The 72,089-nt window shown below is 41.6% G+C and overlaps 1 protein-coding gene across 2 annotated transcripts; it reads right to left on the bottom strand.

The window, feature by feature from the left end:
- Window positions 1-37,852: 37,852 nt before the first annotated feature.
- Window positions 37,853-47,716, bottom strand: LOC109909732 (LIM/homeobox protein Lhx1). 2 transcript variants are annotated; one of them, XM_020508746.2, is made up of 6 exons: window positions 47,113-47,716; window positions 46,723-46,972; window positions 44,662-44,885; window positions 43,577-43,854; window positions 41,565-41,730; window positions 37,853-39,757 (listed from the first exon to the last, which is right to left on the bottom strand). In XM_020508746.2, exons 2-6 carry the CDS (start codon window positions 46,890-46,892, stop codon window positions 39,378-39,380), a joined length of 1,218 nt encoding a protein of 405 aa, XP_020364335.1. In that variant the 5' UTR covers window positions 46,893-46,972; window positions 47,113-47,716; the 3' UTR covers window positions 37,853-39,377. The 2 variants fall into 2 exon arrangements, with proteins under 2 accessions (XP_020364335.1, XP_031651092.1); XM_031795232.1 differs by having other exon boundaries at window positions 46,723-47,716.
- Window positions 47,717-72,089: the final 24,373 nt, after the last annotated feature.

Raw genomic sequence — 72,089 nt, 5'->3', positions numbered from 1 at the left:
AGCATGAGGAGTGATGGGTTCTTTAGAACAACATAAGGAGTGATGGGTTCTTTAGAACAGCATAAGGTGGGTTCTTTAGATCAGCATAAGGAGTGATGGGTTCTTTAGAACAACATAAGTAGTGATGGGTTCTTTAGAACAGCACAAGGAGTGATGGGTTCTTTACAACAGCATAAGGAGTGATGGGTTCTTTAGAACTACATAATGAGTGATGGGTTCTTTAGAACAACATAAGGAGTGATGGGTTCTTTAGAACAAAATAAGGAGTGATGGATTCTTTAGAAACACATTGGGAGTGATGGGTTCTTTAGAACAGCATAAGGAGTGATGGGTTCTTTAGAACAGCTTAAGGAGTGATGGGTTCTTTAGAACAGCATATGGAGTGATGGGTTCTTTAGAACAACATAAGGAGTGATGGGTTCTTTAGAACAGCATAAGGAGTGCTGGGTTCTTTAGAACAGCATATGGTGGGTTCTTTAGAACAGCATAAGGAGTGATGGGTTCTTTAGAACAACATAAGGAGTGATGGGTTCTTTAGAACAACATAAGGAGTAATGGGTTCTTTAGAACAGCATAAGGAGTGATGTGTTCTTTAGAACAACATAAGTAGTGATGGGTTCTTTAGAACAGCATAAGGAGATGGGTTCTTTAGAACAGCATGAGGAGTGATGGGTTCTTTAGAACAACATAAGGAGTGATGGGTTCTTTAGAACAGCATAAGGTGGGTTCTTTAGATCAGCATAAGGAGTGATGGGTTCTTTAGAACAACATAAGTAGTGATGGGTTCTTTAGAACAGCATAAGGAGTGATGGGTTCTTTAGAACAGCATGAGGAGTGATGGGTTCTTTAGAACAACATAAGGAGTGATGGGTTCTTTAGAACAGCATAAGGAGTGCTGGGTTCTATAGAACAGCACAAGGAGTGCTGGGTTCTTTAGAACATCATAAGGTGGGTTCTTTAGAACAGCATAAGGAGTGCTGGGTTCTTTAGAACAGCATACGGAGTTATAGGTTCTTTAGAACAACATATGGAGTGATGGGTTGTTTAGAACAGCATACGGAGTGATATGTTCCTTTGAACAGCATAAGGAGTGATGGGTTCTTTAGAACAGCATAAGGAGTGATGGGTTCTTTAGAACAGCATAAGGACTGATGGGTTCTTTAGAACAGCATAAGGAGTGATGGGTTCTTTAGAACAGCATAAGGAGTGATGGGTTCTTTAGAACAGCATAAGGAGCGATGGGTTCTTTAGAACAGCATAAGGAGTGGTGGGTTCTGTAGAACAGCATAAGGAGTGATGGATTCGTTAGAACAGCATAAGGAGCAATGGGTTCTTTAGAACAGCATAAGGAGTGATGGATTCTTTAGAACAGCATAAGGAGTGATGGGTTCTTTAGAAAAGCATAAGGAGTGATGGGTTCTTTAGAACAGCATAACGTGGGTTCTTTAGACCAGCATAAGGAGTGCTGGGTTCTCTAGAACAGCATAAGGATTAATGAGTTCTTTAGAACAGCATAAGGAGTGATGGGTTCTTTAGAACAGCATAAGGAGTGATGGGTTCTTTTTAACAACATAAGGAGTGATGAGGTCTTTAGAACAGCACAAGGAGTGATGGGTTCTTTAGAACAACATAAGTAGTGATGGGTTCTTTAGAACAACATAAGGAGTGATGGGTTCTTTAGAACAGCATGAGTAGTGATGGGTTCTTTAGAACAACATAAGGAGTGATGGGTTCTTTAGAACAGCACAAGGAGTGATGGGTTCTTTCGAACAGCATAAGGAGTGATGGGTTCTTTAGAACAACATAATGAGTGATGGGTTCTTTAGAACAACATAAGGAGTGATGGGTTCTTTAGAACAGCATAAGGAGTGCTGGGATCTTTAGAACAGCATAAGTAGTGCTGGGTTCTTTAGAGCAACATAAGGAGTGATGGGTTCTTTAGAACAGCATACGGTGGGTTCTTTAGACCAGCATAAGGAGTGCTGGGTTCTCTAGAACAACATAAGGAGTAATGAGTTCTTTAGAACAGCATAAGGAGTGATGGGTTCTTTTTAACAACATAAGGAGTGATGGGTTCTTTAGAACAGCACAAGGAGTGATGGATTCTTTAGAACAACATAAGGAGTGATGGGTTCTTTAGAACAGCACAAGGAGTGATGGGTTCTTTACAACAGCATAAGGAGTGATGGGTTCTTTAGAACTACATAATGAGTGATGGGTTCTTTAGAACAACATAAGGAGTGATGGGTTCTTTAGAACAACATAAGGAGTGATGGGTTCTTTAGAACAACATAAGGAGTGATGGGTTCTTTAGAACAGCATAAGGAGTGATGGGTGATTTAGAACAGCATATGGAGTGCTGGGTTCTTTAGAACAACATAAGGAGTGATGGTTCTTTAGAACAGCATAATGAGTGCTGGGTTCTTTAGAACAGCATATGGTGGGTTCTTTAGAACAGCATAAGGAGTGATGGGTTCTTTAGAACAACATAAGGAGTGATGGGTTCTTTAGAACAACATAAGGAGTAATGGGTTCTTTAGAACAGCATAAGAAGTGATGTGTTCTTTAGAACAACATAAGTAGTGATGGGTTCTTTAGAACAGCATAAGGAGTGATGGGTTCTTTAGAACAGCATGAGGAGTGATGGGTTCTTTAGAACAACATAAGGAGTGATGGGTCCTTTAGAACAGCATAAGGTGGGTTCTTTAGATCAGCATAAGGAGTGATGGGTTCTTTAGAACAACATAAGTAGTGATGGGTTCTTTAGAACAGCACAAGGAGTGATGGGTTCTTTACAACAGCATAAGGAGTGATGGGTTCTTTAGAACTACATAATGAGTGATGGGTTCTTTAGAACAACTTAAGGAGTGATGGGTTCTTTAGAACAGCTTAAGGAGTGATGGGTTCTTTAGAACAGCATATGGAGTGATGGGTTCTTTAGAACAACATAAGGAGTGATGGGTTCTTTAGAACAGCATAAGGAGTGCTGGGTTCTTTAGAACAGCATATGGTGGGTTCTTTAGAACAGCATAAGGAGTGATGGGTTCTTTAGAACAACATAAGGAGTGATGGGTTCTTTAGAACAACATAAGGAGTAATGGGTTCTTTAGAACAGCATAAGGAGTGATGTGTTCTTTAGAACAACATAAGTAGTGATGGGTTCTTTAGAACAGCATAAGGAGTGATGGGTTCTTTAGAACAGCATGAGGAGTGATGGGTTCTTTAGAACAACATAAGGAGTGATGGGTTCTTTAGAACAGCATAAGGTGGGTTCTTTAGATCAGCATAAGGAGTGATGGGTTCTTTAGAACAACATAAGTAGTGATGGGTTCTTTAGAACAGCATAAGGAGTGATGGGTTCTTTAGAACAGCATGAGGAGTGATGGGTTCTTTAGAACAACATAAGGAGTGATGGGTTCTTTAGAACAGCATAAGGAGTGCTGGGTTCTATAGAACAGCACAAGGAGTGCTGGGTTCTTTAGAACATCATAAGGTGGGTTCTTTAGAACAGCATAAGGAGTGCTGGGTTCTTTAGAACAGCATACAGAGTTATAGGTTCTTTAGAACAACATATGGAGTGATGGGTTCTTTAGAACAGCATACGGAGTGATATGTTCCTTTGAACAGCATAAGGCGGGTTCTTTAGAACAACATAAGGAGTGATGGGTTCTTCAGAACAACATAAGGAGTGATGGGTTCTTTAGAACAGCATAAGGAGTGATGGGTTCTTTAGAACAGCATAAGGAGTGATGGGTTCTTTAGAACATCTTAAGGATTGATGGGTTCTTTAGAACAGCATACGGAGTGATGGGTTCTTTAGAACAGCATAAGGACTGATGGGTTCTTTAGAACAGCATAAGGACTGATGGGTTCTTTAGAACAGCATAAGGAGTGATGGGTTCTTTAGAACAGCATAAGGAGCGATGGGTTCTTTAGAACAGCATAAGGAGTGGTGGGTTCTGTAGAACAGCATAAGGAGTGATGGATTCGTTAGAACAGCATAAGGAGCAATGGGTTCTTTAGAACAGCATAAGGAGTGATGGGTTCTTTAGAACAGCATAAGGAGTGATGGGTTCTTTAGAAAAGCATAAGGAGTGATGGGTTCTTTAGAACAGCATAAGGAGTGATGGGTTCTTTAGATCAGCATAAGGAGTGATGGGTGATTTAGAACAGCATATGGAGTGATGGGTTCTTTAGAACAACATAAGGAGTGATGGGTTCTTTATAACAGCATAAGGAATGCTGGGTGCTATATAGCAGCATAAGGAGTGCTGGGTTCTTTACAACAGCATAAGGTGGGTTCTTTAGAACAGCATAAGGAGTGCTGGGTTCTTTCGAACAACATGAGGAGTGATGGGTTCTTTAGAACAGCATAAGGAGTGACGTGTTCTTTAGAACAGCATAAGGAGTGATGGTTTATTTAGAACAGCATAAGGAGTGATGGGTTCTTTAGAACAGCACAATGAGTGATGGGTTCTTTAGAACAGCATAAGGAGTGATGGGTTCTTTAGAACAACATAATGAGTGATGGGTTCTTTAGAAAAACATAAGGAGTGATGGGTTCTTTAGAACAACATAAGGAGTGCTGGGTTCTTTAGAACAGCATAAGGAGTGATGGGTTCTTTAGAACAACATAAGTAGTGATGGGTTCTTTAGAACAGCATAAGGAGTGATGGGTTCTTTAGAACAGCATGAGGAGTGATGGGTTCTTTAGAACAACATAAGGAGTGATGGGTTCTTTAGAACAGCTTAAGGTGGGTTCTTTAGATCAGCATAAGGAGTGATGGGTTCTTTAGAACAACATAAGTAGTGATGGGTTCTTTAGAACAGCACAAGGAGTGATGGGTTCTTTAGAACTACATAATGAGTGATGGGTTCTTTAGAACAACATAAGGAGTGATGGGTTCTTTAGAACAACATAAGGAGTGATGGGTTCTTTAGAACAGCATAAGGAGTGCTGGGTTCTTTAGAACAGCATAAGGAGTGATGGGTTCTTTAGAACAACATAAGGAGTGATGGGTTCTTTATAACAGCATAAGGAGTGCTGGGATCTTTCGAACAACATAAGGAGTGATGGGTTCTTTAGAACAGCATAAGGATTGAGGGGTTCTTTAGAACAGCATAAGGAGTGATGGTTTATTTAGAACAGCATAAGGAGTGATCGGTTCTTTAGAACAGCATAAGGAGTGATGGGTTCTTTAGAACAGCTTAAGAATTGATGGGTTCTTTAGAACAGCATACGGAGTGATGGGTTCTTTAGAACAACATAAGGAGTGATGGGTTCTTTAGAACAGCATAAGGAGTGCTGGGATCTTTAGAACAGCATAAGTAGTGCTGGGTTCTTTAGAGCAACATAAGGAGTGATGTGTTCTTTAGAACAGCATAACGTGGGTTCTTGAGACCAGCATAAGGAGTGCTGGGTTCTCTAGAACAGCATAAGGATTAATGAGTTCTTTAGAACAGCATAAGGAGTGATGGGTTCTTTAGAACAGCATAAGGAGTGATGGGTTCTTTTTAACAACATAAGGAGTGATGAGGTCTTTAGAACAGCACAAGGAGTGATGGGTTCTTTAGAACAACATAAGTAGTGATGGGTTCTTTAGAACAACATAAGGAGTGATGGGTTCTTTAGAACAGCATGAGTAGTGATGGGTTCTTTAGAACAACATAAGGAGTGATGGGTTCTTTAGAACAGCACAAGGAGTGATGGGTTCTTTCGAACAGCATAAGGAGTGATGGGTTCTTTAGAACAACATAATGAGTGATGGGTTCTTTAGAACAACATAAGGAGTGATGGGTTCTTTAGAACAGCATAAGGAGTGCTGGGATCTTTAGAACAGCATAAGTAGTGCTGGGTTCTTTAGAGCAACATAAGGAGTGATGGGTTCTTTAGAACAGCATACGGTGGGTTCTTTAGACCAGCATAAGGAGTGCTGGGTTCTCTAGAACAACATAAGGAGTAATGAGTTCTTTAGAACAGCATAAGGAGTGATGGGTTCTTTTTAACAACATAAGGAGTGATGGGTTCTTTAGAACAGCACAAGGAGTGATGGATTCTTTTGAACAACATAAGGAGTGATGGGTTCTTTAGAACAGCACAAGGAGTGATGGGTTCTTTACAACAGCATAAGGAGTGATGGGTTCTTTAGAACTACATAATGAGTGATGGGTTCTTTAGAACAACATAAGGAGTGATGGGTTCTTTAGAACAGCATAAGGTGGGTTCTTTAGATCAGCATAAGGAGTGATGGGTTCTTTAGAACAGCACAAGGAGTGATGGGTTCTTTCGAACAGCATAAGGAGTGATGGGTTCTTTAGAACAACATAATGAGTGATGGGTTCTTTAGAACAACATAATGAGTGATGGGTTCTTTAGAACAACATAAGGAGTGATGGGTTCTTTAGAACAGCATAAGGAGTGCTGGGATCTTTAGAACAGCATAAGTAGTGCTGGGTTCTTTAGAACAGCATACGGTGGGTTCTTTAGACCAGCATAAGGAGTGCTGGGTTCTCTAGAACAACATAAGGAGTAATGAGTTCTTTAGAACAGCATAAGGAGTGATGGGTTCTTTAGAACAGCACAAGGAGTGATGGATTCTTTTGAACAGCATAATGAGTGCTGGGTTCTTTAGAACAGCATATGGTGGGTTCTTTAGAACAGCATAAGGAGTGATGGTTCTTTAGAACAACATAAGGAGTGATGGGTTCTTTAGAACAACATAAGGAGTAATGGGTTCTTTAGAACAGCATAAGGAGTGATGTGTTCTTTAGAACAACATAAGTAGTGATGGGTTCTTTAGAACAGCATAAGGAGTGATGGGTTCTTTAGAACAGCATGAGGAGTGATGGGTTCTTTAGAACAACATAAGGAGTGATGGGTTCTTTAGAACAGCATAAGGTGGGGTTCTTTAGATCAGCATAAGGAGTGATGGGTTCTTTAGAACAACATAAGTAGTGATGGGTTCTTTAGAACAGCACAAGGAGTGATGGGTTCTTTACAACAGCATAAGGAGTGATGGGTTCTTTAGAACTACCATAATGAGTGATGGGTTCTTTAGAACAACATAAGGAGTGATGGGTTCTTTAGAACAAAATAAGGAGTGATGGATTCTTTAGAACACATTGGAGTGATGGGTTCTTTAGAACAGCATAAGGAGTGATGGGTTCTTTAGAACAGCTTAAGGAGTGATGGGTTCTTTAGAACAGCATATGGAGTGATGGGTTCTTTAGAACAACATAAGGAGTGATGGGTTCTTTAGAACAGCATAAGGAGTGCTGGTTCTTTAGAACAGCACTATGGTGGGTTCTTAGAACAGCATAAGGAGTGATGGGTTCTTTAGAACAGCATAGGAGTGATGGGTTCTTTAGAACAGCATAAGGAGTGCTGGGATCTTAGAACAGCATAAGTAGTGCTGGGTTCTTTAGAGCAACATAAGGAGTGATGGGTTCTTTAGAACAGCATACGGTGGGTTCTTTAGACCAGCATAAGGAGTGCTGGGTTCTCTAGAACAACATAAGGAGTAATGAGTTCTTTAGAAACAGCATAAGGAGTGATGGGTTCTTTTTAACAACATAAGGAGTGATGGGTTCTTTAGAACAGCACAAGGAGTGATGGATTCTTTAGAACAACATAAGGAGTGATGGGTTCTTTAGAACAGCACAAGGAGTGATGGGTTCTTTACAACAGCATAAGGAGTGATGGGTTCTTTAGAACTACATAATGAGTGATGGGTTCTTTAGAACAACATAAGGAGTGATGGGTTCTTTAGAACAACATAAGGAGTGATGGGTTCTTTAGAACAACATAAGGAGTGATGGGTTCTTTAGAACAGCATAAGGAGTGATGGGTGATTTAGAACAGCATATGGAGTGCTGGGTTCTTTAGAACAACATAAGGAGTGATGGTTCTTTAGAACAGCATAATGAGTGCTGGGTTCTTTAGAACAGCATATGGTGGGTTCTTTAGAACAGCATAAGGAGTGATGGGTTCTTTAGAACAACATAAGGAGTGATGGGTTCTTTAGAACAACATAAGGAGTAATGGGTTCTTTAGAACAGCATAAGGAGTGATGGGTTCTTTAGAACAGCATAAGGAGTGATGTGTTCTTTAGAACAACATAAGGAGTGATGGTTCTTTAGAACAGCATAAGGAGATGGGTTCTTTAGAACAGCATGAGGAGTGATGGGTTCTTTAGAACAACATAAGGAGTGATGGGTTCTTTAGAACAGCATAAGGTGGGTTCTTTAGAACAGCATAAGGAGTGATGGGTTCTTTAGAACAACATAAGGAGTGATGGGTTCTTTAGAACAGCATAAGGAGATGGGTTCTTTAGAACAGCATAAGGAGTGATGGGTTCTTTAGAACAACATAAGGAGTGATGGGTTCTTTAGAACAGCATAAGGTGGGTTCTTTAGATCAGCATAAGGAGTGATGGGTTCTTTAGAACAACATAAGGAGTGATGGGTTCTTTAGAACAGCATAAGGAGTGATGGGTTCTTTAGAACAGCATAAGGAGTGATGGGTTCTTTAGAACAGCATAAGGAGTGATGGGTTCTTTAGAACAGCATAAGGAGTGCTGGGTTCTTTAGAACAGCATAAGGAGTGATGGGTTCTTTAGAACAGCATAAGGTGGGTTCTTTAGAACAGCATAAGGAGTGATGGGTTCTTTAGAACAGCATAAGGAGTGATGGGTTCTTTAGAACAACATAAGGAGTGATGGGTTCTTTAGAACAGCATAAGGAGTGATGGTTCTTTAGAACAGCATAAGGAGTGATGGGTTCTTTAGAACAGCATAAGAGTGATGGGTTCTTTAGAACAGCATAAGGGTGATGGGTTCTTAGACAGCATAAGGAGTGATGGGTTCTTTAGAACAGCATAAGGAGTGATGGGTTCTTTAGAACAGCATAAGGAGTGATGGGTTCTTTAGAACAGCATAAGGAGTGATGGGTTCTTTAGAACAGCATAAGGAGTGATGGGTTCTTTAGAACAGCATAAGGAGTGATGGGTTCTTTAGAACAGCATAAGGAGTGATGGTTCTTTAGAACAGCATAAGGAGTGATGGGTTCTTTAGAACAGCATAAGGAGTGATGGGTTCTTTAGAACAACAGAATGAGTGGGTTCTTTAGAACAGCATAAGGAGTGATGGGTTCTTTAGAACAGCATAAGGAGTGATGGGTTCTTTAGAACAGCATAAGGAGTGATGGGTTCTTTAGAACAGCATAAGGAGTGATGGGTTCTTTAACAGCATAAGGAGTGATGGGTTCTTTAGAACAGCATAAGGAGTGATGGGTTCTTTAGAACAACATAAGGAGTGATGGGTCTTTAGAACAGCATAAGGAGTGATGGGTTCTTTAGAACAGCATAAGAGTGATGGGTCTTTAGAACAACATAAGGAGTGATGGGTTCTTTAGAACAGCATAAGGAGTGATGGGTTCTTTAGAACAGATAAGGAGTGATGGGTTCTTTAGAACAACATAAGGAGTGATGGGTTCTTAGAACAAATAAGGAGTGATGGGTTCTTTAGAACAGCATAGGAGTGATGGGTTCTTTAGAACAAGCATAAGGAGTGATGGGTTCTTTAGAACAGCATAAGGAGTGAGTGGGTTCTTTAGAACAGCATAAGGTGGGTTCTTTAGAACAGCATAAGGAGTGATGGGTTCTTAGAACAACATAAGGAGTGATGGGTCTTTAGAAACAGCATAGTGGTGGGTTCTTTAGAACAGCATAAGGAGTGATGGGTTCTTTAGAACAGCATAAGGAGTGAGGTTTCTTTAGAACAGCATAAGGAGTGATGGGTTCTTTAGAACAGCATAAGGAGTGATGGGTTCTTTAGAACAGCTAAGAGAGTGATGGGTCTTAGAACAGCATAAGGAGTGATGGGTTCTTTAGAACAACATAAGGAGTGATGGGTCTTTAGAACACATAAGGAGTGATGGTTCTTTAGAACAGCATAAGGAGTGATGGGTTCTTTAGAACAGCATAAGGAGTGATGGGTTCTTTAGAACAGCATAAGGAGTGATGGGTTCTTTAGAACAGCATAAGGAGTGATGGGTTCTTTAGAACACATAAGGAGTGATGGGTTCTTTAGAACAGCATAAGGAGTGATGGGTTCTTTAGAACAGCATAAGGAGTGATGGGTTCTTTAGAACAACATAAGGAGTGATGGGTTCTTTAGAACAGCATAAGGTGGGTTCTTTAGACAGATAAGGAGTGCTGGGTTCTTTAGACAACATAAGAAAGGAGTGATGGGTTCTTTAGAACAGCATAAGGAGTGATGGGTTCTTTAGAACACATAAGGAGTGATGGGTTCTTTAGAACAGCATAAGGAGTGATGGGTTCTTTAGAACAACATAAGGAGTGATGGGTTCTTTAGAACAGCATAAGGAGTGATGGGGTTCTTTAGAACAGCATAAGGAGTGATGGGTTCTTTAGAACAACATAAGGAGTGATGGGGTTCTTTAGAACAGCAAGGGTGGGTTCTTTAGAACAGCATAAGGAGTGATGGGTTCTTTAGAACAACATAAGGAGTGATGGGTTCTTTAGAACAGCATTTAGGGATGGGGTTTTTTTTAGACAGCATAAGGAGTGATGGGTTCTTTAGAACAACATAAGGAGTGATGGGTTTAGAACAACATAAGGAGTGATGGGTTCTTTAGAACAGCATACGGTGGGTTCTTTAGAACAGCATAAGGAGTGATGGGTTCTTTAGAACAACATAAGGAGTGATGGGTTCTTAGAACAGCATAAGGAGTGATGGGTTCTTTTAACAACATAAGGAGTGATGGGTTCTTTAGAACAGCATAAGGAGTGATGGGTTCTTTAGAACAGCATAAGGAGTGATGGGTTCTTTAGAACACATAAGGAGTGATGGGTTCTTTAGAACAACATAAGGAGTGATGGGTTCTTTAGAACAACATAAGGAGTGATGGGTTCTTTAGAACAGCATAAGGAGTGATGGGTTCTTTAGAACAGCATAAGGAGTGATGGGTTCTTTAGAACAGCATAAGGAGTGATGGGTTCTTTAGAACAGCATAAGGAGTGATGGGTTCTTTAGAACAACATAAGGAGTGATGGGTTCTTTAGAACAGCATAAGGAGTGATGGGTTCTTTAGAACAGCATATGGTGGGTTCTTTAGAACAGCATAAGGAGTGATGGGTTCTTTAGAACAGCATAAGGAGTGATGGGTTCTTTAGAACAGCATAAGAGTGATGGGTTCTTTAGAACAACATAAGGAGTGATGGGTTCTTTAGAACAGCATAAGGAGTGATGGGTTCTTTAGAACAGCATAAGGAGTGATGGGTTCTTTAGAACAGCATAAGGAGTGATGGGTTCTTTAGAACAGCATAAGTTGGGTTCTTTAGAACAGCATAAGGAGTGGGTGGGTCTTTAGAACACATAAGGAGTGATGGGTTCTTTAGAACAACATAAGGAGTGATGGGTTCTTTAGAACAGCATAAGGAGTGATGGGTTCTTTAGAACAGCATAAGGAGTGATGGGTTCTTTAGAACAGCATAAGGAGTGATGGGTTCTTTAGAACAGCATAAGTAGTGCTGGGTTCTTTAGAACACATAAGGAGTGATGGGTTCTTTAGAACAGCATAAGGGGGTTCTTTAGACCAGCATAAGGAGTGATGGGTTCTTAGAAAAACATAGGATAGGAGTATGGGTTCTTTAGAACAGCATAAGGAGTGATGGGTTCTTTAGAACCACATAAGGAGTGATGGGTTCTTTAGAACAACATAAGGAGTGATGGGTTCTTTAGAACAACATAAGGAGTGATGGTTTCTTTAGAACAGCATAAGAGAGTGATGGGTTCTTTAGAACAACATAAGGAGTGATGGGTTCTTTTAGAACAGCATAAGGAGTGATGGGTTCTTTAGAACAGCATAAGAGTGATGGGTTCTTAGAACAACATAAGGAGTGATGGGTTCTTTAGAACAGCATACGGTGGGTTCTTTAGAACAGCATAAGGAGTGATGGGTTCTTTAGAACAGCATAAGGAGTGATGGGTTCTTTAGAACAGCATAAGGAGTGATGGGTTCTTTAGAACAGCATAAGGAGTGATGGGTTCTTTAGAACAGCATAAGGAGTGTGGGTTCTTTAGAACAGCATAAGGAGTGATGGGTTCTTTAGAACAGCATAAGGAGTGATGGGTTCTTTAGAACAACATAAGGAGTGATGGTTCTTTAGAACAGCATAAGGAGTGATGGGTTCTTTAGAACAGCATAAGGAGTGATGGGTCTTTAGAACAGCATAAGGAGTGATGGGTTCTTTAGAACAACATAAGGAGTGATGGGTTCTTTAGAACAGCATAAGGAGTGATGGGTCTTTAGAACAACATAAGGAGTGATGGGTTCTTTAGAACAGCATACGGTGGGGTTAGACAGCATAAGGAGTGCTGGGTTCTTTAGAACAACATGAGGAGTGATGGGTTCTTTAGAACAGCATAAGGAGTGATGGGTTCTTTAGAACAGCATAAGGAGTGATGGTTTCTTTAGAACAGCATAAGGAGTGATGGGTTCTTTAGAACAGCATAATGAGTGATGGGTTCTTTAGAACAGCATATGGAGTGATGGGTTCTTTAGAACCACATAATGAGTGATGGGTTCTTTAGAACAACATAAGGAGTGATGGGTTCTTTAGAACAAATAAGGAGTGATGGTTTCTTTAGAACAGCATAAGGAGTGATGGGTTCTTTAGAACAGCATAAGGAGTGATGGGTTCTTTAGAACAGCATAAGGAGTGATGGGTTCTTTAGAACAGCATAAGGAGTGATGGGTTCTTTAGAACAACATAAGGAGTGATGGGTTCTTTAGAACAGCATAAGGAGTGCTGGGTTCTTTAGAACAGCATAAGTAGTGATGGGTTCTTTAGAACAACATAAGGAGTGATGGGTTCTTTAGAACAGCATACGGTGGGTTCTTTAGAACAGCATAAGGAGTGCTGGGTTCTTTAGAACAACATAAGGAGTGATGGGTTCTTTAGAACAGCATAAGGAGTGATGGGTTCTTTAGAACAGCATAAGGAGTGATGGGTTCTTTTAACAACATAAGGAGTGATGGGTTCTTTAGAACAGCATAAGGAGTGATGGGTTCTTTAGAACAACATAAGGAGTGATGGGTTCTTTAGAACAGCATAAGGAGTGATGGTTCTTTAGAACAGCATAAGGAGTGATGGGTTCTTTAGAACACATAATGAGTGTGATGGGTTCTTTAGAACAACATAAGGAGTGATGGGTTCTTTAGAACAACATAAGGAGTGATGGGTTCTTTAGAACAGCATAAGGAGTGATGGGTTCTTTAGAACAGCATAAGGAGTGATGGGTTCTTTAGAACAGCATAAGGAGTGATGGGTTCTTTAGAACAGCATATGGAGTGATGGGTTCTTTAGAACAACATAAGGAGTGATGGGTTCTTTAGAACAGCATAAGGAGTGCTGGGTTCTTTAGAACAGCATATGGTGGGTTCTTTAGAACAACATAAGGAGTGATGGGTTCTTTAGAACAACATAAGGAGTGATGGGTTCTTTAGAACAACATAAGGAGTGATGGGTTCTTTAGAACAGCATAAGGAGTGATGGGTTCTTTAGAACAGCATAAGGAGTGATGGGTTCTTTAGAACAGCATAAGGAGTGATGGTTTCTTTAGAACAGCATAAGGTGGGTTCTTTAGATCAGCATAAGGAGTGATGGGTTCTTTAGAACAACATAAGGAGTGATGGGTTCTTTAGAACAACATAAGGAGTGATGGGTTCTTTAGAACAGCATAAGGAGTGATGTGTTCTTTAGAACAACATAAGGAGTGATGGGTTCTTTAGAACAGCATAAGGAGTGATGGGTTCTTTAGAACAGCATAAGGAGTGATGGGTTCTTTAGAACAGCATAAGGAGTGATGGTTCTTTAGAACAGCATAAGGTGGTTCTTTAGAACAGCATAAGGAGTGATGGGTTCTTTAGAACAGCATAAGGAGTGCTGGGTTCTTTAGAACAGCATATGGTGGGTTCTTTAGAACAGCATAAGGAGTGATGGGTTCTTTAGAACAGCATAAGGAGTGATGGGTTTCTTTAGAACAACATAAGGAGTGATGGGTTCTTTAGAACAGCACAATGAGTGATGGGTTCTTTAGAACAGCATAAGGAGTGATGGGTTCTTTAGAACCACATAAGAGAGTGATGGGTTCTTTAGAACAACATAAGGAGTGATGGGTTCTTTAGAACACATAAGGAGTGATGGTTTCTTTAGAACAGCATAAGGAGTGATGGGTTCTTTAGAACAGCATAAGGAGTGATGGGTTCTTTAGAACAGCATAAGGAGTGATGGGTTCTTTAGAACAGCATAAGGAGTGATGGGTTCTTTAGAACAACATAAGGAGTGATGGGTTCTTTAGAACAGCATAAGGAGTGATGGGTTCTTTAGAACAGCATAAGGAGTGATGGGTTCTTTAGAACAACATAAGGAGTGATGGGTTCTTTAGAACAGCATAAGGGTGGGTTCTTTAGACAGCATAAGGAGTGCTGGGTTCTTTAGAACAACATAGGATAAGGAGTAGATGGGTTCTTTAGAACAGCATAAGGGTGGGGATTCTCTTAGAACACATAAGGAGTGATGGGTTCTTTAGAACAGCATAAGGAGTGATGGGTTCTTTAGAACACATAAGGAGTGATGGGTTCTTTAGAACAGCATAAGGAGTGATGGGTTCTTTAGAACAGCATAAGGAGTGATGGGTTCTTTAGAACAACATAAGGAGTGATGGGTTCTTTAGAACAGCATACGGTGGGTTCTTTAGAACAGCATAAGGAGTGATGGGTTCTTTAGAACACATAAGGAGTGATGGGTTCTTTAGAACAGCATAAGGAGTGATGGGTTCTTTTTAACAACATAAGGAGTGATGGGTTCTTTAGAACAACATAAGGAGTGATGGGTTCTTTAGAACAGCATACGGTGGGTTCTTTAGACAGCATAAGGAGTGATGGGTTCTTTAGAACAACATAAGGAGTGATGGGTTCTTTAGAACAGCATAAGGAGTGATGGGTTCTTTTTAACAACATAAGGAGTGATGGGTTCTTTAGAACAGCATAAGGAGTGATGGGTTCTTTAGAACAACATAAGGAGTGATGGGTTCTTTAGAACACATAAGGAGTGATGGGTTCTTTAGAACAACATAAGGAGTGATGGGTTCTTTAGAACAACATAAGGAGTGATGGGTTCTTTAGAACAGCATAAGGAGTGATGGGTTCTTTAGAACAGCATAAGGAGTGATGGGTTCTTTAGAACAGCATAAGGAGTGATGGGTTCTTTAGAACAGCATATGGAGTGGTGATGGTTCTTTAGAACAACATAAGGAGTGATGGGTTCTTTAGAACAGCATAAGGAGTGATGGGTTCTTTAGAACAGCATATGGTGGGTTCTTTAGAACAGCATAAAGGAGTGATGGGTTCTTTAGAACAACATAAGGAGTGATGGGTTCTTTAGAACAGCATAAGGAGTGATGGGTTCTTTAGAACAACATAAGGAGTGATGGGTTCTTTAGAACAGCATAAGGAGTGATGGGTTCTTTAGAACAGCATAAGGAGTGATGGGTTCTTTAGAACAGCATAAGGAGTGATGGTTTCTTTAGAACAGCATAAGTTGGGTTCTTTAGATCAGCATAAGGAGTGATGGGTTCTTTAGAACAACATAAGGAGTGATGGGTTCTTTAGAACAACATAAGGAGTGATGGGTTCTTTAGAACAGCATAAGGAGTGATGGTTCTTTAGAACAACATAAGGAGTGATGGGTTCTTTAGAACAGCATAAGGAGTGCTGGGTTCTTTAGAACAGCATAAGGAGTGATGGGTTCTTTAGAGCAATAAGGAGTGATGGGTTCTTTTAGAACAGCATACGTGGGTTCTTTAGACCAGCATAAGGAGTGATGGGTTCTTTAGAACAACATAAGGATAAGGAGGAGTAATGAGTTCTTTAGAACAGCATAAGGAGTGATGGGTTCTTTAGACCACATAAGGAGTGATGGGTTCTTTAGAACAACATAAGGAGTGATGGGTTCTTTAGAACAACATAAGGAGTGATGGTTTCTAGAACAGCATAAGGAGTGATGGGTTCTTTAGAACAACATAAGGAGTGATGGGTTCTTTAGAACAGCATAAGGAGTGCTGGGTTCTTTAGAACAGCATAAGTAGTGCTGGTTCTTTAGAACAACATAAGGAGTGATGGGTTCTTTAGAACAGCATACGGTGGGTTCTTTAGACAGCATAAGGAGTGCTGGGTTCTTTAGAACAGCATAAGGAGTGATGGGTTCTTTAGAAAAGCATAAGGAGTGATGGGTTCTTTAGAACAACATAAGGAGTGATGGGTTCTTTAGAACACACAGGATAATGGTCTTTAGACAGCATGGGTTCTTCTTTAGAACAGCATAAGGAGTGATGGGTTCTTTAGAACAGAACATGAGGAGTGATGGGTTCTTTAGAACAACATAAGGAGTGATGGTTCTTTAGAACAGCATAAGGAGTGATGGGTTCTTTAGAACAGCATAAGGAGTGATGGGTTCTTTAGAACAGCATAAGGAGTGATGGGTCTTTAGAACAACATAAGGAGTGATGGGTTCTTTAGAACAGCATAAGGAGTGATGGGTTCTTTAGAACAACATAAGGAGTGATGGGTTCTTTAGAACAGCATAGGTGGGTTGGTTTTAGAACAGCATAAGGAGTGCTGGGTTCTTTAGAACAACATGAGGAGTGATGGGTTCTTTAGAACAGCATAAGGAGTGATGGGTTCTTTAGAACAGCATAAGGAGTGATGGTTTTTAGAACAGCATAAGGAGTGATGGGTTCTTTAGAACAGCATAAGGAGTGATGGGTTCTTTAGAACAGCATAAGGAGTGATGGGTTCTTTAGAACCACATAAGGAGTGATGGGTTCTTTAGAAAACATAAGGAGTGATGGGTTCTTTAGAACAACATAAGGAGTGATGGGTTCTTTAGAACAGCATAAGGAGTGATGGGTTCTTTAGAACAGCATAAGGAGTGATGGGTTCTTTAGAACAGCATAAGGAGTGATGGGTTCTTTAGAACAGCATAGGAGTGGAGTGATGAGTGATGGGTCTTTAGAACAACATAAGGAGTGATGGGTTCTTTAGAACAGCATAAGGAGTGATGGGTTCTTTAGAACAGCATAAGGAGTGCTGGGTTCTTTAGAACAACATAAGGAGTGATGGGTTCTTTAGAACACAGCAGAGGGGGTTCTTTAGAACAGCATAAGGAGTGCTGGGTTCTCTAGAACAACATAAGGAGTGATGGTTCTTTAGAACAGCATAAGGAGTGATGGGTTCTTTAGAACAGCATAAGGAGTGATGGGTTCTTTAGAACAACATAAGGAGTGATGGGTTCTTTAGAACAGCATAAGGAGTGATGGGTTCTTTAGAACAACATAAGGAGTGATGGGTTCTTTAGAACAGCACATAAGGAGTGATGGGTTCTTTAGAACAGCATAAGGAGTGATGGGTCTTTAGAACACATAAGGAGTGATGGGTTCTTTAGAACAACATAAGGAGTGATGGGTTCTTTAGAACACATAAGGAGTGATGGGTTTAGAACAGCATAAGGAGTGATGGGTTCTTTAGAACAGCATAAGGAGTGATGGGTTCTTTAGAACAGCTAAGGAGTGATGGGTTCTTTAGAACAGCATAGGAGTGATGGGTTCTTTAGAACAACATAAGGAGTGATGGGTTCTTTAGAACAGCATAAGGAGTGCTGGGTTCTTTAGAACAGCGGATGGTGGTTCTTTAGAACAACATAAGGAGTGATGGGTTCTTTAGAACACATAAGGAGTGATGGGTTCTTTAGAACAGCATAAGGAGTGATGGGTTCTTTAGAACAGCATAAGGAGTGATGGGTTCTTTAGAACAGCATAAGGAGTGATGGGTTCTTTAGAACAGCATAAGGAGTGATGGGTTCTTTAGAACAGCATAAGAGTGATGGGTTCTTTAGAACAGCATAAGGTGGGTTCTTTAGAACAGCATAAGGAGTGATGGGTTCTTTAGAACAGCATAAGGTGGGTTCTTTAGAACAGCATAAGGAGTGATGGTTCTTTAGAACAACAACATGAGGAGTGATGGGTTCTTTAGAACAGCATAAGGAGTGATGGGTTCTTTAGAACAGCATAAGGAGTGATGGTTTCTTTAGAACAGCATAAGGAGTGATGGGTTCTTTAGAACAGCACAAGGAGTGATGGGTTCTTTAGAACAGCATATGGAGTGATGGGTTCTTTAGAACCACATAATGAGTGATGGGTTCTTTAGAACAACATAAGGAGTGATGGGTTCTTCAGAACAACATAAGGAGTGATGGTTTCTTTAGAACAGCATAAGGAGTGATGGGTTCTTTAGAACAGCATAAGGAGTGATGGAGTGGGTTCTTTAGAACAGCATAAGGAGTGATGGGTTCTTTAGAACAGCATAAGGAGTGATGGGTTCTTTAGAACAACATAAGGAGTGATGGGTTCTTTAGAACAGCATAAGGAGTGCTGGGTTCTTTAGAACAGCATAAGGAGTGATGGGTTCTTTAGAACAACATAAGGAGTGATGGGTTCTTTAGAACAGCATACGGTGGGTTCTTTAGAACAGCATAAGGAGTGATGGGTTCTTTAGAACAACATAAGGAGTGATGGGTTCTTTAGAACAGCATAAGGAGTGATGGGTTCTTTAGAACAGCATAAGGAGTGATGGGTTCTTTAGAACAACATAAGGAGTGATGGGTTCTTTAGAACAGCATAAGGAGTGATGGGTTCTTTAGAACAACATAAGGAGTGATGGGTTCTTTAGAACAGCATAAGGAGTGATGGGTTCTTTAGAACAGCATAAGGAGTGATGGGTTCTTTAGAACACATAAGGAGTGATGGGTTCTTTAGAACAAATAAGGAGTGATGGGTTCTTTAGAACAACATAAGGAGTGATGGGTTCTTTAGAACAGCATAAGGAGTGATGGGTTCTTTAGAACAGCATAAGGAGTGATGGGTTCTTTAGAACAGCATAAGGAGTGATGGGTTCTTTAGAACAGCATAAGGAGTGATGGGTTCTTTAGAACAACATAAGGAGTGATGGGTTCTTTAGAACAGCATAAGGAGTGATGGGTTCTTTAGAACAGCATGGTGGGTTCTTTAGAACAGCATAAGGAGTGATGGGTTCTTTAGAACAACATAAGGAGTGATGGGTTCTTTAGAACAGCATAAGGTGGGTTCTTTAGAACAGCATAAGGAGTGATGGGTTCTTTAGAACAACATAAGGAGTGATGGGTTCTTTAGAACAGCATAAGGAGTGATGGGTTCTTTAGAACAGCATAAGGAGTGATGGGTTCTTTAGAACAACATAAGGAGTGATGGGTTCTTTAGAACAGCATAAGGAGTGATGGGTATAAGAGACAGCATAAGGAGTGATGGGTTCTTTAGAACAGCATAAGGAGTGATGGGTTCTTTAGAACAGCATAAGGAGTGATGGGTTCTTTAGAACACATAAGGAGTGATGGGTTCTTTAGAACAACATAAGGAGTGATGGGTTCTTTAGAACAGCATAAGGAGTGATGGGTTCTTTAGAACAGCAAGGAGTGATGGGTTCTTTAGAACAGCATAAGGAGTGATGGTTCTTTAGAACAGCATAAGGGGGGTTCTTTAGAACAGCATAAGGAGTGATGGGTTCTTTAGAACAGCATAAGGAGTGATGGGTTCTTTAGAACAGCATAAGGAGTGATGGTTCTTTAGAACAGAACAGCATAAGGAGTGATGGGTTCTTTAGAACAGCATAAGGAGTGATGGGTTCTTTAGAACAACATAAGGAGTGATGGGTTCTTTAGAACAGCATAAGGAGTGATGGGTTCTTTAGAACAGCATAAGGGTGGGTTCTTTAGAACACATAAGGAGTGATGGGTTCTTTAGAACAACATAAGGAGTGATGGGTTCTTTAGAACAGCATAAGGAGTGATGGGTTCTTTAGAACAGCATAAGGAGTGATGGGTTCTTTAGAACAGCATAAGGAGTGATGGGTTCTTTAGAACAGCATAAGGAGTGATGGGTTCTTTAGAACAATAAGGAGTGATGGGTTCTTTAGAACAGCATAAGGAGTGATGGGTTCTTTAGAACAGCATAAGGAGTGATGGGTTCTTTAGAACAACATAAGGAGTGATGGGTTCTTTAGAACAGCATAGGTGGGTTCTTTAGAACAGCATAAGGAGTGATGGGTTCTTTAGAACAACATAAGGAGTGATGGGTTCTTTAGAACAGCATAAGGAGTGATGGGTTCTTTAGAACAGCATAAGGAGTGATGGGTTCTTTAGAACAACATAAGGAGTGATGGGTTCTTTAGAACAGCATAAGGAGTGATGGGTTCTTTAGAACAACATAAGGAGTGATGGGTTCTTTAGAACAGCATAAGGAGTGATGGGTTCTTTAGAACAGCATAAGGAGTGATGGGTTCTTTAGAACACATAAGGAGTGATGGGTTCTTTAGAACAACATAAGGAGTGATGGGTTCTTTAGAACAACATAAGGAGTGATGGGTTCTTTAGAACAGCATAAGGAGTGATGGGTTCTTTAGAACAGCATAAGGAGTGATGGGTTCTTTAGAACAGCATAAGGAGTGATGGGTTCTTTAGAACAGCATAAGGAGTGATGGGTTCTTTAGAACAACATAAGGAGTGATGGGGTTTCTTTTAAGAACAGCATAAGGAGTGCTGGGTTCTTTAGAACAGCATATGGTGGGTTCTTTGGAACAAGATAAGTAGTGCTGGGTTCTTTTAGAGCAACATAAGGGAGTGGATGGGTTCTTCTATAAAAGCATACGGGTGGGTTCTTTAGGACCAGCATAAGGAGTGCTGGGTTCTCTAGAACAACATAAGGGAGTAATGAGTTCTTTTAGAACAGCATAAGGAGTGATGGGTTCTTTAGAACAGCATAAGGAGTGATGGTTTCTTTTGTAACAACATAAGGAGTTGATGGGTTCTTTAGAACAGCACAAGGAGTGATGGATTCTTTAGAACAACATAAGGAGTGATGGGTTCTTTAGAACAGCAAAAGGAGTGATGGGTTCTTTAGAACAGCCATAAGAGTGATGGGTTCTTTAGAACTACATAATGAGTGATGGGTTCTTTAGAACAACATAAGGAGTGATGGGTTCTCTAGAACAACATAAGGAGTGCTGGGTTCTTTAGAACAGATAAGGAGTGATGGGTTCTTTAGAACAGCATACGGAGTGATGGTTTCTTTAGAACAGCATAAGGGGGGTTCTTTAGATCAGCATAAGGAGTGATGGGTTCTTTAGAACAGCATAAGGAGTGATGGGTTCTTTAGAAACAGCATAAGGAGTGATGGGTTCTTTAGAACAGCTTAAGGAGTGATGGGTTCTTTAGAACAGCATATGGAGTGATGGGTTCTTTAGAACAACATAAGGAGTGATGGGTTCTTTAGAACAGCATAAGGAGTGCTGGGTTCTTTAGAACAGCATATGGTGGGTTCTTTAGAACAACATAAGGAGTGATGGGTTCTTTAGAACAACATAAGGAGTGATGGGTTCTTTAGAACAGCATAAGGAGTGCTGGGTTCGTTAGAGGAGCATAAGGAGTGCTGGGTTCTTTAGAACAGCATAAGGAGTGATGGGTTCTTTAGAACAGCATATGGAGTGATGGGTTCTTTAGAACAACATAAGGAGTGATGGGTTCTTTAGAACAGCATAAGGAGTGCTGGGATCTTTAGAACAGCATAAGTAGTGCTGGGTTCTTTAGAGCAACATAAGGAGTGATGGGTTCTTTATAACAGCATACGGTGGGTTCTTTAGACCAGCATAAGGAGTGCTGGGTTCTCTAGAACAACATAAGGAGTAATGAGTTCTTTAGAACAGCATAAGGAGTGATGGGTTCTTTAGAACAGCATAAGGAGTGATGGGTTCTTTTTAACAACATAAGGAGTGATGGGTTCTTTAGAACAGCACAAGGAGTGATGGATTCTTTAGAACAACATAAGGAGTGATGGGTTCTTTAGAACAGCACAAGGAGTGATGGGTTCTTTAGAACAGCATAAGGAGTGATGGGTTCATTAGAACTACATAATGAGTGATGGGTTCTTTAGAACAACATAAGGAGTGATGGGTTCTTTAGAACAACATAAGGAGTGATGGGTTCTTTAGAACAGCATAAGAGTGATGGGTTCTTTAGAACAGCATAAGGAGTGATGGGTTCTTTAGAACAGCTTAAGGAGTGATGGGTTCTTTAGAACAGCATATGGAGTGATGGGTTCTTTAGAACAACATAAGGAGTGATGGGTTCTTTAGAACAGCATAAGGAGTGCTGGGTTCTTTAGAACAGCATATGGTGGGTTCTTTAGAACAACATAAGGAGTGATGGGTTCTTTAGAACAACATAAGGAGTGATGGGTTCTTTAGAACAGCATAAGGAGTGATGTGTTCTTTAGAACAACATAAGGAGTGATGGGTTCGTTAGAGCAGCATAAGGAGTGCTGGGTTCTTTAGAACAGCATAAGGAGTGATGGGTTCTTTAGAACAGCATACGGAGTGATTGTTTCTTTAGAACAGCATAAGGTGGGTTCTTTAGATCAGCATAAGGAGTGATGGGTTCTTTAGAACAGCATACGGTGGGTTGTTTAGACCAGCATAAGGAGTGCTGGGATCTTTCGAACAACATGAGGAGTGATGGGTTCTTTAGAACAGCATAAGGAGTGATGGGTTCTTTAGAACAGCATAAGGAGTGATGGGTTCTTTAGAACAGCATAAGGAGTGATGGGTTCTTTAGAACAGCTTAAGGATTGATGGGTTCTTTAGAACAGCATACGGAGTGATGGGTTCTTTAGAACAACATAAGGAGTGATGGGTTCTTTAGAACAGCATAAGGAGTGCTGGGATCTTTAGAACAGCATAAGTAGTGCTGGGTTCTTTAGAGCAACATAAGGAGTGATGGGTTCTTTAGAACAGCATACGGTGGGTTCTTTAGACCAGCATAAGGAGTGCTGGGTTCTCTAGAACAACATAAGGAGTAATGAGTTCTTTAGAACAGCATAAGGAGTGATGGGTTCTTTAGAACAGCATAAGGAGTGATGGGTTCTTTTTAACAACATAAGGAGTGATGGGTTCTTTAGAACAGCACAAGGAGTGATGGATTCTTCAGAACAACATAAGGAGTGATGGGTTCTTTAGAACAGCACAAGGAGTGATGGGTTCTTTAGAACAGCATAAGAAGTGATGGGTTCTTTAGAACTACATAATGAGTGATGGGTTCTTTAGAACAACATAAGGAGTGATGGGTTCTTTAGAACAACATAAGGAGTGATGGGTTCTTTAGAACAGCATAAGGAGTGATGGGTTCTTTAGAACAGCATAAGGAGTGATGGGTTCTTTAGAACAGCTTAAGGAGTGATGGGTTCTTTAGAACAGCATATGGAGTGATGGGTTCTTTAGAACAACATAAGGAGTGATGGGTTCTTTAGAACAGCATAAGGAGTGCTGGGTTCTTTAGAACAGCATATGGTGGGTTCTTTAGAACAACATAAGGAGTGATGGGTTCTTTAGAACAACATAAGGAGTGATGGGTTCTTTAGAACAGCATAAGGAGTGCTGGGTTCGTTAGAGCAGCATAAGGAGTGCTGGGTTCTTTAGAACAGCATAAGGAGTGATGGGTTCTTTAGAACAGCATATGGAGTGATGGGTTCTTTAGAACAACATAAGGAGTGATGGGTTCTTTAGAACAGCATAAGGAGTGCTGGGATCTTTAGAACAGCATAAGTAGTGCTGGGTTCTTTAGAGCAACATAAGGAGTGATGGGTTCTTTATAACAGCATACGGTGGGTTCTTTAGACCAGCATAAGGAGTGCTGGGTTCTCTAGAACAACATAAGGAGTAATGAGTTCTTTAGAACAGCATAAGGAGTGATGGGTTCTTTAGAACAGCATAAGGAGTGATGGGTTCTTTTTAACAACATAAGGAGTGATGGGTTCTTTAGAACAGCACAAGGAGTGATGGATTCTTTAGAACAACATAAGGAGTGATGGGTTCTTTAGAACAGCACAAGGAGTGATGGGTTCTTTAGAACAGCATAAGGAGTGATGGGTTCATTAGAACTACATAATGAGTGATGGGTTCTTTAGAACAACATAAGGAGTGATGGGTTCTTTAGAACAACATAAGGAGTGATGGGTTCTTTAGAACAGCATAAGGAGTGATGGGTTCTTTAGAACAGCATAAGGAGTGATGGGTTCTTTAGAACAGCTTAAGGAGTGATGGGTTCTTTAGAACAGCATATGGAGTGATGGGTTCTTTAGAACAACATAAGGAGTGATGGGTTCTTTAGAACAGCATAAGGAGTGCTGGGTTCTTTAGAACAGCATATGGTGGGTTCTTTAGAACAACATAAGGAGTGATGGGTTCTTTAGAACAACATAAGGAGTGATGGGTTCTTTAGAACAGCATAAGGAGTGATGTGTTCTTTAGAACAACATAAGGAGTGATGGGTTCGTTAGAGCAGCATAAGGAGTGCTGGGTTCTTTAGAACAGCATAAGGAGTGATGGGTTCTTTAGAACAGCATACGGAGTGATTGTTTCTTTAGAACAGCATAAGGTGGGTTCTTTAGATCAGCATAAGGAGTGATGGGTTCTTTAGAACAGCATACGGTGGGTTGTTTAGACCAGCATAAGGAGTGCTGGGATCTTTCGAACAACATGAGGAGTGATGGGTTCTTTAGAACAGCATAAGGAGTGATGGGTTCTTTAGAACAGCATAAGGAGTGATGGTTTATTTAGAACAGCATAAGGAGTGATGGGTTCTTTAGAACAGCACAATGAGTGATGGGTTCTTTAGAACAGCATATGGAGTGATGGGTTCTTTAGAACCACATAATGAGTGATGGGTTCTTTAGAACAACATAAGGAGTGATGGGTTCTTCAGAACAACATAAGGAGTGATGGTTTCTTTAGAACAGCATAAGGAGTGATGGGTTCTTTAGAACAGCATAAGGAGTGATGGGTTCTTTAGAACAGCTTAAGGATTGATGGGTTCTTTAGAACAGCATACGGAGTGATGGGTTCTTTAGAACAACATAAGGAGTGATGGGTTCTTTAGAACAGCATAAGGAGTGCTGGGATCTTTAGAACAGCATAAGTAGTGCTGGGTTCTTTAGAGCAACATAAGGAGTGATGGGTTCTATAGAACAGCATACGGTGGGTTCTTTAGACCAGCATAAGGAGTGCTGGGTTCTCTAGAACAACATAAGGAGTAATGAGTTCTTTAGAACAGCATAAGGAGTGATGGGTTCTTTAGAACAGCATAAGGAGTGATGGGTTCTTTAGAACAGCACAAGGAGTGATGGGTTCTTTAGAACAGCATAAGAAGTGATGGGTTCTTTAGAACTACATAATGAGTGATGGGTTCTTTAGAACAACATAAGGAGTGATGGGTTCTTTAGAACAACATAAGGAGTGATGGGTTCTTTAGAACAGCATAAGGAGTGATGGGTTCTTTAGAACAGCTTAAGGAGTGATGGGTTCTTTAGAACAGCATATGGAGTGATGGGTTCTTTAGAACAACATAAGGAGTGATGGGTTCTTTAGAACAGCATAAGGAGTGCTGGGTTCTTTAGAACAGCATATGGTGGGTTCTTTAGAACAACATAAGGAGTGATGGGTTCTTTAGAACAACATAAGGAGTGATGGGTTCTTTAGAACAGCATAAGGAGTGATGGGTTCGTTAGAGCAGCATAAGGAGTGCTGGGTTCTTTAGAACAGCATAAGGAGTGATGGGTTCTTTAGAACAGCATACGGAGTGATGGTTTCTTTAGAACAGCATAAGGTGGGTTCTTTAGATCAGCATAAGGAGTGATGGGTTCTTTAGAACAACATAAGGAGTGATGGGTTCTTTAGAACAACATAAGGAGTGATGGGTTCTTTAGAACAGCATAAGGAGTGATGTGTTCTTTAGAACAACATAAGGAGTGATGGGTTCTTTAGAGCAGCATAAGGAGTGCTGGGTTCTTTAGAACAGCATAAGGAGTGATGGGTTCTTTAGAACAGCATAAGGAGTGATGGTTTCTTTAGAACAGCATAAGGTGGGTTCTTTAGATCAGCATAAGGAGTGATGGGTTCTTTAGAACCGCATAAGGAGTGCTGGGTTCTTTAGAACAGCATATGGTGGGTTCTTTAGAACAGCATAAGGAGTGATGGGTTCTTTAGAACAGCATAAGGAGTGATGGTTTATTTAGAACAACATAAGGAGTGATGGGTTCTTTAGAACAGCACAATGAGTGATGGGTTCTTTAGAACAGCATATGGAGTGATGGGTTCTTTAGAACCACATAATGAGTGATGGGTTCTTTAGAACAACATAAGGAGTGATGGGTTCTTCAGAACAACATAAGGTGTGATGGTTTCTTTAGAACAGCATAAGGAGTGATGGGTTTTTTAGAACAGCATAAGGAGTGATGGGTTCTTTAGAACAGCTTAAGGATTGATGGGTTCTTTAGAACAGCATACGGAGTGATGGGTTCTTTAGAACAACATAAGGAGTGATGGGTTCTTTAGAACAGCATAAGGAGTGCTGGGATCTTTAGAACAGCATAAGTAGTGCTGGGTTCTTTAGAGCAACATAAGGAGTGATGGGTTCTTTAGAACAGCATACGTTGGGTTCTTTAGACCAGCATAAGGAGTGCTGGGTTCTCTAGAACAACATAAGGATAAGGAGTAATGAGTTCTTTAGAACAGCATAAGGAGTGAATCTGTTCTTTAGAACCACATAATGAGTGATGGGTTCTTTAGAACAACATAAGGAGTGATGGGTTCTTCAGAACAACATAAGGAGTGATGGTTTCTTTAGAACAGCATAAGGAGTGATGGGTTCTTTAGAACAACATAAGGAGTGATGGGTTCTTTAGAACAGCATAAGGAGTGCTGGGATCTTTAGAACAGCATAAGTAGTGCTGGGTTCTTTAGAGCAACATAAGGAGTGATGGGTTCTTTAGAACAGCATACGGTGGGTTCTTTAGACCAGCATAAGGAGTGCTGGGTTCTCTAGAACAACATAAGGAGTAATGAGTTATTTAGAACAGCATAAGGAGTGATGGGTTCTTTTTAACAACATAAGGAGTGATGGGTTCTTTAGAGCAACATAAGGAGTGATGGGTTCTTTAGAACAGCATACGGTGGGTTCTTTAGACCAGCATAAGGAGTGCTGGGTTCTCTAGAACAACATAAGGAGTAATGAGTTCTTTAGAACAGCATAAGGAGTGATGGGTTCTTTTTAACAACATAAGGAGTGATGGGTTCTTTAGAACAGCACAAGGAGTGATGGATTCTTTAGAACAACATAAGGAGTGATGGGTTCTTTAGAACAGCATAAGGAGTGATGGGTTCTTTAGAACAGCATAAGGAGTGATGGTTTATTTAGAACAGCATAAGGAGTGATGGGTTCTTTAGAACAGCACAATGAGTGATGGGTTCTTTAGAACAGCATATGGAGTGATGGGTTCTTTAGAACCACATAATGAGTGATGGGTTCTTTAGAACAACATAAGGAGTGATGGGTTCTTCAGAACAACATAAGGAGTGATGGTTTCTTTAGAACAGCATAAGGAGTGATGGGTTCTTTAGAACAGCATAAGGAGTGATGGGTTCTTTAGAACAGCTTAAGGATTGATGGGTTCTTTAGAACAGCATACGGAGTGATGGGTTCTTTAGAACAACATAAGGAGTGATGGGTTCTTTAGAACAGCATAAGGAGTGCTGGGATCTTTAGAACAGCATAAGTAGTGCTGGGTTCTTTAGAGCAACATAAGGAGTGATGGGTTCTTTAGAACAGCATACGGTGGGTTCTTTAGACCAGCATAAGGAGTGCTGGGTTCTCTAGAACAACATAAGGAGTAATGAGTTCTTTAGAACAGCATAAGGAGTGATGGGTTCTTTAGAACAGCATAAGGAGTGATGGGTTCTTTTTAACAACATAAGGAGTGATGGGTTCTTTAGAACAGCACAAGGAGTGATGGATTCTTTAGAACAACATAAGGAATGATGGGTTCTTTAGAACAGCACAAGGAGTGATGGGTTCTTTAGAACAGCATAAGGAGTGATGGGTTCTTTAGAACTACATAATGAGTGATGGGTTCTTTAGAACAACATAAGGAGTGATGGGTTCTTTAGAACAACATAAGGAGTGATGGGTTCTTTAGAACAGCATAAGGAGTGATGGGTTCTTTAGAACAGCATAAGGAGTGATGGGTTCTTTAGAACAGCTTAAGGAGTGATGGGTTCTTTAGAACAGCATATGGAGTGATGGGTTCTTTAGAACAACATAAGGAGTGATGGGTTCTTTAGAACAGCATAAGGAGTGCTGGGTTCTTTAGAACAGCATATGGTGGGTTCTTTAGAACAACATAAGGAGTGATGGGTTCTTTAGAACAACATAAGGAGTGATGGGTTCTTTAGAACAGCATAAGGAGTGATGTGTTCTTTAGAACAACATAAGGAGTGATGGGTTCGTTAGAGCAGCATAAGGAGTGCTGGGTTCTTTAGAACAGCATAAGGAGTGATGGGTTCTTTAGAACAGCATACGGAGTGATGGTTTCTTTAGAACAGCATAAGGTGGGTTCTTTAGATCAGCATAAGGAGTGATGGGTTCTTTAGAACAACATAAGGAGTGATGGGTTCTTTAGAACAACATAAGGAGTGATGGGTTCTTTAGAACAGCATAAGGAGTGATGTGTTCTTTAGAACAACATAAGGAGTGATGGGTTCTTTAGAGCAGCATAAGGAGTGCTGGGTTCTTTAGAACAGCATAAGGAGTGATGGGTTCTTTAGAACAGCATAAGGAGTGATGGTTTCTTTAGAACAGCATAAGGTGGGTTCTTTAGATCAGCATAAGGAGTGATGGGTTCTTTAGAACCGCATAAGGAGTGCTGGGTTCTTTAGAACAGCATATGGTGGGTTCTTTAGAACAGCATAAGGAGTGATGGGTTCTTTAGAACAGCATAAGGAGTGATGGTTTATTTAGAACAACATAAGGAGTGATGGGTTCTTTAGAACAGCACAATGAGTGATGGGTTCTTTAGAACAGCATATGGAGTGATGGGTTCTTTAGAACCACATAATGAGTGATGGGTTCTTTAGAACAACATAAGGAGTGATGGGTTCTTCAGAACAACATAAGGAGTGATGGTTTCTTTAGAACAGCATAAGGAGTGATGGGTTCTTTAGAACAGCATAAGGAGTGATGGGTTCTTTAGAACAGCTTAAGGATTGATGGGTTCTTTAGAACAGCATACGGAGTGATGGGTTCTTTAGAACAACATAAGGAGTGATGGGTTCTTTAGAACAGCATAAGGAGTGCTGGGATCTTTAGAACAGCATAAGTAGTGCTGGGTTCTTTAGAGCAACATAAGGAGTGATGGGTTCTTTAGAACAGCATACGGTGGGTTCTTTAGACCAGCATAAGGAGTGCTGGGTTCTCTAGAACAACATAAGGATAAGGAGTAATGAGTTCTTTAGAACAGCATAAGGAGTGAATCTGTTCTTTAGAACCACATAATGAGTGATGGGTTCTTTAGAACAACATAAGGAGTGATGGGTTCTTCAGAACAACATAAGGAGTGATGGTTTCTTTAGAACAGCATAAGGAGTGATGGGTTCTTTAGAACAACATAAGGAGTGATGGGTTCTTTAGAACAGCATAAGGAGTGCTGGGATCTTTAGAACAGCATAAGTAGTGCTGGGTTCTTTAGAGCAACATAAGGAGTGATGGGTTCTTTAGAACAGCATACGGTGGGTTCTTTAGACCAGCATAAGGAGTGCTGGGTTCTCTAGAACAACATAAGGAGTAATGAGTTCTTTAGAACAGCATAAGGAGTGATGGGTTCTTTTTAACAACATAAGGAGTGATGGGTTCTTTAGAACAGCACAAGGAGTGATGGATTCTTTAGAACAACATAAGGAGTGATGGGTTCTTTAGAACTACATAATGAGTGATGGGTTCTTTAGAACAACATAAGGAGTGATGGGTTCTTTAGAACAACATAAGGAGTGATGGGTTCTTTAGAACAGCATAAGGAGTGATGGGTTCTTTAGAACAGCATAAGGAGTGATGGGTTCTTTAGAACAGCTTAAGGAGTGATGGGTTCTTTAGAACAGCATATGGAGTGATGGGTTCTTTAGAACAACATAAGGAGTGATGGGTTCTTTAGAACCGCATAAGGAGTGCTGGGTTCTTTAGAACAGCATATGGTGGGTTCTTTAGAACAGCATAAGGAGTGATGGGTTCTTTAGAACAACATAAGGAGTGATGGGTTCTTTAGAACAGCATAAGGAGTGATGTGTTCTTTAGAACAACATAAGGAGTGATGGGTTCGTTAGAGCAGCATAAGGAGTGCTGGGTTCTTTAGAACAGCATAAGGAGTGATGGGTTCTTTAGAACAGCATAAGGAGTGATGGTTTCTTTAGAACAGCATAAGTTGGATTCTTTAGATCAGCATAAGGAGTGATGGGTTCTTTAGAACAACATAAGGGGTGATGGGTTCTTTAGAACAACATAAGGAGTGATGGGTTCTTTAGAACAGCATAAGGAGTGATGTGTTCTTTAGCACAACATAAGGAGTGATGGGTTCTTTAAAGCAGCATAAGGAGTGCTGGGTTCTTTAGAACAGCATAAGGAGTGATGGGTTCTTTAGAACAGCATAAGGAGTGATGGTTTCTTTAGAACAGCATAAGGTGGGTTCTTTAGATCAGCATAAGGAGTGATGGGTTCTTTAGAACAACATAAGGAGTGATGGGTTCTTTAGAACAGCATAAGGAGTGATGTGTTCTTTGGAACAACATAAGGAGTGATGGGTTCTTTAGAACAGCATAAGGAGTGCTGGGTTCTTTAGAACAACATAAGGAGTGCTGGGTTCTTGTCTAGTGGTAGGTAGTGCTACTGCCCCCAAAACACACACTGCCCCTGGAGACATAGGCTCAAACTCTGACTGCACCACTTTCCATTTCCTCTCCTTTATGTCCCCATCTCAATCACTTCTTCATTGTATATATCAATAAAAACAACAAAATATGTTTAAATAAAAGATCACCAGGCTGTATCACAACCTTCCGTGATTGGGTGTCCCATAGGGCGGTGCACAATTGGTAAAGCGTCGTCCGGGTTAGGTTTTGGCTGCGATACAATGCAATACGAAGATACTGTAGAACAGAACACACACACGCGCAAGCGCACACACACATATACATACACACATACATACACACACAATTTTCTGTGTAATCCGTCATCTTGCCTATGGTTTTAATTCCTGTTAACTGCATGGTTTCATGCCGCTGCTCTATACATTCTAATAGAATTGAATATCAGAGCTGCTTGGCTGCACTTGCACAAGCCTGCCTTAATTGCAATGAATGTTTAAAAAAGGGCGAAATATTCTGTGAAATTTTTCTAGGGTAAAGGACAACGTGTCGCTGTGTTGAGCAAAGAGCACATTCCCCAAGACTGCAAGGAGTTAGCGTTACAATTGGGAGAACTGTTTCCGCTAGCAGAAACTAATCAAAGTAGATGCTTTCAGATACCCACAATACAGAGTGTACTGTATTTATTGGTTGGAAATTATTTAGTCATTTGATGTACAAACTATTTTCTCTTTTTTAGCTAAAATATTCTGAAGGCTGTCATTCTTCAATAGTTTACTTGAAAATCCCCTTGTTTCTACGCACGCACTTACACACACACACACACACACACGCACACACACAAATACACAGGTATCAAACAGGAAACAATTTTGGTCTTGTTTATTCCCTCCCAGTATACATGCTTAGTGCTCACACCGATTCAAGTCAACCTTGTACACAGTATATTCAATACTCATCAGTACACAGAGTGACAACTATGGGCCAGATTAGTGCATGCAATATCCACAGTACTCACAAAGTAAATTAATTGTCTAATGGCTTTAAATTGATTTGCAATGTCTCAGGTTTGAGTTGCAAATCTCTCTCTAATCCAGGTATTTCCCTCTTTGGATAACCAGGGATTGCTTTAATTAAGCACGCTGTGCTGCCATGTGCCTTTGTACATTAACATGGCAACAAACACCTGGAGCTCACATTACCAAACAGCAGTCACTGGGTGATAAGGGAATTCTGCAGCTGTGCTTAGCTGGTTCAACTAATGCACTCTGATAATGTTGGAGCAGATATTTTATATTGCTGAAAAGCTCTACTAAGTCTACTGACTTAATATGAACATAGAACGATTAAACATGTGAATACTTAGATTACTTACTGTTAAGTATTTCAATAAATATTTGCTCATAATGGGAAAAATAAATAAATAAAAACAATACAATTCTCATGAACACAACCCCATCGCTATATGGCTACAGTATGTTATCTGCCAGACTGCTGAGGGTTTTGTTCTGTGAAGGCTTGAGGTATGTTGGCAATGGATAATGAACATCAGGTGAAGGCCAATCTTCATATCCTGTTCTCAAATATGACTCAAGGGGGAAAACTTTGCTGTTTTATTGGAAATGTTACTTGCACAGTACAATGAAACCGCTAACTCATCGAGGGAACACTTGCCCCTAGCTACGACACAGCAGTCGCTCTCCAAGTGCTGAATGACAAATTAATCTCTCTTCTAGTCTGTCGGATGGTGCAGATACAGTCCATGGTCTGTGTTAATCAGAACAACCCAACGCTAACATACTATGCCATCAGGACAACCCCCGGGTGAAACCAATGACTATATCCTCCACTTTTAGAAGCATCTGCTAGCACTGGATCCCATATTGTAACTTTGCTTTTACAGGTTACGTCCCAGTGGTTCCTTTTTCATTTCCCTCTTTCCTGACCACAAGTATTAAACGTCTTCTTGGTAGATCAAAGCGATGACACCTATCCCCAGAGGTGTGGATTCGAGTCATATGACTTGGACTCGAGTCATATGACTTGGACTCGAGTCAGACTCGAGTCACAAATATGATGACTTGGACTCGACTTTGACTTTAACACCAATGACATGTGACTGAGCCTTATGACTCAACCTGACACACTCTCCAAACCCAAATATTACAAATGATGCTATTAAAAAGTGTGCAGCGCATCAACTCTTCATTTAACGGATTACAGTTTGAATCGGACAGCAGCCAATCAAATTGTGCCAGCAGGTCTTTCAGCCTAGCTCAGTGCTTTCTGTGGTGGTGGGGCAGGCAGAGGAAAATACGGAGCGTAGGGGTTGGTAATGTTTTCTAGTTGCATCGTGATTGGCTCAGTGTTCTGTCACTCATGGAGACACTATGTCACCGCCAAATCTAAGGGTAGAGCTAGAAAATTCAAGCCCTTTGGTTGCTGCTATAGAGTTATATTAGAGTGCCCATCCATGAAGGCTCAAGGTCATTGGTCACAGATAAAATGACTTCCAATCACTTTATAACTACAGTAGCTTTGACTGGACTTGATCATTTCAACATCATACTTTCAAAATCTTAACTAGCCGTCATCATCATTAATCAAGTCGACAATCTACTGGGAAATCCTTTTTAATGCTTGTCATATGAAGAGAAATAATGAAGAGAAATTATAGATAAAACATATCAGTGCTCATGGGCCATTAGACATAAACATTACACAACAAGTTGGAAATAGCTAATTCAACAATGATCAGTTTGGAAGAAATCAGTGACTAACTGCAAGCATTGGAAAGCAATCACTAACCTGCTATTCAGTGAAGTGGATGTGTGGTCCCAAGTTTGGGTTTAAGGGTCTCTTTTCCAAGCTTAAAATGATAGAAATTCTACGTTGACCATGCTGTCAATCGAGTGTGATTTCTGCTGTGCTCTAAACAACTGTTAGCTCGGAACTGGGAAGTCTGACTTCAGTGAGTTCTAGACAACTGGGAAATTGGGGGAAAAAATGACCTCCGACTAGGAAAATAAGTTTTGAACGATCGTCCAACTTGGAAATGTAAGTCAAGAACTCGGGCCTCTTTCTAGAGTTATGACCTGAAGATCACTGATGTTATCATGATTCAAACTTGTTTTTTTTCTGAGTAACCAGTTGTCTTGAAAGCACCATAAATCCAGAGAATGCCAGACTTTGATGACAAAGTTTGATGACAACATTTTCCCCCAAAGGACTGCCGCACCTCCTTCCTGTTCAAGTGAGCACAGCACAACAAGGTGAATCCAAAAATGTCTTGTATGTTGCTGCATAAATTATGTAATATGCCAGGGAGATATGTATACTGTAGGTAAGAATACTAAGTGTATGTTGTGTAGTAAGCTGTTAGTAGCCCATGTGCCTCTCCCTAATAATTTGGTCTATTTTCTGCTCTTAATTTCACCCACTGTTCTGACTTGGTGGTGCACATGTAGCCTATAACCTGTTTTAGAGAAATGTAATCATTGAATATTACAAGGGCTTTCATTGTCTGCTTGTAGGCCCCCTTTATTTATCCAACAGTTCTGACTTGGTATACGGGGAGAATACGGTAAGAACGGTCCATGTTCTGAATTATGTCACTGTACATTTCAAAGGTGCTGAAGAAATAGTTAAATTGACTACGTCCATCCTAGCTCGCTCAATAATGTCTTAATCAAAATGACAGATTGCCCAATGCCATAATTTGTACATCTCAATTGTCAGTAGAAACCACATTTGTCTAAGAAAGTCAGCCATATCAACAATGATTTTTTTTAAGGTAGTAAATGAGGCTGAATGAACTGTTCACTGCCAGACAAGACTGTGCTGATAGCCAGGTGTAGCAATGGTAAGGTGTAGTTGGGACTCTGCTGTTGGTACAGCTTTAGACCCTTTTATTTTACCTTTATTTAACTACGCAAGTCAGTTAAGAACATTTTCTTATTTTCAATGACAGCCTAGGAACAGTGGGTTAAGTGCCTTGTTCAGGAGCAGAATGACAGATTTGTACCTTGTTTGCTCGGGTATTTGATTTTGCAACCTTTCAGTTACTAGTCTAACACTCTAACCACTAGGCTATGCTGCCGCCCCTAGCAGTTTGTGGGCACCGTTTGTGACTTTAGATAATCTTCAGAATCCAGTACATACTTTATTAGGTCTATCAAATGATGGTACTGCAGTTATGTTGTACATATGAATGCAGTCAGATTGCTAGCTCTCAGTACAGATGTAAGATCTTAATTTGACCTATATTGTCACAGCAAAATAATCCTGCTGTAACAGGATTTTAACTTTTAGTCCATAATGTTGCTTGATCGGTGGCTAGGCTATTAGCTGGCCAAAAGTAGGCTACATGAAAAGTGCAATATTGCTGATATATCTGTATGTTAGTGGGGTTTCTTAGTGAATGTATGTAAATCACGAAGCTAGTCTTCATTTCCTGTGGTGTAGGAAAATGATCGTCAACAAAAGTGGTCAAATTAAGATCCTACATCTGTAGTTGAGAGCCACAAGCAGACAGCAGACAGTGAGGCGGGGTGTTCTCTCCGTCCCTCTGCCTGCATGCCCTGCCAGTCAGCAGAAAGCAGCAGTAGCCTGCCAGGTAGCTGCATGGCTGGATATCATCCCGGCCCAGCAGCTCAATACCTATACACATCTAAGAAAATCTGTCTGCTCAACCGGCCTGTCCCATTGATTAGCATTCTGGCTTGGTACGGAAATCCGTTCCCAGACGTGTCATTTGTTTGAGACAGAGAATTAAGATGTGCGCCATGCCATGTGTTTGTTTACTTACCCACTCCACTCAGAGGAGAGTGCACTTCCAGCCGAGCCACTCTGTAATAAAAGCCCAAGCCAAATGCTACTCATATGGAGCAGAGCTGTAAAAACCTCTGTTTGGCTGCAGTGCAGAACTATCTGTCTGCTGAGGCATATCGTCTTTGGTTGGTTCATCCTGGCCCTGCAATACTCTAAACCATCATGTCCACTCCGGCCCATTCTGCCTTCCTACCTTCCTAACCCAAGCACCAGAGGCTGTGAGCTATTTTCAAATCCCCTCGCTTAGGAATTCAAAGCGTAATTTAAAATCATTCAATACAGTTAAGGCTGCATTTACTTTTTAGGCGACGACAAGGTCCGTTTGCACCAATAGCCAATGCACGATCAATAGGATATTTGAATTTAAAGAGCCGTGGCCCCAGGGTGGGTGTCAGTGCATAGTGTTAGTGCTGGGGCTGGGGCTAAGCCCTGGGGCTCAGGAGAGTCCTATCCCCCATACTCACTCACACACACCGGCCCCAAGCACTCGGCCCCCCAGGCCTGGTTAACTCTCAGGACCATGATTCATTCATGGTGGATTATGGTCCAGGGGCCGGGGCCCAGGAGAGGCCTGGGGGCTAGCAGGCTGCCTGCAGGCAGCGTTCAGGCTAGCAGGAAGCCATATAGGCTCCCAGAGATAAAGGCTGCTTCCCCTGGATACAGACCACAATCCTATACCCACCGCCAATCCACCCACACCCATGAATCATTTTAACACCAGATCATTTCAATGCATTTACTTCCTTTGGTCATGATGTTTTATGCATTTAAATAAATCAGAAGTATGAGAATGTTTCACTTCCAGTACTTGTTTTTACTTTTATTGTTTCAGTTTGTTTATTGTTGGTTTGTATGTATGTTTGTTTGTTCATCTGTGGTTTTTCACAAGGACTAGAAGCCCCCATAACAGCAGGTAGCCTAGCATTTAAGAGTGTTGGGCCAGTCAGTAACTGAAAAGTTGCTGTTTTGAATCCCCGAGCCGTTCTCCCTTGAGCAAGGCAGTTATACCCGAAAACTGCTTCCCAAGCACCGTGGATGTCGAATAAAGCATCCCCCTGCACCTCTTTGATTCAGAGGGGTTGGGTTAAATGTGAAAAATACATTTTGGTTGAATGCATTCAGTTGTGCAACTGACTAGGCATCCAATTCCCATGAGATAGGAATAATAAAACTATAATAACCAAGAGACCCAGATTCATAATTTCTTCATCATCACAGTCCTTCCACGACCTCAAGAAGTGGAATGACTTCCAAGAGGTCAAAACCATTGCCAGTACTGTGGGAAAAGAAACCATATCAGCATAATTTAAGAATGAATTCTGTGGAATTACTGAAGAAGTCCCCCTTGTGTTAGCTGCTGCAACGCTGTCAACCATTTCTATTACTGGACTAAATCCAGTCAGCAAGGTTTCCTTGTTATTCGAATCCCTGCAGTATTCTATATATGAATTGTTCTTCTTAACAGAGTGAGAAGTAAAATTGCAACCACAATAACCCATGCTCTGCTGTGATACTGAAGAAAATGTCCCTTCAGATAGGTGTGTGACGAGCACCGCCATACATAGCAAGACATTGCATGGCATTACTGTTACGGTGTGACAACAGTGCTAGTCAATACAGCATCCAGTTATTAAGTGGTTATTACTGGATTGTGTGTGTGTGTGTGTGTGTGTGTGTGTGTGTGTGTGTGTGTGTGTGTGTGTGTGTGTGTGTGTGTGTGTGTGTGTGTGTGTGTGTGTGTGTGTGTGTGTGTGTGTGTGTTTATCAAGAACAGTGGTTTACATTTCCATCCAATATATGGATGTGCAAATCAGATCAAACTGCTTGCATTTAGCAAATACTGTACTGCAGTGGTTATTATGCTAAACCTGTTGAATTGACTTCATTAAAGAGATTCATAAACAGTTACCTCGTACTAAATTGGAAAGAACATATAAGAGAAATAACCTACACGGACGTTTACTATTTTGAAATATAAAATATAGATAAGGTAAGAGATGATCGGTCCAAAGAAAATGTGTTATCATTCAAATTGTATATTTTCTATTTTTATTAAAAACCCACAATTGTTTTCAACATGTTGTATTTATACAGTGAATGGTCTAATATGCACTGGAGGTCACATAAGCTTAGGTTTATTAGAACAATAACAGACATACCATGAGGGTTTGATATTTAAAGAAAGTAGCAGCTGCTAGCTGCATATTCGACCATCAATTAAATGGTTTGGATTTCATTTGAAGACACAAAAATAAAACCTGTCTAAGTATGTTATATTAACAACTTTATGAATGTTTTTCAGCACACTAAAAAAATGAAGAAGTAAATTACTCCTTAGCATTTTTTAACACTTACACTTTGTCTCAACACATTCTGCAGATGATGGTGCAAAGCACTTTTACAGTATTTGTGCTATTTTTTATTTGGCAACTGTCTACTTGTGTTTTTTGTGTGTTTTTTTGTAAACAACATCTTGTACAAACTAGCACAGTGAACCACAACCCCAGCAAATGTGTTTGTCTTCATACAATATAAATCAAATCAATACAAAAGTTTGGTTGGTTGCTTGGAACATTTTATCTTGATCAAGAGATTCTAAAACATGGTTTGATACTTTTAACTCCTGAATTAAATATATTACGTAAACAGTTGACTGTTCTAGTCCCTTTCAGACCCCCATTAAACGATTTTTAGAAGGTAGACTTCATTTAACAACATTTCAAGTTCTGTTCAATTTAAATAAAGGGTTCACAAGCCATATAACTTTGCCTTTTGTTTCCCTTTTGAAGGCCAACTTCTTCAGATTTGGTGGTTTGATTTTTTTTTACCAAAAAAAAAGAAAACTGTCTGGATGGAGAGAAAAAAAAGCATTTCCCCTGGCCTTCAGAAATATATTTAGTGTCAAAAAGGTTGTTTAAGTGTTAATATGGCAGAGCCTTGAGAGGCAAAGAGGTCTGAGGAGCTTTTGAATAAATACAAGGGACGCGTCTAGTGCCATAAATAGAGTCTGACGCCTTTCAGCCTTCTTCTAATGCCAGCGGCGCAGGTTAGTGTTCAGACCAACCACCCTTCCTTTCAGCCTTCTTCTAATGCCAGCGGCGCAGGTTAGTGTTCAGACCAACCACCCGTCCTTCTTTTTCTGTAAAGCTGTTGAGTCTTTGACAGTAGCTAATGATGTTTTTGTGGATTTGGGACATATTACTTGTTTTCAGAATGGTTGTTTTCCCAGTGGCATGTGTTTGGAGGGGCGTCACTGTGCTAGGCCACTGACAGGAGTCAGGAAGGGTCACAGCCATGGAGAGCAGGGACCCGGGGTCGCCAGGGGCCCACAGGGTCAACAGTCACACACAGTCTTTTATGTGCCCAAGTCCTTATTCGGGTTTAAAAAAAGAAGCAATCGAAACATCAACACAATACCAAGGTAAATGCTTACAACCACATTGTCCACGTTTTGATTTTCGCCATATTTATTTTCCCTGCAAAAAAATGTCATATGGGGAAATTAAATAAATAAATAAATAAATAAATATGATTGACAAAAAAATATTTGACTGGTGTCGCTACCCCTGCCCCTACCCTTGCCCGCTCTCCTGTCCTCCCCTATTGAATCTCTCTGTGGTACAGTCCGCTCTCTTGAGCTACCAGACGGTGCCCTCGTTCATTTCCGAGGGTGCATGGGACAGGTGGTTGCCGTATCCGCTGCCATTGAGAGACAGTGAGGTAAAGGGCGGGCTGGGGCCGTACACCTCAGAGGAGATGCTGTGCATGGGCCCCGGGATGCCTGGCTCTGGGCTGGGCGAGTCCCCAGGGTGGTGGGACATGATGTCAGAATAGCGCTGCACCTCACTGGAGGGGTGGTGCCCGGGCAGGGGATGGTCCATACCACCTAGAGGGGTGCCCGTTGGGCCTGAGGAGGGCACGAAGGGGAGGTCTACGGGGGTCTGTGCCTGCGACGACGGAGGCCCCTGAGGAAAGAAGTCGTAGTTCCCTCCTGGACCGTAGTACTCACTTTGATAATCTGCAGATCAACAAAAAAAATCTGGGTTAGCCTGGGAACAATAGGGTGAGTAAAAATGATTTCAGAGATTTTCAGGAATTCATTGAATATACATAGCCTGAAGTTGCATAGGGAGAAACCCTCGCCGTGGCACATTAGTCAAAGTTACACTTAAATCAAAAATGCAATTGGGTGGGGAGAACAACGCCGCCGCAAAATTAATTAAAATGGGGACCATTTCATCAGCGATTTTACCTCCTGAAATCAATGTTTCATTTCAGCAGAATAGTATTAGGCCCACTGCACACCACAAAGGACCAGAGTCCACCACACACTATTGATATCCACAAAACATGTTAGGAAAATTGAAATAAGGACGCACATACTTCACTATAATCAAGAAAGCCTACATTATTATATTTCAAGGGCAGCAGGTAGCCTAGTGGCTAGAGCATTGGGCCAGTAACCGAAATGTTGGTAGTCTGAATCCCCAAGCCTACAAGGTGGAAAATCTGTTGATCTGCCCTTGAGCAAGGCACTTAATCCTATTTGCTCCAGGGCTGCAGTAAATAACAGCTGATCCCTGGCTGTTACCCTACTCTCCAAGGGTGTCTCAGGGGGAGCTGGGATATGCAAAAAAAACATTTTCATTTCACACCTCACACTTGTACAGGTTACCCACTTGTACATGCAGTGAAACAGGACAAATATAAGCACCCCCTATTTAAAACCATACAGTTACATTTCCCCCAAAACAGTGTTGTGTCCTTGGAAAAGGAGTAGATACACATTTTAGATTGACTTTGTGTATTAATAATTTATCATATTCAACTACTCTCTCCGATCATCAACATTTTAAATATTCCTCAAAGTAAAACAAAATGAATGTCACAACCAAATATGCTTCAAGCTCCTTCCTAGGGAAACAGAAGGCCTACAAATGCACCTTTCTTGCATGTGAATGTCATCTTGTAAGGAAAACAGTAAAGACAATTCGGTCAGTGAGATAATGCAATGGCTTGGAGCCCTCTCTAACTAACCCCTTGACCGACATTTTATGGATGAGTTATTTATTAACGAACCCGTTCCAGACAGGGATCACAGGGAATGCAATGGCATTTGGTAATGAGCATCTTCCCCTCTTAATACAGTTTGAATGTTGACGTAATATACCTGACATACATAGAAAATAATAATAGTGTTCTAGTGATTATTTATTCATATTTAACGACACATTTAGGCCTATTATATTAACTGTTATTAGGCGCTGTTTGGCTTACATGGACACCATAACAAGATGTATTCTCCATACTACTGTAATTGTTATTTTTATTAGGCCTATTTTATGTCTTTTTTTTCTAGTTTGGACAAATGGGTCAGACGATTGGAGTCTATAATCTGAGACATTTAAAAAGACACGTTATTTCAACATTTACATTTTGACAACATCAATTTCGAATCCCTTTAGACCTTTTTGTGGTGTTTTTGCCAAATGCGTAAATCGTTAATTATCTCCCATTGTAATAAGTCTTATATCACTTTTTTAACACCTGAAGATTTGCCACAGCATCCTAACTAATCCATCTCTAGATAATGTCCATCCATACTCAAAACATTTTAAAGCTCTCCTCTCGGTGTAGGTCCTATTCCAATGATGTGTGTTGAGCTCATCTGATAAGCCATGATAGTAATCAAAGGCGTCCTGGGGCAGCGCGACAAATGGAAACAGCGCTTGGCGGACACATGTCAAATGATTCGACATTTCAGACAAACATGTGAAACCGATAAACCCGCTGGGACACCCAAGCCGTTTCATCACTCTTCTTACCTCCGTAGTATGAGAAAGGACCGTTTGGAATTAATTCCCCGGGTTCCAGCCGGTCCACTAGCGTTCTCATTCTCCTCGGGCTCCGGAAGAACGCGTGCCGTCTCGCGCCCAGGGCGCTCAATTGCTTCATACGTCGCTCCTTGGACCGCCTATTCTGAAACCATACCTACGAAGCACAAAAGTCAGCATAGAGCAACGTTAATGAAAATGAAATGGATTGGAAGGGTTGAAGTGCAAATATTACGGCTGGAGCGTTGGAGACGAGAGAGGGGCTCACAGCAAAGATTGCCTCTGTATCCAAAATGACGTTTGAACACACATCTCAAAATATTATGATAAATAATTGAATGCACACAGGATGTAAAGCTGCAGAACCATATTTGATAGTCAATCAAATAAAAACAAACACTTTACTTCACTACAGATCGAAAACTTTTTTTCGTTGAAATATCATTATAGATTGGTAGCCTATATAAGAAAGTAGCCTAACTCTAATATCAGATCTATTCCAACAATATAAGCATTATGTATGGTGTCCGTTTGTTTACAATTATTACTGCTTTACCGTTATATTATCATTGCTTTGTTTATAGATCCGTGATCAACAACAAAGCAATGCCTAGGCCATGTGTAACCTGGGTGCCCTTTTTGTGCCGGAGCGCGCGCTGCCCTGCATGGTAGTCAGGTTCTGTGCGTGGTGACTCGATGGAGTAAAGCCTTATTCCTGGGATAATATTACTATTAATTATCGTCACTCCAGTCGCATAGATCTAACCTCAGTTTAATGTTATTTTAACCCTCCATTTACCCCGAGTAAGGAGGCAGCAGCGGGAACTTTTAAAATGTACAATTAATACTTAATAGGAGGGTTGTTAGCAATATATTACACGGCTCTGCGAGGTTATTATTTCGTAATCTATATATCCACCCTTGAATTCCTTCGGCTAATTATGCTCTTCCTTGAAGCTCTTAAATATCCAACCTCGCCACCTTAATAATAATCTAGATTTTTTTTCACTTGATCTGCCTTCAATTTTTTGTCTTTACATGACCACGTCCCCGCAGCACTCGCCCTATCATGGGAGACACTCGGCGGTGTGGATGCGCTTATTTCTACATACGATACATTGTCCCAATTTAGGTACTACGATACAGAGACCAACTTAAACATTCAAAATCAGGTGTATATCTTCAATAGCCTAATTTTCAACTCTTGAAAATAGGTCAAAAATAATGCCACCAAACAAAAAAGCCTTCCAAATGATAGGCCTAGCTTACTTTTTTTGCATTAGGTAATGCAATTTGTCAAAATTAAATACCACTGGTCATAATAATAATAACAATAACAATAGTATTCATAATAAAATGATTCCTAATAATTGTGTTTGTTGTTGTTATTATATGTCAATATACGGCATGCTTATTTGAAATGATTTACGCTATACTAGACTGGGGGTAAGGAAGCATTTTGAAGTCTCCTGAACAGATTTCTGCGTTTACACTTGACTGAAAATGGTCACAGCATGGCTAAATGTGGTCGCAAAACGTGATGGTCCAGCGTTGCCAAGACTCCCATCGCTCTCACCAGTCTCACGCCAGTTGGCGTGTTTACCCATCCTGCACGCCAAGAATAAAAAATACCCATATAAATTACGCTTTCCAAATAAACCTCGATGACAGCCAATCTTTCGCTCTTTCAAGTCAATGTGACCATGCAATTTCTAGGCAACCCCATCTTTAAGCGGGAAGGCAAATGAGAAAGGAGCGGAGTGATTGTGATCAGGCCTCTGTTTGTGGCGAACTGTTGACAGGGTGCCCAACATGGAGATACTTTCAATAAAATACAAGCTGCTATATCACACGCTATAAGTGTGTAACCCTGAAAGCGCACAAGGTGAGGGTCCCTCACTCCCCCCCACTATACGGTTCTCATTCACTCCCATACCAATACAACATGAGCTGCATCAGGAATTACATTCATGTCATTATAGTGCATTTGTCTTTGCCATTACCTGAATGACTCTCATGTTCAGCCCCGTCTCCTGCGCGAGCTGCTCCCTGATGTGTCTCGTGGGTTTGGGGGTGGCAGCGAATGCCGCTTTTAGGGTCTCCAGTTGCTTTGCTTTGATGGTGGTTCGCGGTCCACGTCGTTTACCGCCAAGGTTCTCGCCATCGTTCTCATTACTACCCGTTTCTTTGTCCGACAGATTGGCTATTTCAGAGTCCTTCACATCGTCCTGTAACTGATCTTGAGAATCCGGTGATAAACTTGGGTCGCTGCATGCTGTTACTGTGAAAACGAAAAAGGACAGAAAACGCTTAGACACACAGTCCATTTGTAGACCTATAATTTCAATACAATGAGGAATATGAATGATTACTAGTGGCGTATTTGTGTAGGCCTTTATAGCCTTACTAGAATATATATGTTTTAATTATAAATTGATAAAGTATTAAACAATAGGCCTACCTGAAATAATAACCTATGCAGATTTAAATTATTTTTATGAACACTATTTGTGTTCTCTATTATCTTTTAGCGCCGAATTCATTAAACGTGTCAAAAAAATGAGCCTACGATAAAAATCAATAGGCTTCTCGGTCTACAATAGTCATACGATAATTAACATCTATGCAAATATAATTGGATATTTTGGCTTACAAATCCAAAGAAATCTTCTGCAATAGTGTGAAAATATAGGCAATGCAATTGCGCAAATCGTTATTTCTGTTTTTACAATAAAATAAAATCGTTTAGGCATAGGGCCTACCCTACATGGAAGAGAACGATGCATGATTATTCAACACCAAACTGTGGGCGGAACAAGTCACATCAGTCACAATTTTTTAATTTTAGCTTTATTTAATTAGGCTAGTTAGTTAAGACAAAAATCTTATTTGCAATGACGGTCTAGGAACAGTTGGGTAACTGCCTTGTTCAGGGGCAGAACGGCAGATTTGAACCTTGTCAGCTCGGCGATTTGATCTAGCAACACTTTCGGTTACTAGTCCAACGCTCTAACCACTAGGCTACCTGCCGCGCCACTAGTAGCCATGCGCCCAAAATTATGAAGCCAATTTGGCCGTATAGGCCTACCTGAGAGAAGGTTTGTGTCTTTCCCATTGCTGTGGGTTAGATAATCTTCTTTGCAGACAAATTTATTTTCGTCTATGATGTAGAGCTCCTCTCCCGTGGACAGCTGTTTGTTACACATCATGCAGGTGAAGCAGTTGAGATGAAACACTTTGCTCCTTGCCCTCCGGACCAAGTCGTTCGGCGAGATGCCCTGAGAACAGCCCGCGCACTTTGTCCCAAACCTCCTGAGAGGGGACAGAGGAAGAATGCACGATTATTGAAATGTATTTAGGCGCAAAACCAAACAGTATATGTTAGTATACAACGATTGCATATTGAGAGTGTGAATAAATACATATATTTTTTTAAATATAGGTCACTGCGTGGTCTTAGAAGTTGCTATCTAGAACCTACAAGGGTTCTTCTGCTTTCCCCATTGGAGAATCCATTGAATAACATTTTTGGTTGCAGGAAGAACCGTTTAGGGTTCAATGTAGAACCCTTTCCACAGAGGGTTCTAGATGGAACCCAAAATAGTTCGACCTGTGATAAAAATGGTTCTACCTGGAACCAAAAATGGTTCTCCTATGGGGACTGTAGAATAACCCCTTTGGAACCTTTTTTTTAAAGAGTGTAACCCTAACCTCTGCCTCTCAGCTGCAATGGTTCACGATGAGAATGATTCCATAATTGCCATATGTGGTCCTGTTCTTTATAATTATTGTTAGCTGTAGTAGGCCCTGTACATCTATTATATTTCTGCATTCATTGTCAACGGACACATTTTCTTACTTTGCCGAATCAAAAAATATTTGTTCCATTATAAACACGTTTTTGTGTAAATAAGTGAACTGCTTAGAATCGCATTTTAGGCCTATTTAGACCTCATGAAAATACATGTTAGTGTTGTCCATCCTGAAATGTAGATGATCATTATGAAAAAGAATACATCCTTTATAACACAAAACAACAGGCCTAAATGTGTAATCCAATTAGGAAATAATACACATTGCAATATACAAGTTAGTACTTTAATACGTGTGATGATCCTCTTTTTGTTGATTGTAACGGAAACTAATGTGTATTGAGATTATGGACACTGATTGTTGACTGCAAGTCTGTGATTGCATTGTCTGCTTGTTTGATCTTTTAAAGAGGTTAGTTATTTAAATCCACTTATCATGTCCTTCTCACTGGAGCCGTGCAAACACAGGGGCCTAGGCAGATAGCTTTGCCACTGGGCCGAGATACACACTTCCTCCACACTACCCCGATGAAGTATTGATTCTAGCCGCTTCTCTGCACCTCTACGCCTTATAAACAACGTGTGATTGATTTCCTTCATACCCCATACCGAGGACGAGTACACACGCGTTTAATGTTGCTGTCCACCTTTTAGCATAACAATACAAATGAACAAGCCTTTAATTACTGTCTCTCCTAATCAAAGCTTCTGAAGCAACACCTCCAAATCCACCGTCACACCTAGCACTTAGAAATTCTGAAGGAATTGGATGCAATCTTATTTGTCTTTTAACCATATTAGAAATGAGTACAGATAATATTTAGAGTGGTTAATGTATTAATATGTGCCATATATAATACATTCCATGAAGTATTTAGCCTTGAATATACCTATCATTTTGTTATAAGCAAATTATAATGGTAAATGTTTTGAGAGCATATTGGCTTAACAGTTTTCTAAAGTACAATTTAAAGGTATAAGGTGTAATTATCGCAGGTCTTCAGATAGTTTTGCAATTTATTGCGTGCTCTACTTTTGTGTTCATTAGTTCAGAAGTTAGAGTCACCTCTTTTCTTTTGTTTTTTTACACTAAACAAATGACAGAGTTTATATGTTCATTATTAGCCAATAATTCATTATATCGAAAATGTTTCGTATTTGCAATATCCTCATGGGTCTTTTTTAAAGAAAAATATGCATTTGACTGAGAACATTAGGATAGTATTGTTAACTTAACAGAAACACGGAAATGCTTATCCAAGACTACACATCTGAAATAATAATTACTGTAGTAAAGGACGAATGAAAGGGAGCAAGCACCCACCATTCAAGCTTACCTAAAGAAGTCGTTTTTGCAATATAGTTTCCCCTCTCGAGAAAAGCATTTCTCTGTTAAATTGCATTTACACTCGCAGCACTGTACGCACTTGACGTGCCACGCTCTGTCCAGAACATTGAGGAGAAACCTGTCCAGTATAGGCCTCTCGCACCCGGCACAGTGGACCATCGTCTTTGGATTTGCACCCACTCCGCAACCGTGGTCTGTTCAGCCTCCTGAGGTCGTGGTCGTCTCACTCACACTCTTGACTTGAGCAGAAAGCAAATCAACAACACACACCGGTTATTGGATGTTTTCTATTAGAAGTATTTGGTTCCTTTTTCGCTCGGATGTCCTGGATCAATGTGTTCACATAAACAGTCGATGGGTAGCCTGGTCGCTAACCTACCTCTTATACTCTCCTCTGAAGTGGTCAGCATGGAGGTTTATAGGATCCAAGTACAGGATGGAGACCGTTCGCCAGGATGAGTCCTCCCAGGTGAGGTAGTCAAAGCCTTAGACGCCTCGAAAGTCAGTCCTTCGGATGCTCTTCCATACACCAAACACACATCGGTTTAAATGAAGCCAATCAAATGGCAAAAAATATCAAGCCACCTCTGAAGATTGGCTATAATGTGAGAACCATAGCCTATCAGCAAGTATCCGTAGTCATCAAAGTGAAGCATTGGCCGAAAAAGCAACGTGTGCCAGTCGCTGTTGAAGACGCACATCTAACAAAATTGTTTTGGGGCAATACTGTCACACAGAAAGACTCGCGTGCCTATAAATAATTCAATGTTCTTTGACATGACCGCTTATCCACTGTTTAGGACCCGATGAGAATCGAAATAATTTCCTATCAAAATATTTCAAGGAAAAAGTGTGTTTCCTCCGGCTCTGTTGGCTATCTGTCCCCTCGAGTTCTCTTTTGGTAAATGATGCTAGTGATGGTAGGATGCGTGTGACATCTCTGTGCAGGATTGACGCTCCGCGTTGTCTGCAGTACTCTGCATGTTCCTGAAAGCACACGAGCCAGCCTTATTCACAGTCTCGTGACGTCAGGCAGTGGAGAAGCCAATCAGCAGCGCGCCATGCAAGTAACTATTAGCTATCCCTTCAAAGACGAGCCGGTGCATTCTGTTCTATTTATGGGGAACTGAAGAAACCAATTGTCAAATATTCCTAGAAACTGTCATATGTTAGTGAATGTATGTGAGCGGAAAGACGACGACCGTTGAGGTAAAAACAGCACAATCACCAGCTTATCAATTGTTTGCGGCGAGGAAATGGACGTGAAGAATCATTTCATAAGGTAGATATGGGCATCTTAACGTTCTCTCCTGATCCTGCATGGATCCTCCCCATGGGCGAGAGTGAGGTCGTCTTAGTTTAAAAACAGTAGTAGTAACATTGGAATATATATTATATTCATATAACAAAATGGGATGGAATGCATGCTTTTGTTACATTTTTATTGTTTGGTAAACATCTCATTTTGACTAAGTTTTAGCATATAGTATACATGCTACAGAAGTGACTTGACTTCTGCCGTACAATACGTTATTACATTATCAATGACAAGAGATACGTCATACATTTGATTTCAGACTTAAAGTTGACCAAATGTTTTTTGTTAGAATGTGCACCCTCTCCAACGCTTGTGGTGGCGTACGCTTTAGTGAGTGTTCTCTTGGTTGCGGCTGAACAAATCTTAGATAATAGTTTAGAGACAAATTTCAATTATGTGTACATCACCTAAGGGAAATTAAGTCAATATGCGTTAGAAATTAGTATTTACCCAAAACGGGAATTGAGTTTCACAATTGGAAATAATCAGAGGTATAGGCTATGTCCTGGTGGCTGGGTTTGTTTCATCATATGCTTTTACTTGAAATGTTTTTCTTGACAGTCTTCTCCGTACATGTTATGCATGTTATCATTTATTTGCCATGATCCTTATTTAATCACTATTTAAATCCACATTTCCCACCAATACATCTCAGCAGTGCTGTGCTCTCTTTGGTCTTTTGTGGAGCATAGAGGATGTGAAAGACGAAGAGGCTCAAAGGTTTACAGGTTACTAGATCTTTGTGACAGTTGCTGATGGCGTCAACACATTAGGACGTTTAATTAAGGGCGTTCAATCCACTTACCAGAAGAGGAGCCAAAAAACATTACCTAGAAGTTTGCATACTTCGAAATATTTAAGGCTATGCATTATGTAGGCCTATTGAAAACTCTGAAAGTGTTATAATATCCAGGTGTTTTACAGGACCAAGCCTGCTCTTCATTTTTTAGGCATGATGTCTAAATGTTCTTACTACTGATGCGTTTGTAGTTAGGTTAATGGTGACAATATCCAGCCATCATATTTCTTAGTTTTGCATTTCTTAGTTTTGCAATTGTTTTTAAATCATCCTTCATAGATCTGTCTTTAAAGCTCAATGAAAGTTGAATCCTCTTTGAATCGTTTGAGATCTTTCTTTCCCAAATTAACATCTGTAAAATTATAGCTTAATAAATATAGTATTAACTATAAAGAAGTTGTAGTAGTTTTATTTGTGAAGTGTTGATAATAAATGCTTTATGACTGATTGGATACCTTCAGACAGTGGGAGGGAAAGGGATGCCAAGGCCAACATATAAACTCACATGTACGGTTGGAAGTTCGCACTTGTCACCGGGTGACACCGCAACAGGGAGGCATCATCATAAAGACCTCCTCTCTCACTCTCGCCTAGCCTATGAGATTACATTTCTTCACTGCACCTAATCTTACATCATCACTATCTCACTTCTCTCACACACACGCACACACACACACACACACACACACACACACACACACACACACACACACACACACACACACACACACACACACACACACACACACACACACACACACACACACACACACACACACACACACACACACACTGACGGGCAGCGGTGAGTGGTACCCCATGTCAGTTATTTATATTCTAGCGGCGTACTTTACTTTTGTGCAAACGTTCCAGCCTGAAATCTGGAATCAATAGCACGACCCCTCGTGCATATGGGCTGCTTCTCATGTAAAACGGAGGCGAGGGCAAGACAAGGCCGCGACCAGCCCCATACTATAAAAACACGGTGACAGCTGCCTCAGAGCGTCTGGGGATCGCCTCTTTTGACTGCGGCACCCCTTCGATGACAAGTGTTTTTCCCGGGGAAGAACAACAGATAAGAGACGAAAACACAACGTCCTCGAGCCCCGGTATTTCTCTTTCTCTCTCTCTCCCTCTCTCTCTCTCTCTGCGTATGACTGTGAGAGCTTTAAATTCATCTGCTAAGCGTCTGGTTAAATTTCTACCAACATCTCACTGAGAGAGAGAGAGAGAGAGAGAGAGAGAGAGAGAGAGAGAGAGAGAGAGAGAGAGAGAGAGAGAGAGAGAGAGAGAGAGAGAGAGAGAGAGAGAGAGAGCGAGAGAGAGAGAGAGAGAGAGAGAGAGAGAGAGATTGTGGGAGACAATTGTTTGAAGGAGACTTTTGACAGTTAGGCAATGAAACTAAAGTCAGCCTCAAATTATAGCTTGAAATGTTCCGATTTTCAGTGGCGCTTAATAGGGAGACACTATTATGTGAGATATCTAGCCTTCCAGAAATGAAACTTCAACATACGAATTAGTCATTTAAGTTTCAAATTGGCGAGAGTAGCGTAAGGTTGTCATATCATAGCCTATACCTCCAGCTCTGACTGGGGAGTGTAAAGTATTCTTACACTTAGACTAGGCTACTAACATATGGGAAATACATCCACACTAAATAGCTGTAAATAAATAACGTGTTCTTTTCAGCACCAGTAAAATATTACTTGTCACATAGAGAATAATATTTACTGATTTAGAAGAATAAACCATTCAGTACACCATAACCCACAGAATGAGATTAATTCATGAATAAAAACGAAATCAGACATATATGAATATCTCAGGACCCCTCGAGGCAATGACGCGATTAAATGCAAAAGGATTACTGCTGTAATACGTTATAGGAGTACAAATGTTCACCCAGTCAATGCTTTTCGTTTCATATCCAGAAGGGGTAAATTCGAATTGTATTTACCCAAAAAGAAAAAGCATAGGCCTACCTACCTGGCCTACCTACCTGGCATACCTACCTGGCATACCTACCTGGCCTACCTACCTGGCATACCATGCACAACTGAAGAGACCTAAAGTTCCTGAACTTAGTTTCACCAAAATTCTAAGATAGGCACAACAAAACAATATGAAGACAGGCCTCTATATATAATTGCATAGCTGCCTCTTCAGTATATTTCCTCACTTTATGTCCATACTCAGCGACAGACTGCTCCAAGGGGAGCCTGGTTTTACTACTGCACTTTTACAGTATATGCAACGAGCAACGTATGGGGCAGGCTAGAGGGAGCCATCGATAGAAAAACGCAAAACCAAACCCGGCTCTAAACAGGGCATGACCTAAACGTATCTCATTGCACATAATTGCCTGTCAAAAGATGAGACCTGCTCTGTTGAGTAGGATATGTCAGATTGGCTACTTACTTTTTTTGAAGCATATGTTATTGTCTGTGTTGACCTGAACTGCATGCATAGCTTACTCTGTCAGCGGTGGTAAGGTCTCGATATATATATATATAAAAAGAATGTGACATGTGTAGGCTATTCTTATTTTGAGCACTTTTGTCTGCATTTCTATTCTATGTTATTCTATTCTATTCCATTCTTACTTGTCATGCAATCAGACAATCCCCTGATACAACTTAGCCAAAAACGTAATGTTGTCCACATTGGCTTCTACAGGCCTTTGCCAGGTGTAATTTTTAAAAACCTAAATAGATTATATTTTTGTTTGTATAATAAATTATACAGTAATATTCAAAACAATGGCGTGGATTTATGGTAGCCAGGCTTCACCAAAAAATGTACCAATAAAATATTAAAAAGTATAATATATAAATAGTATTTTGTCTCTCGGTGTTTCATAATGTTCCGTCAATTCGCAAGAGGCTAAATGTATCTCACAGGAGAAAGCTTCCGAGCGAGGGAAACAGCGCCCCTCTGTCTCTCTATGTGTAGGCCATCTATCTGATGCTGTCTGGTCCAAACGAGTATGACATTGTTGCCACCCGTAGTATTGAAGGCAAGGGAAGCCAGTGAGTTTCAAGCCTCCCTTGACATTTATTTTTGTTGCCAATCAGCGTTGAACTAAACTGAGCGAGCTCAACTGTGAAGGGTCCTGGTCCACTAAAAAAAAGGTGTCAAGGGAAGACAGTTTCGATTTGGCGTCACTCCTATCAAATCCCATTGAGAGCATACATCATTGACAGAAAAACTTGAATTGTTGCATCTTGTTTTGTTGTTGTCCTCCGGTGGCTAGCTAGCCAGCTAGATACAAATTGGCCCCAAATTAGCCATGGATGGAGATAGGGATTTGGACTTAATCATTCTGGCCAATGATTATGAAGGCAATTCTGATCCAACCATTAATTCATACATTGTTGTGCCCCTGGCCTGAGAGGATGGAAGTGTAATATGTAGGTAGATGTAGGCGAATGTTAAGGCTAATGTTAACTAGCTAACGTTATCCATGAATGGAAGTTAGGCTAGCGAGCAAGCATTTTCGCCAGGACAACAAAAAATAAAAGCGTGTACTGTATGACAGTGATAGACTGTTTCTTCAACATGAAAGAAAGGAGGATGGAATTGGCATTTCTCCACAAGTAAGGGGAGTTTTTCTACTTGCACGAACGCACACACGCACAGAGAAATCAGAACCATGGACAGCCACATCATATTTAGTTTACTTTAATTGGACAAAATTATTTTTGTTATCTTTTAGTTGTCACTGTATTAGACTAAGCATAGGTGATTTGATGATGTTGAAATGTTGAAGTTGAAATGGTGCTGGAATAGTGGAGGCAGCTCCTGTTATCTTTGCGACTTGCGGTAACTCTCTGTGATTCTAAATCAATAGTTGTTTAGTGGTCCGAAAATGTCGGAAACATTAACTTACTTGACCATGCTGTAGGTAATGTAACTTTCGGTTACTGTACATGCAATATGCTTTGTGGACTTCACTGGACAGAGTTTGCTATCCGGCTTTGTGATTAAACAAAAGGTGTTGTTGAATTTATTCTGCCACTGTGTCTTCTCATTGTCTCTGCCTTTAGGCGTATCTATCACGGTCAAAAGGCATATGAATTAACAGGTTATAGAGCAAACAACTCAGTTATCACAACACAGGTTGTAATATGGCTTTTTGGGGCCTTCCCCAGTGATTTTAACCACGCACCGCTACTGATTCTAAATAGCATGTCCATGCCACTCATCCTAGATGCAGACGAAACGCTATTTCGTTTAAGATAATGATTAGCCTACTTTCAGGTCTAGTGAAAAAAAAATCAGAAATGCATTTTTTTAATCAACAAAAACAATATTTTAGTTTAGGCTATTCAATAGGCCTACGTATGAGAAATACGCCTATACATTTAACAAAATAAGTTGTATTGTGTTGCTTCTGGTAGGATATGTTTGTGTGCTGCTGATACGTGACCGGGCGAGTGAGAGAGTTGAGAGTGGGCAGTGGACTCTGTGATCGCTAGCTGTGCAGACACGCCGTGACTCCGGTAATAAAGTGAGAAATATTACCTCTGACTGGAGCTTTGATCAGCTGAGCGCACCGGGGACCGCCGAGAGCACTGTCGGGAGGGGAGGGGGGCTAGTGAGGAGCAGTGGGTCGGGCAGGCCTTCTCTATAGCCCCCACCGTGCCACAGCCCTGTTTGGGTGCAATCAGCATCCAGTTGAGACTTCAGAGGGGACACGGATAGGCACGTCCCATTCATAAGCACAAATTGAGTTTATACAAATTAATGTGTTGTTGTTTTTACTCTCATGTAATTCGTTTAGATTACAATTGAAAAGCTTTAAATAGATAAGTCCTCTTTCTCAGACCTCATCTTTCCAAATCAAATATGAATAAGGAATAGGCTAAATTAAACAATTTAATACTAGGCCTACGATTAAATTATAGACAATGCTGAAGGTACATAAATTGGCCATGGGACAAAACTATAAATAGCTGAAATGGGTGTACAACCAAACAAAAGTGAACTGAAATGCTCCTTTTAGTAGGCCTAGGTCTATAACTGGACTATTTTCAGAATTATGCCTTACGTCGCAAAATAAGAAAAATGTGTGATGACAAATGTAGTATTGATCATGAATGTGTTATTCATTCCTATTAAATCTTGAATGACTGATTATTATTGTTTTATTCCCATTCACTATAAATTAATTTGTTCTTAACTGACTTGCCTAGTTAAATAAAGGTAATAAATGAAATGCAAGACCGATATGTTGGAATTGTTTAGAATTATTAGTACATTTATTTTTTTAAATTATATGTTGCTGTCATGAGAAAAATAATGAATACAATGTGAAACATCTAACAATGTTGGCATAGTTGAACAAACTCAAGCATTCAGATTCAATAGGCCTAAATGAAAATAAATAAATAATTGCATAACCTAACAAAATAAATAAAGAGTATGCCCTCTTTTTAACATTGAGAGTTAATATATTTCCTCACAAAATATGTTGGTGTTATAATAAATAATAAATGGTATTGGATCATCGCAAAATACGTACTTCTGACAAGGCAGCCACCATCAATAGCCTATATCGTTTTTATAGTGCCACATGCACCACGGAGCAAAGGGGCAGGGCGGGATCATTCTAATAGGGTGCGTAGGTTCACCATCAACCATGTGATTTGGGTCGTATTCATAAAACGGCTTTATTTTCACGGCGTGGACAAGGAGGCAGGCGAGAGAGAGAGTGTGTGCTGTCACTCACCACAGCTCAAACAGAGCCCGGGCCACCGTGCGCGTCCGCGAGGTGAGGAGGGGCTGCCGCTCAGCTCAAACCAACAGCGTGCCAAAACTGATTAGAAGGGTATAGAGACAATGTCTGAGCAGACATTGCACAGCAATATCATTCCACCCCCCCCCCCCCCTCTCCCCCACCCCAAATAAAAATGAAGAAAATGATTTAAAAAATAATAGGCTATGGCTCAACCGTGTCCTTGGGCCAATATGTGCAAATGTGAAAATATCCTGTCCAATGTTATATGTCGAAATTTTGAATTTTGAATCAAAATGATAAATAAGGCTTATAAAGATATTGTTCTATCTTTGAAATGATACACTGTTAACAGGCCACATCTAGACTAGATAGCTTACCTAGGCCTACTCCAAAGACCAGCTGATTTTCCGTTGGATTTCTTGGAATCGGCACAAACATCTGCCAATCATGACCTCGCAGAATATTGACCCGAAACTCTACATAAACATTTTCCTGACTTTCCAACTCCATCGCAGAGAGAGAGAAATTCGATGGAACTTATAGATCTGCTCTGGCCGTCCCATCACCAGAACAGCTGCTGCTACTCTCCCCAACCCGATAATGAACACGCTGACATGACAACTGTGCTGCTTCCATGGCACTGGTCCGGTCTCAGCGTGAAATAGGCCTAAATGCAACTTTCTATTCGGGAGACGGATGGGGCGAATCTCCCCGTCATCATCTTCCAGCCTCTTCCAAGAATGCAGAATGCAATTACATTGTTCTAATACTATGAGTAATTTAGAGAGAGACAGTGACGTGGGATCTATCTATGTGGGCCTATTATGGGCTATATTTAAGCAATCTCTCTTACTCATTGAACAACATCACAAAACATGTGCTATCCCACTGACCTTTCTTCGAGTACAGGCAATGCATTTAACACTAGGGGGCGAATTCAATCTGAATAAAGAGGTAGGCCCACCCCAACTGTGATTTATTATTATAGGCCCATGCACTTGATTTTAATGTGGGGTCCTGTAGTTGGAGTATTGCTGAATCCCAAAAGTGCTGATGTGACAGATAAAAAAAGCCTAATTAATCGAATTGACATCTGCTAGCTATAGCATATTTATCCACATTAGAGCTTTACTCATATATAACAAATATATGTCAAACATATAGGCCTGCTCTAGTATACTCTCGACTGAAATTGAAATCAGAGGGCATTTATGTTACAGAAAATACGGACCAGCAGAAAAGATTATTATTATTATGACTCCCTTATGAAATATAGAGAGAAAAGGTCTAGTCTTTGGGAACATTTGCTCTAGTTTAGATTAATGATTCTCCGTGCTTATTCTGCAATACGGGTGAAAGGGCTAGGATCACTAATGATTATAATATAATGTGTGGTGATAACCACTCCCTTTGAGATATTATCGCGCAGTGGGCAATGCTCCGGGGACGGCCTGCGAGGCTGAAAAGTGGCAGATAGCTGCTGCACGGGAGCAGATTTCTGCGTTAAAAACCCGCTAGCATCCGCAGCCCTGGCCGTTGCTGATATCAAGTGCCCGGAGTTGATATAAAATAGGCTACAGGGATGGCTGGATGATGGCTGGATGATGGCTGGATGATGGCTGGATGATGGCTGGATGATGTATTTTGCGACTTATTTTTTCACTCAGTTTTTTTGTCAAATTAGAAAATGTGCACACAAGGTAGATGGTCATGTTGGATATCTAACATACAAAAAAAAGTGCAGAGTTAAAACCAAAATGCACTCAAGTAAAAAGTAGAATTGAGTTTAAATGTTCTCCAAGGTGGGCCTACATTTGTTGTTTCATTTAAAAAGGCAGAGAACGGTAAACCTATGATTCTTTAAAAATCTCAAACATTCTTCATCTCTTAAGTTTAACAACAGGGATATGAGGCAGGTCTCAACTTGCAGCGTAATTGGCAGTATTTGAACAAAACACATGAGTCATTGTTCTACCAGGGAACATGATCACTGAAAGCAGTGATATCATGCAAGGTATAAACATCTAAAGACACATACATATAGATGTATAACTCAAAAACATGTGAATATCCCTTCTAGACTACTCCATTGGTTGAAGTTTTGAACAGAAATTAATTTGTGCATGAAACTATATAGTAGAAGACAATGCTCATTAAATCAAATAGGCCTATGGAGAGAAAAATAAGCGAAGATATTTTAGAATGACTTATTATCTCAGTAATTTCCAATCAGAACTTTCACAAAGACTATTTTTACCTATGAAACGCTGCATTATTATCGACAAGCACTGATCAATAAGAACACAGTCCTTACAAACTTCTGTGGATGAATGCAGAGGATTAAAGATGGGCGAGGAGAGGAGAGAGAAGGAAGAGAGGAAGTGGGGAGCGAGAGAATCTTGCTGGGCCGCGGGAGACGCACCACGGGCAATCTCGCTCCATTCATCTTCATTGCCTTTTGTGTGCACAAAAAGCAACCCGTGCATAAGGTAAAGCCCGCATCAAAGCCGTGGCTTTATTTTATATCCTATAGATCAGGAGGGAGACAAAGCTTTATTTTCGCCAGGAGAGAGATATTTTACCTCTGCCTTACGGTTTTATGTTGGAGAGGTGTCAGCCAAAGGAAATGGATGGCTAATGCATAGGCAAAACGCCTCGCCTCGACATGCTGCAAGTCAGCGGCTGTTCGCAGGAGGAGAGCCGGGGATTTAAGGCCGGTGGGAGCCGAGCCAGGCATGGGATTGAGCGCTGGCTGGGTATATAATGTATTCGATCCCGTTACACGCACGCACGCGCTCATACTCGCATGGAAACCAAGACGCACGCACATTTACGCACTAGCACACACGCACATTCACACACACACACACACACACACACACACACACACACACACACACACACACACACACACACACACACACACACACACACACACACACACACACACACACACACACACACACACACACACACACACACACACACACACACTTTTCTAGAACCACTAGCACCTCAAATCTGACGCACTGTTCACTTCATTTATTCAGATTCCTCCTTTATTAGGTGGAAGAGAAAGAGTTAACGAGATTTACAATGCTGCTCAAAAACAGAGCTTCTCTGTCATATTTTTCTCCATGTTAAATAGAAATCTAAAGAAGTAATTGGAATTTACTGCATACCTGAATAACTGCATATAAATAAGCACACATTTCATGGGGGGGGGGGGGGGGGGTCACTGACACTGTTTGGCCATATAAAACCGGTGCATGTATTATAATACACAGCAAATAATGTTATTTCGCACAAGCCTTGCGACATGCTTGTGATTCCGTCCAAATTATGCAGGATTCAAACTAACGTTTTCAATTGATTAAACCTATATAGGCAACATTTCATTTTAATGGGACAATTTATTTCTGAGAAGGGATTATCAGTGCTGGTTGAAACTACACCAGTCTGTACATTTTCAGCATCCACATCATTTAGAACTTTATAGGCTACAGCCTTTATATCAGTGGACTGGCGTTTCAGGGGCTGGCTGTTGAGCTCCCCAACACAGGCAGACGACAGAGGCATCAGACATTGACTTTGGAAATGACTTCCAGACAGACACATTCCTCAATTCTAAACACCTTTAAGTGTCTGCATGTGCTTACCGAATTTCGTCAAGGAGGACACAAATCCGCCAACTGGGATTGCAGTCATGCACGGATCTCTCCAGGCCTCGCGCGGGGGATGTAAAGTGGTCGACAGAGGAGCGACCCCAGTCGAGAGGGCTCAGGTGGATTTGGAAATAATGACAACATGATGTCTGTTACGATTCACATTAACCATTTCACAACAAGAACTAGAGTCCCTTTGACAAGCCTCAATGTCAAAAGTCTCAAGGCTGTGCTTTATATAGGCTCAGGGTAATTTTCAACACCTAGACCAAGGGCCTACAAGGGCCAAACTAAAGAAGGAGCATACTGTATATGGCTATGAGGAGGAAGAACACTAATCCTATGGAAGAGAATGTATGCAATCAACAACGACAAACTGTTCCCACTTTGTGAGAATGAAGCCCTCAATATGCAACTATTTAGTTTCACACACAATCATATCCCTTTCAGATAGTTTCCTTGCTGGATTATACACTGTTCTCCATGTTGGTAGCACAATGTGTCAAATGAATCTATATGTGGGACTCCTTACTGCCATTATTCAGAAAGGGATATGATTGTGGGACTCCGTATCCCCCCCCCCCACCGTCCCACCGCCACCGACCCCCACACAGATCCCCTGCTCAAACACTAGAGCTGAGACTGTGGGTGGGAACACAAATTGTTTCTCTATGATGAGGAGACCAGGGGCCTCAGTGATGCGATTTAAGAGAGAGATTTGTTCCCTGTATGGTTCTGTTCCTGATAGGCCCATCAGGTAGGAGCAGCAGGGAGCCACACTGAGGGGTCTGGGGTGAGGGGGGAAGTGGGGTGGGTGGAAAGGCATAGAGGGGGGTCGGTGGTGGCTTGGTTGGGTTGTTGTGGAGGTCGTTCATATGCTGGTGCGGGGAGCCTGGGCAGTTCGTTGTATGCTCAGCCTGACGATGAGCTAAAAATGTGAGGAGGTTGTGGCCTCCGGGTGTTTTACGACAGGGGGACGGAGGCTGATTTGTCTTCACCGGAGCGTACCACTGGCATCTTCACACCCTTGAGTTGCAGGGCAGGGCAGGGCAGAGGTGGGGAACAGGGAGAAGGAGGGGAGGCTGTAAATTAGCTGGGCTGGCAGGCTGATGGTCGGTCAGTGATCTCAGGGAATGGCACCCACCTCAAATCAAATCAAATCAAATTTTATTTGTCACATACACATGGTTAGCAGATGTTAATGCGAGTGTAGCGAAATGCTTGTGCTTCTAGTTCCGACAATGCAGTAATAACGAACAAGTAATCTAACTAACAATTCCAAAAAAACTACTGTCTTATACACAGTGTAAGTGGATAAAGAATATGTACATAAGGATATATGAATGAGTGATGGTACAGAGCACCATAGGCAAGATACAGTAGATGATATCGAGTACAGTATATACATATGAGATGAGTATGTAAACCAAGTGGCGTAGTTAAAGTGGCTAGTGATACATGTATTACATAAGGATGCAGTCGATGATATAGAGTACAGTATCTACGTATGCATATGAGATGAATAATGTAGGGTAAGTAACATTATATAAGGTAGCATTGTTTAAAGTGGCTAGTGATATATTTACATCATTTCCCATCAATTCCCATGATTAAAGTGGCTGGAGTAGAGTCAGTGGCATTGACAGTGTGTTGGCAGTAGCCACTCAATGTTAGTGGTGGCTGTTTAACAGTCTGATGGCCTTGAGATAGAAGCTGTTTTTCAGTCTCTCGGTCCCAGCTTTGATGCACCTGTACTGACCTCGCCTTCTGGTTGACAGCGGGGTGAACAGGCAGTGGCTCGGGTGGTTGATGTCCTTGATGATCTTTATGGCCTTCCTGTAGCATCGGGTGGTGTAGGTGTCCTGGAGGGCAGGTAGTTTGCCCCCGGTGATGCGTTGTGCAGACCTCACTACCCTCTGGAGAGCCTTACGGTTGAGGGCGGTGCAGTTGCCATACCAGGCGGTGATACAGCCCGCCAGGATGCTCTCGATTGTGCATCTGTAGAAGTTTGTGAGTGCTTTTGGTGACAAGCCGAATTTCTTCAGCCTCCTGAGGTTGAAGAGGCGCTGCTGCGCCTTCCTCACGATGCTGTCTGTGTGAGTGGACCAATTCAGTTTGTCTGTGATGTGTATGCCGAGGAACTTAAAACTTGCTACCCTCTCCACTACTGTTCCATCGATGTGGATGGGGGGGTGTTCCCTCTGCTGTTTCCTGAAGTCCACAATCATCTCCTTAGTTTTGTTGACGTTGAGTGTGAGGTTATTTTCCTGACACCACACTCCGAGGGCCCTCACCTCCTCCCTGTAGGCCGTCTCGTCGTTATTGGTAATCAAGCCTACCACTGTTGTGTCGTCCGCAAACTTGATGATTGAGTTGGAGGCGTGCATGGCCACGCAGTCGTGGGTGAACAGGGAGTACAGGAGAGGGCTCAGAACGCACCCTTGTGGGGCCCCAGTGTTGAGGATCAGCGGGGAGGAGATGTTGTTGCCTACCCTCACCACCTGGGGGCGGCCCGTCAGGAAGTTCAGTACCCAGTTGCACAGGGCGGGGTCGAGACCCAGGGTCTCGAGCTTGATGACGAGCTTGGAGGGTACTATGGTGTTGAATGCCGAGCTGTAGTCGATGAACAGCATTCTCACATAGGTATTCCTCTTGTCCAGATGGGTTAGGGCAGTGTGCAGTGTGGTTGAGATTGCATCATCTGTGGACCTATTTGGGCGGTAAGCAAATTGCAGTGGGTCAAGGGTGTCAGGTAGGGTGGAGGTGATATGGTCCTTGACTAGTCTCTCAAAGCACTTCATGATGACGGATGTGAGTGCTACGGGGCGGTAGTCGTTTAGCTCAGTTACCTTAGCTTTCTTGGGAACAGGAACAATGGTGGCCCTCTTGAAGCATGTGGGAACAGCAGACTGGTATAGGGATTGATTGAATATGTCCGTAAACACACCGGCCAGCTGGTCTGCGCATGCTCTGAGGGCGCGGCTGGGGATGCCGTCTGGGCCTGCAGCCTTGCGAGGGTTAACACGTCTAAATGTCTTACTCACTTCGGCTGCAGTGAAGGAGAGACCGCATGTTTTCGTTGCAGGCCGTGTCAGTGGCACTGTATTGTCCTCAAAGCGGGCAAAAAAGTTATTTAGTCTGCCTGGGAGCAAGACATCCTGGTCCGTGACTGGGCTGGGTTTCTTCCTGTAGTCCGTGATTGACTGTAGACCCTGCCACATGCCTCTTGTGTCTGAGCCGTTGAATTGAGATTCTACTTTGTCTCTGTACTGGCGCTTAGCTTGTTTGATAGCTTTGCGGAGGGAATAGCTGCACTGTTTGTATTCAGTCATGTCACCAGACACTTTGCCCTGATTAAAAGCAGTGGTTCGCACCTTCAGTTCCACACGAATGCTGCCATCAATCCACGGTTTCTGGTTAGGGAATGTTTTAATCGTTGCTATGGGAACGACATCTTCAACGCACGTTCTAATGAACTCGCACACCGAATCAGCGTATTCGTCAATGTTGTTATCTGACGCAATACGAAACATCTCCCAGTCCACGTGATGGAAGCAGTCTTGGAGTGTGGAGTCAGCTTGGTCGGACCAGCGTTGGACAGACCTCAGCGTGGGAGCTTCTTGTTTTAGTTTCTGTCTGTAGGCAGGGATCAACAAAATGGAGTCGTGGTCAGCTTTTCCGAAAGGGGGGCGGGGCAGGGCCTTATATGCGTCACGGAAGTTAGAGTAACAATGATCCAGGGTCTTTCCACCCCTGGTTGCGCAATCGATATGCTGATAAAATTTAGGGAGTCTTGTTTTCAGATTAGCCTTGTTAAAATCCCCAGCTACAATGAATGCAGCCTCCGGATAAATCGTTTCCAGTTTGCAGAGAGTTAAATAAAGTTCGTTCAGAGCCATCGATGTGTCTGCTTGGGGGGGGGATATATACGGCTGTGATTATAATCGAAGAGAATTCTCTTGGTAGATAATGCGGTCTACATTTGATTGTGAGGAATTCTAAATCAGGTGAACAGAAGGATTTGAGTTCCTGTATGTTTCTTTCATCACACCATGTCACGTTGGCCATAAGGCATACGCTCCCGCCCCTCTTCTTACCAGAAAGATGTTCGTTTCTGTCGGCGCGATGCGTGGAGAAACCCGCTGGCTGCACCGCTTCGGATTGCGTCTCTCCAGTTAGCCACGTTTCCGTGAAGCAGAGAACGTTACATTCTCTGATGTCCCTCTGGAATGCTACCCTTGCTCGTATTTCATCAACCTTGTTGTCAAGAGACTGGACATTGGCAAGAAGAATGCTAGGGAGTGGTGCACGATGTGCCCGTCTCCGGAGTCTGACCAGAAGACCGCTTCGTTTCCCTCTTTTTCTGAGTCGTTTTTTTGGGTCGCTGCATGTAATCCACTCCGTTACACTGGTTGTAAGGCAGAACACAGGATCCGCATCGCGAAAAACATATTCTTGGTCGTACTGATGGTGAGTTGACGCTGATCTTATATTCAGTAGTTCTTCTCGGCTGTATGTAATGAAACCTAAGATGACCTGGGGTACTAGTGTAAGAAATAACACGTAAAAAAACAAAAAACTGCATAGTTTCCTAGGAACGCGAAGCGAGGCGGCCATCTCTGTCGGCACCTGACCCCGTGTGCTTAGGCCCCAGCTGAGCCTGCATTGCATGGAGATGAGAACCAGGGATGTAAACTAATCTACCCCAACCCAGCCCAGCCCAGCTCTATCCCCCCCATTCCCCTGGCCCGGTCCAGCTCAGCTTCCTTCTAAGGGTATGGTAAGGAGGATGTATGTGTGTGTGTGATCATCACCCTGGCCCGGTCCAGCTCAGCTTCCTCCTAGGGGTATGGTATGGAGGTGTGATCCTCACCCTTGTCCGGTCCAGCTCAGCTTCCTTCTAGGGGTATGGTATGGAGGTGTGATCATCACCCTGGGATGGGGTGATAAGAGGAATCCTACAGTGCTGATTAGATCAGGGGCATGTTTGTCTTCCAGTATCAGGGATTACATGATTTATTAGAGAGCGAGGTTTGGTGGCTGGTGGCGGTGGCGAGTGCTAACTCCCCACCCACATCCAAAGGAAATGCATTCCATTAAACTCCATGCATAGTTGGATATCTTTACACCAAGCAACTAATTTGTCCCTTTAGCTTACAAGCCCATATCTGATCATCTATTACCCCACTGGAGTACCCCCTCCCCACACACACACACACTTCCCATTGAAGAAGACCTCAGAAACATCCACTGATGTCTCATTAGTGTGGGGACACTTCCATTTGTCCTGTCCCTAGCTCTTTATATATTCATCGTTTTCCACTACACACTCTCCCCATTGAGATGACCTATACATACAGTAGGGTACAGGTAGATGGCTAGATAGATTATGCAAGTAAGAGAAAGCACTGTGGCCCACCATGAATCAAGGCACATGCTATCCACTGGGGTGCTAACCACTGGGGTACCATCACTAGGAATATATGTAGCTCCTGGATTACTTTGTATTATATTACATGCATTGTGCCGGCAAAGAATATACCAGTTTGTATTCACGCAGAATGAACAACAAGAGTGGAAGAATTGCTAGGAGAATGGGAAGATGAGGAAGGAAAGGGGGGCATAGTATAATTAGAGCAGGTTGGGATTGGGAGGTTTAGTTGGTTTAGATGTGAAATCTCATTTCTATATAATGTCATTTAAATCCCGACATCCAGGAGTTGTATTTGAACTTGGATTATCAGAATCATCAGCCTGTGAATGCGAAAGATCCTCATGATCTTTGGGGGGCACAATGTTCTTCATGTTCACAGGTCACAGGTTTTCTTGGAGTATAAAGCAGAGAGAAAGGATTGAATTGCATTTAGAGTTTAATAAAGAGGGAAGAAAAAGAAAAGGAGAAATGAAATGAAGGAAAAAGTACATTAGTTTACTTACAAAAGTAAGTGGTACTGGTCGCTAGGAACAAGGTCCCTGATATACTAATTCCATTTCCTGTATTTAATTTGTATCTACAGAATTTAGATCCCCTTAAGATGAACCATTTAAAGACCTGGTATTACTGCAAAAGATTTCTCCACAGACCATTTTCATAATGCCGTATAGAACAGGGGTGGACAACTCTGGCCCCTGAGTTCCTCAGCCCCGGTGGTTTTAGCTCCTCCTTGGTCTTTCATTGCTAAATTAACATAATCGATTGGCTGAAGAGTCCACACACCTGGATAAACAGTTTGTTATCTCTCCCTACTACTGACACATCTTTGAAGGGAATTGTTCCATCTGCCTTAATCAAATCGTTAAAGATACTTGTCAAATAGAAATGGATTGATTTACAGTAGGCTCTCTTCCAGTAGGCCACACCACTGCAAATCCTACATGGGGATGGGGAATTTACATGGCTCTGTATGGACAGAATGGCTGTAGTTATTTGTGTGTTCTGCAGAACAGACACACAGACATCACCCTTATTGAGAATCCCCTCTCCCCATAGAAGCATGTTGACAACAAGACAGAGAGGCCTCTCTGAGAGCGTACAGGTGTGCTGCATTGTCTTTCCTCCATGACAGGCCTGAAAGAAGAACACGCTACTCACTGAGGAGAGGCTGATTGTGGCCGTGTTAGGGACGGACGGACTCCCTGTGTAATTCTCAGATACAGAGGGACGGGAAATAAAAAAATACAAAAAATAAACGCCTGTTAACTTATATCTCTGCCAGGCAGCTGAGGGAACAGGTGAGAGGTCGCTTCTCCCTAAGCCCGGGAAACACAGAGAACATTAGTGAGGCAGCAGCATGGCCTGGCCAGACCTCCCCTAGCTCTAATCTGGAGACTGGAGGAAGATACCAGACAGCCACAGTGGCATCAGACTATACTCCTGATGTCTTCTCCTCTCCTCTTCTGTCTGTCGGTGTGTGAGGTAACTCTCAGTAATTTACTGTTTTTTAAAAGGATTAGATGCATTTTTCATGCTTCAAAGCTAAATGACCAATTTGAATGTAAAAGTCCTTATGATGGAATAATCACTTGTGTGAGTTTTGTCGGCGGAGTGGAGAGGTGGCCTCCCAGGCCAAACTGTTGATCACATATGACACTAGTGTCTCACTGCATGCCACAGTTATGCACCAACTTCGTTCTTACTCTCTATGAACAGTATTTCCCAACTCCAGTCCTGAAGGACACCCAACAGTAGACATTTCTATTTTATCCCCTGACAAGCACACCTGATGTAACTTGTCAACTAATCATATAGGCATCAAGCCCTCAATGAGTTGAATCAGGTGTGCATGTTCAAAAATGTGTGCTGTTGCGGGTATTCGAGGAGTTGGGAAACAGTGTTCTAAAGTAGAAAGTGTATTCATGGGTTGCACCTCCGTCACTCAGTCGTCATGCCATTTTTATGAATGTTCTAAAAATGATGCTGACCAGAGTGGTCATCGAAAGTTCAGTGGTGTTCAGTCACGCTGAACGGGGGTTAATGACTGTTTAATTGAAATTACACTATATTTGCCTTGAAATACTATGACAATGCTAAATAAGGCAAACAATTAGTAGGAAACAACTTTGCTATCATTATCATGTGGTCAAATTAACTTTAGAGAAATGGTAATATTGTCATTAGCTAGCAAAGTGTTTCAAAAATAGTTAGCAATGCTTACATTAGCAAACTAAAATTCAGTTGACTCCCCTCATTCTTAGTTAGCTAGCTAATGTTATAGAACATCGAGAGTCAACCTGGCGACATCACAATGATGACAAATCGATTTCCTACTAAAATGTGCCTTCTTTAGAAATGTCATTCTGTTTCTAAGCCACTATAATGCGCTTCCCTGATAATGTTTCCAAATGCTAATGTTTTAGGATTTGTGGCTTAAATACCATTCAAGTCATGAAGCCGATATTAGCATTTTCCATGCATCATGTTCAAATCAACTATAAGGGACTTTGTTGAGCTTCCCAATCCATTTTTTTATACTTTCGGATGATTTGGACATGATGTGCGAAAAATGCTAATATCTGTCCCAATGACTTGAATGAGATTTGTGCCACAAACGCTAAAATATTAGCATTTGGAAACAGTGCCTGTGAAACTAAACCAAAGCATCGATTGCTGTCATAGCTTGTCCATAGACTGCTAACAGGGTCATTTGGGTGAGCTATCCCTTTAACTCCCATTAGTTCACGTGAAAAAAAAAAATCCATATGTATGACATGGATAACCCTCTTTTAAATGGAGCTCCACCTGTAGGACTGTCTCTGAGAACCTATCAAGGGACATTGAAGGAAAAAGAGTACTGAATATGAGACAGAGAGAAAGTTTGACTGATTGTCTGGCCCTGATTAAAACTTCTATGTGACACCACGGAACATCAAGCTAGCTCCACCAGGGTCTTTGAGCCTGGAGAGGGGGGAGAGGAGGGGGGAGAGAAAAGGGGGGTGACACTCTGTGTTTGAGTTTATAGGGGAGGGCTGAAGGGTAATGAGGACTCACAACTGGCTGAACTTTCCTTCGACTTACACACTCCTTCTTTCTCTCTCTATCTCTCCTTGTTGGCTGCTACATTCCTTCCTTTATCAACGTGGTCTTATGTCAGGGCACTCCTGAAATTCTTCCTCCACCTTTATTTCCCTCATTCTTCCTCTCTGCCCCCAATCCCCCATCTCTTCATTGTGCTCCACTCCAAATACAGCACCCCCTGCCCCCTCCTCTCACCCCATCAAAATAAGAAACAGTAAATCCTGTGCCTCTTACTGCTGCTGTGTTTACCATCCCACAATAGAGCACACATATTTGTTCATCACCCAGGATCACACACACACACACACACACACACACACACACACACACACACGCACGCACGCACGCACGCACGCACGCACGCACACACACACACACACACACACACACACACACACACACACACACACACACACACAGACACACACACATTCTCTCTCTTATCGCCAAACAAAGCGTCATCTTCTCAGCCTCAAAGCCCCTGAAACCCCCTGATTGTTACAGTGGTAAGTACGGCAGGCGTTGCTTACGACGTTTCTCTCTGCTAAACTAGGGACTACTACGACACACACCCATATCCCTACACCTAGAGAGATGTCTGTCAACGCTGCCTGACACAACCACAAAACTCAGATTAGGGCTTGCTCTGAAACAGGGTTTCAAAAGACATATTTTCTGATTTTCATTCAACCTTGAGAGGGTGGGAATATAAATACAATTAAAATTCCAATGAGTAATAATGTGGATCTATTTAACGTTTAGAAAGGTGTTGAGCGTTTTTGATGTCAACTTCGTGTGCTTTATTGAAACCTGGGCTGTGTTGTGGGGATAATTGAAGTCGGAGGTTTGGGATGCTCCTGGAATGGGAATATTGAGAGTTTTAATACCGAGGTAAAATTGAAGATCCTGTGTTGTGTCTGTCTGGGGAAATGTAGAAATGTATTCCTCCCTCTGTTTCTCTCTCTTACAAAGTCTGAGGGCAGTGAGAGAGAAAAGACTGCATAGGCTAAGGAGAAAGAGATGGTAGAATGTGGATTAAATGGTTCTTTATTTGATATTAAACTGTCCAGAAATGACTGTCACCTTAAATGTAAACAGAGTAGCAGAATGTAATAGTGTATAGTGGCTATACTGTGAGGCGATAGATGCTTGACTGGGTTCTGTTTATTTTGCTCTTCCCTTCCTTGTTTACATCACCTCATTTGCTGGCAATTTTCCCTGCGTGGGATTACTCTCCCTACTCAATGCGGATGGTGGTTTCTCAGACAAAAACAAGATATGTTGTCGACTGAATTTCAATTAATAAAACCGTTGGATTTTATGTGAGGAAGAGGTCTGATGTAAAACAACAATATCAGTTCCCATAGTGTAGGACTGAGACTACTGAAGACATGTTCAACATAAGGGATTCTGTGAATATGTAAGGAAAAGGTTACTAAGTCAGAAGTTTACATAAACCTTAGACAAATACATTTAAACTCAGGTTTTCACGATTCCTGACATTTAATCCTAGAAAAAATTCCCTGTTTATGTCAGTTAGGATCACCACCTTATTTTAAGAATGTGAAATGTCGGAATAATAGTAGAGAGAATGATTTATTTCAGCTTTTATTTCTTTCATCACATTCCCAGTGGGTCAGAAGTTTACATACGCTCAATTAGTATTTGGTAGCATTGAATTTAAATGGTTTAACTTGGGTCAAACGTTTCAGGTAGCCTTCTACAAGCTTCCCAAAATAAGTTGGGTGAATTTTGGCCCATTCCTCCTGACAGAGCTGGTGTAACTGAGTCAGTTTTGTATGCCTCCTTGCTCGCACACGTTGTTTCAGTTCTGCCCACAAATTTTCTATAGGATCTAGGTCAGGGCTTGTGATGGCCACTCCAATACCTTGACTTTTTTGTCCTTAAGCCGTTTTGCCATAACTTTGGAAGTATGCTTGGGGTTATTGGCAATTTGGAAGACCCATTTGCGACCAAGCTTTAACTTCCTGACTGATGTCTTGAGATGTTGCTTCAAAATATCCACGTACTTTTCCATCCTCATGATGCCATCTATTTTGTGAAGTGCACCAGTCCCTCCTGCAGCAAAGTACCCCCACAAAATGATGCTGCCACCACCGTGCTTCCGGCTTGTAAGCCTCCCCCTTTTCCCTCCAAATATAACGATGGTCATCATGTCCAAACAGTTCTATTTTTGTTTCATCAGACCAGAGGACATTTCTCCAAAAAGTATGATCTTTGTCCCCATTTGCTGTTGCAAACCGTAGTCTGGCTTTTTTATGGTGGTTTTGGAGCAGTGGCTTCTTCCTTGCTGAGCGGCCTTTCAGGTTATGTTGATATAGGACTCGTTTTACTGTGAATATAGATACTTTTGTACCTGTTTCCTCCAGCATCTTCACAAGGTCCTTTGCTGTTGTTCTGGGATTGATTTGCACTTTTCGCACCCCAGTATGTTCATCACTAGAAATCTCCTTCCTGAGCGGTATGACAGCTCCGTGGTCCCATGATGTTTATACTTGCGTACTATTGTTTGTACAGATTAACTTGGTACCTTCAGGCATTTGGAAATTGCTCCCAAGGATGAACCAGACTTGTGGAGGTCTACAGTTTTTTTTCTGAGGTCTTGGCTGATTTATTTTGATTTGCCCATGATGTCAATCAAAGAGGCACTGAGTTTGAAGGTAGGCCTTGAAATATATCCACAGGTACACCTCCAATTGACTCAAATTATGTCAATTAGCCTATCAGAACTTCCAAAGCCATGTCATAATTTTCTGGAATTATCCAACATGTTTAAGGGCACAGTCAATTTAGTGAATGTAAACTTCTGACCAAATGGAATTATGATACATTGAATTATAAGTGAAATAATCTGTCTGTAATCAATTGTTGGAAAGATGACTTGTGTCATGCACAAAGTAGATGTCCCAACCGACCTGCCAAAACTATAGTTTGTTAACAAGAAATTTGTGGAGTGGTTGAAAAACGAGTTTTAATGACTCCAACCTAAGTGTATGTAAACTTCTGACTTCAACTGTATATGTTTCTAACGACAATGTTTTGAGTCATATGGTCATGTAAATGTACAGTATGTCATGTAAATGTACAGTATGTCATGTAAATGTACAGTATGTCATGTAAATGTACAGTATGTCATGTAAATGTATAGTATGTCATGTAAATGTGTGCATCTCCTATTTGTTCTGTAGTGTTTGTTTCAAGAAGTCCACTTAGCCATCAATGCTCCCTCGCACACTCACACAGGCCAGGTTAAACAGCATGGGAAGCGGGCAGCCTGCACACTGTTTGTTTTGGACTCAGTGGCGTCTCATTTACACGTGTTAATTGCCGCTAATTGGTTTTAATGAGATGAACAGGAAAGCCTCTGGGACCATTCATACCTTTAATTTGAAGTAAATATAATTAATTAACATATACTAATTACAGCCAATTAACATTGATTAAGAGATGCCAGCGAAAGGGGGAAAAAGTACAAACCAACCCCAAAGAATCCTATGGAGTCAGCAGGAAAAAAGGAACCTCACATGTCGGGAACGTCACGGACTGAGGCAGGAGGCAGTACTATCAAGTAGCATCTGTCTGTCTGGTCTACCCTCTCCTTCTCACTCCAGAGCGTTTGGGAACGAACGGGAACGTTGACTGCCCCCCCACTCCCCTCCCTGATCCATGCCCACCGGCCCGGTGCCCCCGTGCCGACGGCGCCCCATGGCACACCTGCGCAGGAAGCACCCCCGAGATGATGACGGACAGAGGGCATCTGTGTGCCCGCGAGAGGCCAGCGTGTGCCACACAGTCTGAGCAGGAGAGATTAGAGGATTTACCACTGAGAGAGGGGGCAGAGAGTTTGAGGGAGAGAGAGGGAGAGATGGAGGGAGAGAGACAGGAGGGAGAGAAGACATAGAGAATTGCTAAAAGGATAGGAGCAAGCTTAAGGAGAGGAAGTAAAAAGAGGCAGAGAGTGAAGGAGACATAAAAGCAAAAGAGGGAGGAAGAGAGTTTCCATGGCGATGTAGAAAGGAAAGGGAATAAGGGAAAGAAATAGACAATGAGAGAAAGAGACAGATAGAGGGTATAGAAAGCTTGACGACAGCTGAAAATGGGGGAGTGTGGAGAAGAGAGAGAGACAGAGAGCAGCTGAGCTATGTGGCTGAATGAGATTAGCCACATTTAAACAGCTAACAAAGACACACATTGGGCAGGCCATATTTTGGTGTCAGGCTCTGGGCATATGGGCAGACAGACTGTTGGAGAAAGACACTACGTCAGAGACCGAGGTGATTCCCAGTCGAGCGAGAGAAAAGCGAACTGAACAGAGAGAGAGTGGGGGAGAGAACGTATTAAACAGAGAGAGGACGGGATAGAGAATGAAAGCAGAGCATAGAAAGACCATGAGAAAGGAGATGGGAAAACAAAGACAGAGGAAGAAGAAGATAGGACTCCTAGACTGTACTTGGCTACAAACCTAATGTCACCTGTGCCACCGAGACTGACTTTGACACTGTAAAGCCTGCTACTGTGGCGAGTGTGTACTCAGAGCCACATGCTCCTAGGCATGGTGGCAGAAGCTGGCAGTGCCCGCCAGGGCGAGGTGTGAATGTGTGTCAGATGGTTCAGCAGGCAGGCTGGCACCACCATGATCCCACTGGAGGGAGAGGGAGCAGGGCTAAGCCTGCCCACACCATGATGACCCTCCTGGGTGAACACCCCGACGGCAACCCACCCCCACCTCCACCGCTCAGCCCCTAGCATGGGGGTTAGGGTAGACACACATACACAGGGCGGACACCATCCCTTTGGATGTGCTGATAATACTGCTGGAATACTTGAAAAGCAGCCGCAAACTATCCACTGAACATAAGAATCTCTCTTCATATTGCTCATCAGACAGCCTAAACTCTACCAGAATACCAAAAATAGATCTACTTCATTAGGTTAGGCATTAACTCAAAATGGTTAAGGTAAGGGTTAAAGTTTGGGATAGTCTTAAAACAAAAATCTCAAAAACATCTTTCTATCGCTGGATTCAAACTTGCAACCTTTGGAATCAGATGCTTACGCCCATCCGCCATCCCTGTTCACAACACCCTGGCAAAACCGCGTTCCCTGTTGCCCCTACTGTTGGCCCTAGTGGCCGGTTTCCACATCTTCTCCCATCGTCCTCAGTCATGGATGGACGTTGAATACTGACTTGCATCACAGGTGACCTGACTGCTGTGTTTGCTGGGGTGGATGCTGGCTGCAGAGATGACAGGCAGAGCATCACACTTCCCACAGGCCTGTCTTTAAAATACTTGGTCG

Source organism: Oncorhynchus kisutch, linkage group LG18 (genome assembly GCF_002021735.2).
Source record: "Oncorhynchus kisutch isolate 150728-3 linkage group LG18, Okis_V2, whole genome shotgun sequence".
NCBI lineage: Eukaryota > Metazoa > Chordata > Actinopteri > Salmoniformes > Salmonidae > Oncorhynchus > Oncorhynchus kisutch.
This window is presented reverse-complemented; position numbering and strand designations above follow the sequence as displayed.

Bases quoted from the DNA above. Each gene is read 5' to 3' on its own strand.
- LOC109909732 (XM_031795232.1), bottom strand. From the start codon at position 46,892: ATGGTCCACTGTGCCGGGTGCGAGAGGCCTATACTGGACAGGTTTCTC. The intron at 44,886-46,722 runs GTAAGCTTGAAT...GTCCCCTCTCAG, and splicing joins TGCAAAAACGACTTCTTTAG to GAGGTTTGGGACAAAGTGCG. The intron at 41,731-43,576 runs GTAATGGCAAAG...TGTGCTTCGTAG, and splicing joins TGAACATGAGAGTCATTCAG to GTATGGTTTCAGAATAGGCG.